The 70,399-nt window shown below is 32.5% G+C and overlaps 8 protein-coding genes and 2 long non-coding RNA genes across 24 annotated transcripts; 3 read left to right on the top strand and 7 right to left on the bottom strand.

Moving 5' to 3' along the window:
- Window positions 1-4,556: 4,556 nt before the first annotated feature.
- LOC107941638 (U4/U6.U5 small nuclear ribonucleoprotein 27 kDa protein) lies at window positions 4,557-6,358 on the bottom strand. Its single transcript, XM_016875212.2, has 2 exons — window positions 5,885-6,358; window positions 4,557-5,554 (listed from the first exon to the last, which is right to left on the bottom strand). The coding sequence occupies exon 2, from the start codon at window positions 5,473-5,475 to the stop codon at window positions 4,840-4,842; it is 636 nt and encodes a 211-aa protein (XP_016730701.1). The 5' UTR covers window positions 5,476-5,554; window positions 5,885-6,358; the 3' UTR covers window positions 4,557-4,839.
- Window positions 6,359-7,354: 996 nt separating this feature from the next.
- On the top strand, window positions 7,355-9,745 carry LOC107941634 (uncharacterized). The gene is made up of 3 exons (XR_001695674.2): window positions 7,355-7,438; window positions 7,913-7,992; window positions 9,357-9,745. It is a non-coding gene; the product is annotated as an uncharacterized lncRNA (long non-coding RNA).
- Window positions 9,746-30,624: 20,879 nt separating this feature from the next.
- On the bottom strand, window positions 30,625-32,574 carry LOC121219893 (uncharacterized). The gene is made up of 3 exons (XR_005916947.1): window positions 32,536-32,574; window positions 31,980-32,065; window positions 30,625-31,059 (listed from the first exon to the last, which is right to left on the bottom strand). It is a non-coding gene; the product is annotated as an uncharacterized lncRNA (long non-coding RNA).
- A 1,922-nt stretch (window positions 32,575-34,496) lies between these two features.
- On the top strand, window positions 34,497-38,616 carry LOC107941635 (AT-hook motif nuclear-localized protein 1). The gene is made up of 5 exons (XM_016875204.2): window positions 34,497-35,250; window positions 36,679-36,746; window positions 36,929-37,060; window positions 37,820-37,981; window positions 38,068-38,616. The coding sequence occupies exons 1-5, from the start codon at window positions 34,812-34,814 to the stop codon at window positions 38,290-38,292; spliced, it is 1,026 nt and encodes a 341-aa protein (XP_016730693.1). The 5' UTR covers window positions 34,497-34,811; the 3' UTR covers window positions 38,293-38,616.
- On the bottom strand, window positions 37,459-40,432 carry LOC107941637 (ATP-dependent Clp protease proteolytic subunit-related protein 2, chloroplastic). Of its 11 annotated transcripts, none has more exons than XR_005916942.1 (6): window positions 40,231-40,422; window positions 40,102-40,145; window positions 39,937-40,009; window positions 39,338-39,430; window positions 38,810-39,147; window positions 37,459-38,637 (listed from the first exon to the last, which is right to left on the bottom strand). XR_005916942.1 is itself a non-coding variant. In XM_041098616.1 (6 exons), the coding sequence occupies exons 3-6, from the start codon at window positions 39,348-39,350 to the stop codon at window positions 38,534-38,536; spliced, it is 276 nt and encodes a 91-aa protein (XP_040954550.1). In that variant the 5' UTR covers window positions 39,351-39,430; window positions 39,937-40,145; window positions 40,231-40,432; the 3' UTR covers window positions 37,459-38,533. The 11 variants fall into 11 exon arrangements, 6 of the variants coding, with proteins under 6 accessions (XP_040954550.1, XP_016730700.1, XP_016730695.1 ...); XR_005916946.1 differs by having other exon boundaries at window positions 38,810-38,964; window positions 40,231-40,421; XR_005916945.1 differs by having other exon boundaries at window positions 37,459-38,682; window positions 38,810-38,939; window positions 40,231-40,420.
- Window positions 40,433-41,505: 1,073 nt separating this feature from the next.
- Window positions 41,506-44,051, bottom strand: LOC107941639 (pentatricopeptide repeat-containing protein At4g22760). The gene has a single exon (XM_016875213.2). It carries the CDS (start codon window positions 43,656-43,658, stop codon window positions 41,928-41,930), a length of 1,731 nt encoding a protein of 576 aa, XP_016730702.1. The 5' UTR covers window positions 43,659-44,051; the 3' UTR covers window positions 41,506-41,927.
- Window positions 44,052-45,383: 1,332 nt separating this feature from the next.
- On the bottom strand, window positions 45,384-47,351 carry LOC107941641 (protein cornichon homolog 4). The gene is made up of 4 exons (XM_016875217.2): window positions 47,008-47,351; window positions 46,537-46,718; window positions 45,703-45,825; window positions 45,384-45,603 (listed from the first exon to the last, which is right to left on the bottom strand). The coding sequence occupies exons 1-4, from the start codon at window positions 47,077-47,079 to the stop codon at window positions 45,573-45,575; spliced, it is 408 nt and encodes a 135-aa protein (XP_016730706.1). The 5' UTR covers window positions 47,080-47,351; the 3' UTR covers window positions 45,384-45,572.
- A 5,825-nt stretch (window positions 47,352-53,176) lies between these two features.
- On the bottom strand, window positions 53,177-54,370 carry LOC107941640 (uncharacterized protein At4g22758). Of its 2 annotated transcripts, XM_016875216.2 has the most exons (3): window positions 54,064-54,370; window positions 53,770-53,971; window positions 53,177-53,662 (listed from the first exon to the last, which is right to left on the bottom strand). In XM_016875216.2, exons 2-3 carry the CDS (start codon window positions 53,900-53,902, stop codon window positions 53,430-53,432), a joined length of 366 nt encoding a protein of 121 aa, XP_016730705.1. In that variant the 5' UTR covers window positions 53,903-53,971; window positions 54,064-54,370; the 3' UTR covers window positions 53,177-53,429. The 2 variants fall into 2 exon arrangements, with proteins under 2 accessions (XP_016730705.1, XP_016730704.1); XM_016875215.2 differs by lacking the exon at window positions 54,064-54,370 and having other exon boundaries at window positions 53,770-54,056.
- Window positions 54,371-59,498: 5,128 nt separating this feature from the next.
- Window positions 59,499-61,085, bottom strand: LOC121220363 (protein MAIN-LIKE 1-like). Its single transcript, XM_041100057.1, has 5 exons — window positions 61,029-61,085; window positions 60,769-60,915; window positions 60,200-60,684; window positions 60,033-60,114; window positions 59,499-59,714 (listed from the first exon to the last, which is right to left on the bottom strand). Exons 1-5 carry the CDS (start codon window positions 61,083-61,085, stop codon window positions 59,499-59,501), a joined length of 987 nt encoding a protein of 328 aa, XP_040955991.1.
- Window positions 61,086-65,954: 4,869 nt separating this feature from the next.
- On the top strand, window positions 65,955-68,754 carry LOC107931276 (methylsterol monooxygenase 1-1). Of its 4 annotated transcripts, XM_016863123.2 has the most exons (6): window positions 65,955-66,661; window positions 66,774-67,096; window positions 67,212-67,359; window positions 67,442-67,474; window positions 67,684-67,806; window positions 68,177-68,754. In XM_016863123.2, exons 1-5 carry the CDS (start codon window positions 66,332-66,334, stop codon window positions 67,762-67,764), a joined length of 915 nt encoding a protein of 304 aa, XP_016718612.1. In that variant the 5' UTR covers window positions 65,955-66,331; the 3' UTR covers window positions 67,765-67,806; window positions 68,177-68,754. The 4 variants fall into 4 exon arrangements, with proteins under 4 accessions (XP_016718612.1, XP_040954549.1, XP_016718611.1 ...); XM_041098615.1 differs by lacking the exon at window positions 67,442-67,474; XM_016863122.2 differs by lacking the exon at window positions 68,177-68,754 and having other exon boundaries at window positions 67,684-68,131.
- Window positions 68,755-70,399: the final 1,645 nt, after the last annotated feature.

Raw genomic sequence — 70,399 nt, 5'->3', positions numbered from 1 at the left:
TTAACCGAATTAATTCGGTTTTACCCTAAATTTGCACACCCCTACCCACACTTGACAGACGCGAGCTTGAGGATAGAAGAGAAGACTACTCGGTCTAAGCGTTCATCCTAGACAAATAAAAAAATATACAATTTTATTTAAGTGTTTATTACTTTAGATATCACAATCAAGTCATTGTTTTGGAATTTTTTTTTAAACTTTGGTTTTTCTCTAAATTTATTTTATGTTGTGTTTTCCAAATCTGATTTTCCAACATTGAGTCATACATTAATTTTTTTTGTTTTGTTCAATAGAGTGATTTTTTTTGTTCTTGTTCTTATTTTGTCTATGTTAATTCTTGATTTGTTTTGTTCAATTGAGTGATGTTTTGTTAAAGGAAATGACCAGTCCAGATGCTAATGCTCGCACCCCCTCAAAACCATCAACTTCGGCAAATTGTACTCCGATTTCATTGGATGATGACGAAAGCCAGTAGATAGTGGTTCAAATGGTCCTTCTATTCTACCTTTAACTAGAAGACATACATCATCAGTTTGGACTGATTTCACAAGAAAGTGAGTTGGTGATGCCATAAAAGCCGAGTGCAACCATTGTCCCAAGCTTCTTGATGGTGGAAGAAGAGCTAGAACAACCCACTTGAAAGATCGTCCAAAAATTTGTCCAAAAAGAATATGTCAAGATGTACGACAAACTAGATTGTTTGGTGTAAAGGCTAATCCTACAAACAAAAGTGACACATTGACCTTGGCACCATATAAGTTCCACCAAGAGGATGGAAGAAGAGACTTGGAAAAAATGATTATTTTGCACAAGTACCCCATTAGCATGGTTGAGCGCTATGGTTTTAGAAAGTATTCTAAGACACTTCAATCAGGGTTCAAAGTACCGAGTCGCAATACAACTAAGAAAGACATCATGCAAAGATATGTTTCTAAAAAGGGGAATATCAATGCATTGTTGAGAAAAAAAAGTCGAATTACCTTAACTGTTGACATGTGGAGTTAAAATAATTAAAGAAAAGGCTATACAGTTGTCACCGCACATTTTATTAATAATGCTTGGAGACTACAAAGTCGAATCATAATGTATTGTATTCTTTTAAAATCTGTTAGGGATAAATTTTTTTTAGCTGGTTTAGTAACCTTTTATTTATTGCATATGGTAGGTTTTGTTATGTCCGAGCCCCTCACACTGCTGAGGTACTTGCTAACACTTTGAAAGAATGCATTCAATGTTAGAATCTTGATTATAGATTGTCTGTTATCACCATGGACAATTGTACAACTAATGATGCAATGATGGATATTTTGCATGGAGAGTTCCCTTATGGTTCACTTTTTTTACACGGCCAGTTTTTTCATATGTGTTGTTGTACTCATATATTAAATCTAATTGTTCAATATGGGTTAACTATTGTTGTAGCTGATGGTGTCCAAAGAATTACAGATAGTGTTGTGTTTTGGAATGCTTTTGATAAAAAGATCCAAAAGTCTGAATACAAAAAAATGGCACTTGGTTGCAAGACTTGGTGGAATTTTAGTTTTGAAATGTTTACAGTTGCTATGAAGTATAGGGAAGTGTTTGTTATTTTGGGTGGCCGAGATAATCTTTATAAGAATCCACCAAACAATGAAGATTGGGAGAAAGTAGAAAAAATATGTAAAAAATTGGAAGTGTTTAGTACTACCACCCTTGACTTCTCTGCTTCAAGATTTCCCACTTTCAATATTTATTTTCCCAAAATTTTTACTCTTAAACTTGCTATATCTAATTGGCTTTCGTTCCTTATGGTTATATAAGGAAAATGACACAAGTAATGCTAGAAAAATACAAGTCCTGGATTGGTGTTAATAATCTAATGGGTGTGGCGACAATACTTGATCCAAGATACAAAATGGCCCTTATCCACTTTTATTTTTAAAAAAATATTTGATCGTGATGAAGCTGAGAGGGAGGTTAGTAGAATTAGTACTTTTCTTTGCCAGTTGGTAGAAGAATATTGGTCTAAGAATGATAGGGTTCAAACTACTAGTTCTCGAGCACTTAGTGATATTGGTAACATTGGAGGATATGCACATATGCAAGAATTTGCACAATTTATGGAACAAGATAAGAGTCTGAGTTACGAAAAATCAGATTTGAAAAAATACTTGGAAGCTTCTAATGTACCACTTTGTGATGATTTTGATATCCTCACCTGATGGAAGACAAATGGAAGCACATATCAAATTCTTTAACAAATAGCTAGGGATATTTTAAGCATTCTTGTTTCTACAATCCCTTCGGAATCTGCTTTCAGCACTAGTGGTGGAGTACTTGATCCTTATCGTAGTCGACTTCTACCAGAAAGTATTGAGGCTTTGATGTGTGCTCAAAATTGGATTTGGGCTAATTTTAAAGGTAGTTTATGATATTTTTATTTTGAATTTATTTATAAAATGGTAACATATCATTTTTTTTACATTGAATTTATTTGTCAAATAAAAGTGCAAGTTACTTATAAAAAAGCTTACATATGCAGGTTCAAGTGAAGTTAAAAAGACACAATGCTCACAATTGATAAAAGAATTAGAAAATGAATGTGATACAGAAGTAATAGGAGTGACCTATATTGATTGATTTTTGGAGTTTTTGCACTTGTGTTGCATTTGAAGACATTTATGATGTATTTGAGACATTGTTTGTATTTGGATATGTAAGGACTTTATTTTCTGAATTTTTTAAACTCATGTTGAAGTTATATTTTATTTACCAATTAAAGGGTCGCGATGATTTTTTTTTAAATGGTGAGAGTTGAAATAATGTTACATATGTGGTGGGAGTCTGGAGGACATGTATTTCATACTTTTTTCATAAAAAATTTTGGTTTATATTTATTTAACTGATATTTATAAATATATTATATGAAGTGGATTGCAGGATGGGTATAACGGGGATTTGGTGGGTCTAGGGACCTACGTGGGTGGTGGGCCGAGGATGGGGATGAAAATTCTTGATGGGGATGGGTGCAACATCCTTAATCATATCGTCTGAAAAGAGTCAATTTATAACTCTTCTTCGATCGGGGGGACAAATTGTTAAATAATAATTACAACCCGACCCGGGATCCAACCTGGAATCCAACTTGATTACCCCGACCTATATAATAAAATTCTAAGGCATGAGACTGGAGGACTTCTTCTTCCTCTTTGTTTCTAATTCTCTGCTCTTAGAGAATGAAATCACTCAACCCCATCCCATTTTACAACTGTTAATCCAGTGCAACAACAAAATGAAATTATAAATGAATGAATTGTTAAAAATAAATTACCTCCTTGGTAAGAAGACCCAAATATGTTTACTATAATTGTAAAATAATTAAAAAATTGTCTAGTGTGATTTAGGAGCTTCCATAAATATTATATCTCCGCCTATTTATTCATATTTGAATACTGGATCTTTAAAAATACATGTAAGATATTTTAATCAATTGATACGTCGATTATTTACCCTAAGAGAGTATTAGAGGATATTTTAGTGTAAGCAATAGATTGGTCTTTCCCACCAATTTTTTGTACTTGTATGGAAGATGAATTTTCTTCTCTTAATTCAACACCAATTTTATACAAAAATATATTTTATGAGAACATGTAGGATTAAAATTGATAATGCATGATGGTACACTTACTACAAAATTTGATAATGATACACTTATTATAAAATTTGATAGTAATACTAATTTGATATTTATGATGCCATGAAAAAACCCAATATTGTGTTTATCGTTGATGCTATTTATAAACCCATTTGATTATAATGATGGTATTAGTTAAAATTGAGTTTAATCGATTAAATTTATTTAATTCAATTCGGTCAAAGAACGATTAATGATTTTTAAAATTTTGATTATCAATTAATTCAATTTAAAATTAGATAATTAATTAAACTTAATAATTAATATTATGTGTTAATTTTGAGACTTCTGTAGTGTTAATAAAATTTCGGTTAATTTTCAAGGCAAAACATATATTTCGATTAATTTCAATGTATATTTTATATGTTTTATGCTTATTTTAATCAAAAGACAAAAAACATATCAATTTCGATTAATTCAATTAATCGACCAAATTAACCAAATTATTTCAATTCGATTAACAATTAAAGGATAATACAATTCGACTATTGCTAATTCTTAATAATTGAACCGACCATTTGAAATCCCACTCTTGAATGAAGGATTACAGAGATTACAGAAAGTTTCAAATTGCTACCAACCAAAATTTAAAAGAAGTAATTCCGCAAAATTAGTTTCCATTGCGTCACCAGCAACACATAACAGTAGAACGAAAACAGGAACCCTGTAGCGCCATATCAATTAGATCTGTCCTACCAAGAAAAATAATCTAAAAGGTATACCTTAGCATACTGCATCAAGAAAGTCAAGCAGATACACTGCCAGAACCTTGTAACTGCATCAAAATGGATGACCAACCCAACTTGAGATACACAGTTGGCAAAAACATATACCCACTTCTAAATCCTGAATTATGCTAAAATCAATCGGAACTCCTGTTCAGTAGACAAACAACTTAGGTTCCACAATAACTCTAATAGAACAAAACGTAAGTGATACATCTTGAATTTTCTTAGAGCTAGTTAGTTTCAACATTAGTATTCCGTATAGCAAGACTGATACTAATAAAATATACAACCATATAACTAAAATACTTCCCAGCACAATAAACCAACAAGCATTCACTTACAAAAATATGAAAACAAGAAACGCTAAAAAGCATCTACATTAGCAGTCACAATAACAAAAATCATAACCTTGAAAATGCTTTAACCCCTTACTCAATTCTAGCGGTTGAGCTCAGCAGGCAATGGACGATTAAACCCGCCTCTTCGATTCATATACTGCCTGGGCTGCCGCTTAGTCACGGTCCTAACTCCACTAATATCAGTCCCAGGTACATGTTTCCCTTTGGTGGAATCAAAACCAACTGGAATCCCTAACTTCTTCATCATCTCCATCTCATCCTGCTCTCCTGCATCCCCATGCTCATTCTCATTCTCATTCTCATTCTCATTGTTTCCTTTCTTCTGCTGCTGCTCTTTAGCTATCTCGTCCACAAAATCCGACACTGCCTTTTGCCTATCCTTCTCCCTTTCCTCGCTTTCATGGCGGTGACATTTCCTCGGGGGTTCATCTGACGGTGTTCGGTGCCGGTGCCGGTGATGACGGTGGGCGGAGCGTTCCTGAGAGTGGGAGCGTGAACGGTACCGTTCACGGTCAGGGGAACGCGTAGAAGAGCGCGTGTGACGGGATCGGGTACGCTCCGGAGTGCGGGATCTCTTGCTGCGCGTCCGTTCCCTGTCTCTGTCTCGCTCTCGGTCGCGAACATCTCTGTCTCGCCTGCGATTCGTTTCGCGGTCACGCTCTCGGTCTCGGTCTCTCTCGCGATCCCTCCCTCGTTGCCTGTCGCGGTCTGACATTGCAGAGGATAGCGGTGGTGGACGGAATGGATGGCGTCCAGTAATTTCCCTTGGATCAAAGGAACTAGAAGAACGGAAACTGCGATTCAAAACCACAATAATTCAGCAAATCATAATAAGATACAAATCATGCACTAAATGCAACTGAATATGGCATCGAGAAACAGTGAAAATTGAATAAATTGTCAAGAGAAAAACACGAACCCTATCAGCTTCAGTAAATAACAAAATTGAAGAAATCAAACAGATGAAACCTAGAAAATGAGAATAAAAACGGATAAAGAACTAAATCATTCCAAGAAAATGTCGTTATCAACGATGTAAATGCCAGATGAAATCTTGATTCCAGTGGTTGTTCAATCAATCACTAAAAGAAAAGGAAAGTGGCAAAAGATAGACCGATTAGTACCTTGTAGAGATGATTTTCAATGAGACGAAGCTAACAAAAAGCAGAGAGAGCTTTACTAAAAATCGGAAACGAGAGTCAAATCCAAATCACGGAAGCGATAGAGTAGATACAGTTAAGTACTGAGAAGATCGCCACAAAGAATCGCTACGATGTCGGCGGCAGCGGTGAGAATGGGAGAGAATTTTGGGCGAAAAAAATCAAAAAATGAAAAAGGAAGATAACATCACGCAATCTCTTTTTTTTTTTTTGTGACGTTTCCTTATCAAATTCCCCTACATCCGGATTTGTTTTAGGTTTTTAAGCCGGCAAATAGATTGAGGAGGAAGAGAGCTGAACACCGGCGGTATCAGCTGGCCCGAGGAACGTCTGCGATGGCTGACTGCAAAGTGGAGTGAAGGCGGCGGCTAGGGCAAATGGAGAAGGAAGAAGGGGAGTAAAGAGTGAAAAATAAAAAAGGAACCAAAGCCAAAACCCATCTGTAGCCTTCACGTGAAAAAGAGCAAAGGGAAAAGGGGAAATTTCCTCTTCAGTCCCTGTAACTTTTTGGGTAAACTATTTTCTACCTTTTCCTTTTACATATTTGAAATTTAGTCCTTGTACTTTTCATATTTCAAAATTTAAGTCAAATTGTTAACACTGCTAATTTTTTTATCAAAATACTCACTTGGTAGCCATGTAAATAAAGAAAATACTTTATAATTAACCTAGATTTAACAAAATAATTTTAATTGTGTTAATATTTGGACTTGAAATTTTGAAAAATAAAGGGATTAAATTCCTAAAAATAAAAATATAGGGACTAAATTTAAATTTTAAAACAATTATAGGGATCTATGGCATATTTTAACCTTTTTAGAATACATCATATATGGATGACACTAATAATATGTTTAGTATATGTAATACTTATGTTGACGAATAAATTAATTTTTCATTATAGATACTCCTATACCGACACTAGTAGGACGTGTTGGTATAGGCTCATCGTATACTGATGAATAAGTAATATATTAGTATAGACCTACTTATACTTACGGAATTGGACCGTCAATAAAAGTAAGTGTTGTTATATGTAACAGCTCGATTTTGGCCCTAATCGGATAAAGTTGTTCTGGGACCACAAATCCGAGTCAAAAAAAATATTTTTAAATTATTTTTGGTATTTGCAGTATGTGAATTGATATGTATAAAAATTTCGTATAAAAATTTGATTGTTTGAGTGCTCAATTTGATAAAATAACTTTATCGCGTAAAATGAAAATTTAGAAGGTCAAACTTGAAAGCACCCAATTGTTGTTGTCTTTCAAAAATGAGGGTTTTAAATGGCAATTAGGCCATTTAGTAGATAGTGGGCAGCAATGATCAATATTGCCCTTAAGTTATATGTTTTATAATTTATTTAATTAAGGTTAATTTGTCATTAAGTAAATTATAATATTATAACTAAAAATAAGTAATGAAAAGATGAATATTTATCTTTCTTAGCCGAATAGTGAAAATGAAGAAACCTTCCATGGCTTTTTAAAGTTTTGGCACTTCCATAGCAAAATTAAGGTATGTTTTGGTTTCGGTTTTTGATAATTTTTATGTTTTTGAGATCGTTGCTTTGTGTACTACAAGACCCATACTTTAATTTTAGAATTTGATGGTGATTTTGAGATATGCCATTAATGAATGCTTGAGCTTTGTGATAGCTGATGATGAAATATGAAAGATATGTAAAGGATTAACATGTTTTGTCTTTGAATGTTTAGTGTAATTGAGTAATTAGGGTTAAAATTGTGAAAATAAATTTTTGAGGGACTAAAATGTGAAATAAATGAAATGTGTGGACTTGTATGAAGCCTATGAATATTCGGCCCTAGCATAGTGTGGGCAAATTTTGTGTATTTCGTGTTTTTGTGCAAAAAGGACTAAATTGTAAAAAGTGTAAAAGTTAGGGGCAAAATGATAATTTGCCCATTTATGTATTTTTGGATTTAATTGAATGTTTTGATGAATAAAAATGTTAAATTTGAATATGTTTAGATCAAGAACGAAGAAAACAGAATTGGATCGGGGGAAAACGAAAGTAGTCGAGTAATCGATCGTGTCCGCCGATATCCGAGGTCAGTCAATTAGCAAGTAAATGTTATCTAAATTGAATATATATATATTTACCACACATATGATAATTTAGAACTTAAAATGTGTAAATTAAATAAAACCTTGTAATTTACCTATATATTATAGCCGAATATAAGAATTAATATTAATAAGTTGATGTCAATGATTTACGTTTCATGTATGTTAGCTAAATATGCTATAAATTCAATGATTCGAAACAAATGGTGGAATAAATATACATAGATGTGTAAATTCAAATGTAAGGCTTAATTCTTTGGATTGAATTTAAGTTATGAGCTAAAGATATGGTTCTAAAGTATATTATAAGTTCTTGTAATAAAATTTAAATACTATGAATTACATATATTTTTGTGCGTATTGTTAGAACATAAGTTATATACGTATATTCATGTTCTTGAGCTGGAAAATTAATGTATGAATTTTATAGGCATAAGAGGGTTCGAACATAGATTACAAAAACATTTGTGCTGAATGTAATGTTTTTTTTTAGTTATACCTATGTGGTCCGAATGTAAGTTTACTATGAAGAATCGAATATAATTCAATGTTACGGATATGCAGTTACTGAGTAAGACTTATGTAATTATAAATAACTATACGAAAGAGCGTCTTTGTATTTGAGATTCTCAGGCTTGTCCCTAGCAGGCTTAATGCCGGTGAAATATTCAGACTATACGTCTAGCAGGCTTAATGCTGGTGAAATATTCAGATTATACGTCTAGTAGGCTTAATGCCGGTGAAATATTCAGACTATACGTCTAGCAGGCTTAATGCCGGTGAAATATTCAGATTATACGTCTAGCAGGCTTAATGCCGGTGAAATATTCAGACTATACGTCTAGCAGGCTTCATGCCGGTGTACGGAATCAGGCTTTAAGCCTAGCAGGCTATGTGCCAGTGAATTTATTTAAAACGTGTGTTCAGAAAGTTCTTGTTAATGTAATTTTAAATGTAGTCGGACATGTGAATGAATTATATCTTCAGGTATGTATTAATTAAATGAATGAATGGAAATAAGGTAAGTTGTCTATTCGGAATGAAATATCATAAGTGTTTGTAATATTATAAGTTACCAATTTTATTTAGAGATGTAAATTTGCTTAGTTGATAACTAAGCTACCATAACGAAGGCTTATATATATATTTATATATGGATGAATTAAGGTATGTTTAGATTAATAGAAAGGTATATGGAATTGAAAGTGTAACCAAGAGATTTATAATATCCTTATAAATAATTTAATTGTTCTTTTATTTTATTTGTTAAATTTTATCTAAGCTATTGACTTACTAAGCTTTAAAATGCTTACTGTATGCGTTTGTGTCTGTTTATTTTGTCTTATAGATTTTGAGGTGGTTACGAGTTCGGGATCGTCAGTAAAGTTTATCACACTATTGGATAATTACGGTATTTTAAGCTGAAATTTTCTTGAAACTATGGCATGTATAGACTGGTTTGAAATTGTTTCTTTTGAGAGTATATTTGTATTAAAGCCATGCGAATATGGCTTAATTAGCTTGCTCTACTCGATTTTAGATTGGATTAAAGACCATGCACATTTTGGTTTTGGTTTGACATTATAGGAAAATTGTAAGGTAAATAAATGTTGTGTGTGTGGTTTATTCGAACTAGGTATGAGCTTAATATATATATAACATGGTTATAGGTGAAAGTATACATTATTTTAGAGAGGAATTTGGTCTTGAATGCTAATGAAAAGTTAAACTTGAGAAGTTGGATTCTATATGCAAGTATATATGTTAAAATGGGGTATGAACTGCATTTTTATAAGGTGATGAAATAAAAACTTTGGTAAATGATATTTGTATAGATAATTACGTGTGTGCATATGCGGTTTTAGTATTTATATACATATATATACTTGATAATTAAAGTTGGCCTTTAAGTTTATAATATTTTGGAATAAGGCGATGGTTGAATATGCATGTTCGGCTTGGTCATAGTAAATATTAAGTAAAATGTTTCACATTTTAATTTAGCATCCGCATGATATATATATATATGTATAATGGTGATTTATCAAAATGTTTGGCATTAATGATGGGGTGGTTGTTGTTAAATAATGAACTTTGCTTAAAAGTATATTTGACTTGTTAAATATATAATATGAGAATAATAAAGTTAAAAGTATATATGCAGTTAGTGAGTAGAGAATATTAAATTATTGAATTATAAATTTATACAAAGGTTGAATAAAAAAAATGCTATGTACTGGACCTGTATTAGTAAATATTATATATATATTTGTATATATATATTCATATAGAATGTCTTGAAATTTGTTTGATTCAAGTATATAGGTGATAAGAAATATAATTATGTATATAAGATTTGCTAAATTGACACGGATATATATATGTATGAATTGCTATATGAAACTTAAGTTTTTCATTAAATGAGTATATATATTATTTATATTCGAGTATACCTTTGATTAAATTTGGTTGCGTTGATAAGGAATGCAATTATATAATAATTTGAATTGTCCAGTAAGTATATTTAGCATTGTTCTTGCGTGTTTAAGATTGTTCAATAATTGTCTATAATCATGTTAAGTTCAGTAATGCCTTGTAACCCTAATCTGACGATGGACACGGGTTAAGGGTGTTACAGTATATGACAAATTATTTGTAGTGTATTCATCTCTAATTATGCGTTCATTGTAATTTAGTTTCTTTATCTTTGGAAATATAAAATAGGGTTTAGGGTTTGAGTTTATGGGTTAAGGGTTGATGGGGTCTATGGTTTAAGGGTTTAAGTTTAAGGCTAGGGGTTTTGGGTTTGAGGTTAGGGTGTAGTGGTTGAGTTTAGGGTGTAAGGTTTTAGTGTTGAGTTTTAGGGTTTTGTGATTTGGTTTTTAAGGTTTTAAGTTTTGGGGCTATATGTTTAGGGTTTGAGGTTCATGTTTTAGGTTTGAGGTTTTATGACCCAACCGTTGGGTCAAGATATAGGAATGTCACATTTGATGCCAGAGTAACTATGGCCACATATTGATAAATTGACCCTTTGACAAAGAATATTTTGTTATCATTATCATGTTATTCTCCTATTAAAGTTTTCTTGATTCAATCTGGGTAAAACTTTTAGCAACCTTTTATTTCATCATTACATATGTACAAACCAGGGCTCCAATATGGATACTGGCACTAAGGTATCGGCACCTTAGCTTAGGTATTGATACCCCTGTCTTGGTATCAATACTGATTTAAGCTTCGATGTTTTAGAAAATCAAATAAAATCCATATGTATCAATGCCCTGAATAAAGTATCGATACTTTGACTGAAGTATTTCTCAAGGTATCGGTACTATGTCTCTGATATCGTTGCCAAATTATGATTCGATGTTTTAAAATAAGAGAAAATTTACTTTCGGTCAATTTGCACTTTATACCCTAGCCTCTCATATTTATTTCAAAATAACCCCATATGTTCAAGATACAAAATTTATTCTCAAATATTATTATCCAACCACTTGAAGAATCATATGATGTTTCCTTAATGAATCCTATATACATGCTTTTAATACTAAAGTTTATCAAATTAATACAATTATTATAGTTTTACAAATAAATCTGTTAAGGGTCATGTACTTTCAAAAATTAGATTACCCTTTTTATATTGTAATAGTCTGATTTTCAGTGGTGTTGAAAATAGTGGTTTGAGACTACCAAATTGATGAGTAGGCTCTTAAATTTTAATATTTAGTATTTACGAGTCAAATGTGATTTTAGAAATATTTTTGCATTAGTAATTTGTGTTTTATAAGGATTTATTAGGTCAAGTGGTTTAGAAAATGAGGTATCGAGATCTTGTTTCTATAAACTGAGCTGTAAATATTTTTATAAATATTTACGGAGTGTCATTAAGGCGTTATTAAAGTTTCGTCAGAAAATTTTAACATTTTGATAGTTAATTAATTAAAAAGGACTAAATTGAAAAGGTGCAAAACTTACTAATTAAGAGAAATAGTAATTAAATAGCTTAAATGGTAAATAAGGGATGATTTAAAGAGTAAATGAGCCAAAAGAAGATGGCTGAGGCGGCATAAGCAGAGAAAAGAAAACAAAATAAGGTGAATTAGGGGCAAAATGGTCATTTGGTGAAATTAAAAAAAATAAAACAAATGGCTAAAATGATTTCTAGACATTTCATCTCTAAATTTCAGTCTAGAAACACCATTGAAGAGCTCTTAAGAATCTGGTTTTTTTTATTTTGCTACATGTGAGTTTAATTCTTACCTTTTTCTTGAAATTTATGTTTTTGAGACTTTTACAATTAGGTCCAACTAACTATTTCATTAGTTTTTGATTTTATTGAAAATTTTGAAAGTTACCATTGATGAATACTGGATATTTTTCATGAAATAACATGGATTTAGAGCTTTCATTTTGTTGTATGATGATTTTACATAGTAATTTGGATAGATAATGATTTTAGGACCAAATTATGAAAAGGTTAAATATTAGGGCTTGATATTAAATTTCTATTTATCAAGGGCTGTATGATAGCCTAGAATATTTAGATAAATTATCAATTGAGAAAAATTAGTTCATTTGATAGACTGATTAGTTAAGGGACTAAATTACAAAAGTTGTAAAAGTTAGGGTAATTGTGTAAATTCAAAAAATTGAGGGGTATTAATTGTGAAGTGAATTGGGACTGAAATATATGCTAATGAATGAATAATTTTATATTTTAGCTAAAGAGCCCGTAGATACTCATGAAAAAGGAAAATTAGCAGAATAGTCCCTGAACTCTGCAAATATTACAATTTAACCTAGGTAAGTTCGTACGGTTAAACTTAAATATTCATATTGATTTGATGAATGGAACACAGGATATGAGTACATTCAGCAATCGATGAATTGACAAAATTGGAGGAAAATGACAGCAAATTACCCAAGTAAATCGAGGTTCAAAATTTGTTGCGAACTTTCGTGTTTACTTTCTGTTCAGTTCAACTAAGCTTCTATTTAACCCTTATGAGTTTCCGTTTAGCTCTATTGAGCTTCTGTTTAACCCTTATAGGTTTCCGTTCAGCTCTTACGAGCTTTCGTTCAACGCTTAAGGGTTTCTGTTTAGCTCTCATGAGCTTCTATTCAGCCTTCGGGCTTCTGATAACGATGTGCTCTTTTTCATAAGTCGTTCTCTAATTTGGTAAAATTTGGTAAGTGAATTTTGTAATTGAAGTGAAAAACTTATTGTTTATTTTTGGTATTGATCTGAAATAAGTGTATTCATCAATTGGCGTTGTAATTGGCAGGAAGTTTACATTGAATGATCTTATTTAATTGATTTTGTTATATTAGTTTTGGTAAGATTTACGTTTAACCCATCGAACTTACTAAGCTTCATTAAGCTTACTTATGTTATTTAATGTCTTTGTAGATTCTCGTGAGGTCGGAAGATCGGATCAACACATCAAGCCACACTATCCAACTTATTCTGGTAGTTTTTGCAACGTACACTATGGTTTATATGGCATGTATAAGGTTGGAATGGTTTTAAGTAAAGTTGGTTTGTGTAAATATTATGAATTACATTTTGTTTATATTTCCAATCAACTTGTATATGTATGTGTAGTCTTATCATATTTTATTTATGTTTAGGTGTGGTTAATTGATGGATAGTTTATAGGCATGTTGGTGAATGAGTTAGTATGGTATAAATGGTATAAATATGCAATTATGTGTTTGATCAATATGATAGACTTGAAATGCTAGGATATATGAGATAATATGACATACTTAGAGCTTGAGTTAAGTGTATTGAAGGTATTGTTATGGACTATAAGTATGAAATTTGAACTGTTTAGGTTGAAATCAAATATGGGTGAGAAATGTGGCCTTAAAATGGCCTATTTTCGTCCACACAGGAAGAGACACGGGCCTGTGTCTCAACCGTGTGTGACACACGGCCTAGCATTTGGGCATGTGGTTTGGCCGTGTGTCCCCTGCATCTTTAAAATTGAGAAACAGAATGCCCAGGTATTTTCACACGGCCTAGTACACAGGCGTGTGGCTTGGCCGTGTGGCCCCTGCAACTTAATTTTACAAGTTAGTATGCTCACAGGGCCTAGCACACGGGCATGTGGCTTGACTATGTAACCCAAGTCAGGGAGTTATACGGGCACGGACACGAGCTGGGACACGACTCTATGCCTCTATTTTGAATGCCCACATGGCCTGGCCACACAGGTGTACGTCCCCTACACCTAAGGAAAATTTTTAAGTTTTGCAAAAAATTCATTGAGTTCCCGATTTAGTCCCGATTTATTTCTAATGTATATTTTGGGCCTTAAGGGCTCATACAAGGGACAATATGAGTGATTTATGATTGGATTCTGATATGTATGTTTAAGGATATGAAATGTTCGCATTTGATCTGAAAAGTCTGGTAATGCTCCGTAACCCTGTTCCGGCGATAGATAAAGGTTAGGGGTGTTACATATATGCCATATCTATTATCAAAATTTACCAATTTTATCAATTAGGACTTCCTCAATTCATCTTATATCAATTAGTCACTTAATGTCTCAAAAATGTTTTTGAATTTCATTTATGTATTAGTAAAAATCCTCATTTGCAATAATTTCCTTGCATTATAAATTCTCCTATTATTTCTCCTCCTCTCCAATCTACATCCTTATTGTACATATACAAGGTTCTTTAGTTTTTAGTATAACATGCTTTCATGTAACATTAATTATAATTACATGAATCATATGTATACTCTTAGTAAAATTGTCCATTCAAGTAGTAGTCAATAAATTATTTTTTATCTTTTTCTATAAAACTCAAAATTTGGATCCACTTATTCTTTTTGAAACTAGACTCAATTAAAATTTTACAATAAAATTTTAGAGTTTGCACATAAGTCAATCAATACAGTTTATTCCTCAAAATTTCCCTTTTCCTGTTGTTTGACAGATTCGATCCTTCTCCACTAAAAATTAATTATCTTTTAGCTCAGGATTCGTATTACGTTACCATTTGTTTCTCTTGAAAATAGACTCATTAAGAAATAAAACATATAAATTTCATCCAATAATAATTTTTTTACCATTTTTTTTATGTTTAGCTAAAGTCAGAACAGGGGAATTCGAATCCATTTTGTCATTGTCCCATAAAAACTAATATATCTTAAAACATACAATTTCATTGCTTACATTGTTTCTTCCATATGAATATAAACTCAATACTCTTTAATTCCATATTTAATTCAACCTCTAACTAAATTTCTATGATTTTTAGTGAATTTTCAAAGTTAAGACACTGCTTCTGTCCAAACTGTTTTAATGAAAATATTTTCTTTTCCATATTTCTTTGCACTATCTTTCATTCAATCATACATAATTACCATAATTTTGATTACTATTCAATTTAATCACTTATGTTGATGTGTAGATTACATATTCATTTCTTAATATTAGCACTTTTCACAATACAAATCACATTCTCTCTTACTTACCATTTTAGTGTTTTAAGTCCCTATACTTCATCAAATACTTTCTATTTCTAGTATTTATATTAAAATACATGTTTCATACATCTCATTCACAATATATTTAACTCAATCTATTGAAATACAAGTAGGGTTAGTATGAAACTTACCTCATTTGTCAAGATTTTCTTCCTTTCTTCTTCATTTCCATGCCTTTCTCATCTTCACCACTTTCCTTCCCATTTTTTTCCCATTTTCTTCATTTTCATCTACTATTTTCTTGCTTCTAAATTGATGAACGTATTCTTTAGAATCTCTACTTCATCTTTTCTCTTTGGTGTTTGAGGAAAAAGTGAGTTTTCATGGCAAAAGGCTAAATTTCTTAAGAAGCAAAACTCTCCCCCCATATATATATAGAAGTGATGGACGGTTGGTGTAGAAGAAATGAAGAATTTTCTTCATTTTTCTACAAAAATATTTTTAATAAAATATTATTAATTAATTTAATAATTTAACTTTTAATGATTTCCATCTAAGGGTTATAATTTCTTCTTTCTTTTCAATTTAATCTAATGGCCCAAAATTTTCCATAACCAAATATATTTTCCCATAATTAGCTTATTTAAGAAATGACTATTTTACCCTTGTACTTTCTCTACAGTTCCATTTTTATGACATTTTTTTGGTAAAATTTATAATTTTGTCCTTCTCATTTCTTCATTTGTTCAATTTGGTCATTCTAAATCCTTTCAAACTTAAGATATTTTTACTATTGTCCCTTCAAATTGTCTATATTTATACTTTAACCCCTCACGTTTTAAATATTTACACTTGTACCACAGAACTTTTCTTATTTTTACTATTTAGTCCCTAACTCAATGGAGTTTTGGGAATGCTACATTTTCGGTTTACGATTGGGGGTTTAAGGCCTGAGGTTTGAGTTTGAGTTTGGGTTTGAGTTTGGGGTTTAGGGTGTAGGATATAGGCTCTAGGATCTAGGGTTTAGAATTTGGGTCTAAGGGTTAAGGTTTATGGTTTAGGGCTTAGTGGTGATGCAAATTGAGCAGTTAAATCGAGTAAATTATATGAGTGAAGTACATCTCAAACAATTTCCTAGTGTTTGCTTTATGACTTAACATTGGATTGAGAAAAACACATAGTCCCTTTCAAAGTTTTGAAGGAGGTAAACAAACAGGCTTACAAATGAGGTGGAAGGCATCTATTTATAATCACATTAAAGCAAAAGAATTGCCTAATACCGCACGGTTTGTGAGACTAAAGTTCTAACCCCATGACACATACACATATGCAGGCATGTATACATGTGTATAAATGTGTAGATGTATGTTTACATAACCAATTATGCATTAGCATAATTTGAATGATTGGTAACAAAACTACTAACAACTATGGTTTTATATCAATTTAATAATACATTTCAGGGGTTGAAGCAATCAAACACCCTTTAAACATGAGAAACCCAAACCATGCGATCATATGTATGCTGCCACATATAAAAACTTACAATCATTTTAAAACTGTAAGGACTATAATCTAAAGAGTTCTAACCAAAGGGTGTTAATATTCCCTAACTCACTATCATTTGGAATTGTAAGGATTATAATCTAAAGAGTTATAACTAAAGGGTTGTAACAATATTCCTTAGGAAAATTGGAGTAAGCATATGTCCCATGAAGCAAACATTTTGATTAAAAACTAACAATGTGGAAGAGGCAATTGGTCGGAATGGCTAGCTTTGACACAAGATAGTTGAAGTTAAGGTTATTTCAAATTTTTGGATATAACCTGCAAATTGAAGCCTATTTATTCAAATAAAAATGGGAAAATTAAAGGAAATCTTTCATTTATTTTTTCCTTTTACTAAAAAAGCCTGCTGAAATGGGTAACACACGCAGTATGGTAAGAAAATGAGAGAAATGAATAAGACAAAGTTTGTTGAGAAACATCAGAAACGAGGAAGTAAAATGTGAAGGGAAATAGAACAAAAAAAAAGCTTAAGGATGAGTTAAATAACCAATGCTATTAACAACTCTCAAGCATCTAAATTTATAAGAATTTCATGTCAACTTCAAGATATTATCATTTTAGTCCCTAAACTCAAAACCAACCAAATTCACTTTACAAAATAGTCCTATTTCATAATAAAGCTTCAAACCCAATCATTAACATCTAAAAAGCTTTAAAAACAAAACTAGTGACTTTTCAAAACTTTGACAGTATTATAAAATAGTCTCTCGGCTAGCTAAATTAAGTTACGACGATCTCAAAAACATAAAATTTACGAAAAATGAAACTTAGAAATACTCACATGCAAGGATCGAACCTCAACCTTGAAAAACAATGGCGTATTAAAAAGAACCATGAAAAAGATGATGAATTTTAATTTTATGTTTTAACCCTTTCCATATTTACTATTTTAACCTTAGATTACTTAAAAATTAATAAAAAGACATACATATAAATCGTTCATATAAAAAATTATGGCATAATTGCCATTTAAAACCTTTCAATTATGTTTTTAGACCCATTTAGCCTGTATAAATTAATAGCGACTAACTTTTGTAGCTTTTACAATTTAGTCCTTATACCTTAATCAACTATTCAAACATCAAAATTAATGGATTAAACTTTAATACGACACTCTAATGATTGCGTAAATATTAAATAAATAATTTTAAGGACTCATTTAATGGAATTGTGGCCCCAAAACCACTGTTTCCAACACCATTGAAAACAGGCTATTATAGGTACTCCCTATGTTAAAGGAATGTCTTGGAGGCATTCTAAGTGGCCTATTAAATATCAATTAAACTGTGCTATCTTAGTGTTGAGAAATTTCACTTAGTGAAGTGTTTCTAATAGGATTTGGTGCAACAAGGTCAGTAGCACCTTCAAGTTTCCACATGGTAGGAATGTTAATTTCATGCCATTGTATTGTTCTTGGGATTGTGGTATGAGATCTTGAGGTATCTGTTTCTATCAAAAGGGTTTCTCCTTTTGGGTTTTGAAGTAAAGTCTTGGTATTGACTACAGAATACATAACTTTGAAGTGGAGCTGATAGACTAAAGTTAATACTTAAAATCCAAGAAGCATTTTGTAATTATGGGTATGAATTTAAAGGGTCAAAGATTACAAAATGTTTTTATCAGTTAAAGAAACCATAAACTTTTGTAGTAATTTAAATGTATTGGGCCAATACATAAGTTTGTTTCTATAGTTCCTAGTAAGGAGTCATTAAACATAATGTGTCTTTGGTCTCTTAAGACAATTAAAATTGAGGTAATTTTAGTGGCTTCAACACTAAGAGATTTGACACCGACTTGGACTAATCCAAAATGGACATATTTATTTTTTTGCTCTTTGAGTTTATTAATGACGACCTTAACTAATAATTGAATTGTTTCATATTCTTTTTGAATAGGTAAACTTCTTTCCTTTTTTTTTATAACGTAACTACAAAAGGCATTTAAAATTTTGAAATTTGTTTTCTTATAAACTTGGTTTGTTGGAACTCTCAGGAGAGTCCAATTATCAAATCTCTAGGAAACATTTTCATAATGTTTTTCTTGTTCGTTAATGGTATTATTTGAGGTTTGGTCAAACTCTTGGGATTTGTTAGAGGTAAAGTCTACAATGGTATTATTTTAGGTTTTTGTATTTCCTACAGAGGAATCTACTATCTGAATTTCTGGATTACTACGATTGCCTACAAGGATACTCTGTCCTTAACACGCCTAAACCATGACTAACTGGATTGTGTATTAGTACTCAGCAAAAATAATAATACATTAATAAATACAGTTAAACCAGAACTTAGAAATATTGAAAACAAAATTGAAGATTTCCAAACATAGAATTACTTGTTCCTCCTTGGTTATTAGACAGAACTTAAGTTTTGCTTACATAAGAGTCATAGTCTAACCATTTTTTTATAATGTAAAGCTAAAAATAATCATAGGATAATCTTGACATAATTCAATATAAGTCTCGGTGTAATTCAATGTCTTCTTCAAATATAGAAAGTGACTTTATTTGATCCACAAATAACTAATTTTCAAGACTTCAATTTTAACTCAACCGGTCTCCATGTTTTGGACTCCAACACATTCAAATATATTAAAAAAATAGCTTATACTTTATTCTAAAATTTACCAAATTTAAAAAGAGAAATGATTGTATGAAACTGTGATTTCACGTCATCCTTATCCCTTTCCAATGAGAGAATGGTAAATCAGATTTTTCCTCTTGATTTTCAGCCTTTTCCTCCTGAAAAAATTCAAATCAAACTAAAAACATTAAAAATCAAGAAAAAAAATCTGATTTGTCATTCTCCCATTAGAAAAAAATAAAGATAACATGGAATCAATCCTTCCTCCATAAAAAAATAAGGCAAATACGTCTGTTGCTGCTATTTCAACCACCACAAAATATTTTTGTTACCTTCAAATGCGTGAACTGTGTATCCTTTGTTTTGAGTTATATATATTTAATCATAGCTGGCGTTAAAACTAACTCGATATTAACAAATTTGTAGTGGCAATGGAAATTCCAAACATTGTTTATTTGTGGCAATTTAGCATATTTGCATATTCCTTATATTTTATTTGCATTCTTCACATGTTCATATATCTTTTCAAGGTGGGACTTTTTTTGTGGAAAGTAGCCATTTCTTGATATTAATTAACTTCTAACTTTATTTTGTTAATTAAAATTTCCCTTTTTATTTTGGCTAAAATGTGGCATACAAACCTTCCACCAATCTCACCATTTTGTATAATAAGATATTAAAATGCTTCTAGAAACCATTATTGTTAAGTCAATCAAAAAGCAACTTTTTTTCTAAACCCATTTGATATTTTGATTCGTTTTACTAAAAAAAATAAGGGTCGTTCAAAATTTAAGTGTTTTATTAAATCGGTGTTCAATTCAATTGTGAAATTATCAAAAAACTTTAAATTTTTAGTAAAGAACAAATATTATATTAAGGGTAGTATTGTCTTTTTGTATTTTTATATAGAAAATATATGTGCACAATGGTATTTGAACTTGAAACCTTATTGCATTTATAAGCTCAACTTTACCATTTCAAATAAAGCTCCAAGTGGGATGTGCCTCGTATTTTAGGTCATATAGACAGCGACGTTATGACGAGAAACTTTTCGACGTTGACATGAATGGAGACGTTGCGACATGGCAACGTGTTCCCCACATAAATTGAGTTTTTTTCCCCAGTTAAATTTACTATCTTTTCCCAGTTAAACTCTGATTACTCTAGGGATATTTTAGTATGATTAGACCTCTAATCTTAGCCTATTTAAAGTGGCATTGTATCCATGTTTTGTAAGGCTAATTAAGAAGGCAATTAAAGATGTAGTACTACAAGACTTTTCTTTTGGGGGCGACAAGATGTAGTCGCAGATGAGTTCTGGTGAGAGTTTTTGTGGTAATTATGGAGAGAATTTTGTATCCCTTTTGAGAGAACTCTATGAGAGTTAAGGTTTTATATTCGAGGTTTGGGTTTGTACATTTAGTACATTTAAGTTTATTTTCTCCATATTGTATTCTCGTTTATTTACTCATTTATTAAAAAGTCGAAGGCTCCTTTGCCCATAGTTTTTATCCTCTTCAGAGGAGTTTTCCACATAAAATTTGTGTATTCAACTTTCTCTACCTTTTCTCTTTTGTTGTTTATATGAGTTGATCCCCAACACTCCCATTTAATTTTTATTTCAACCTTTTATAAATTTCTTAAACTTTTTTTCACCCACATCGCCAATGTATCATAATCTAGTCCAATTTAACTTAAGATACCTTAATTTAATGGTAATGAATTTAAGTCCCACGTATATAATTAGTATTGTACTATTCAATTTTTATTGTAGTTATTTAGCTTGTAATTTTATTTTATTTTTGAAAAATTTTATTGTATATCTAGCTAAAAAGAAACAAACAGGTTGCAGATTGGCAAGGTTGGAAACTTGGGTGATGCTTAATCTTTGCTTAAAAGAAATGTTGTTAATGAGTGTTTTGTTATTATTAATTAATATGTTTTTGGTTTCATTATTGAATTTATAAAAGTAATTTAAAGAGGTTAAAAAGATAATCATATCTTTATAACAGAAAATTGAAAGTGGAAGATATTTATTCTGTCTTTACACCGTTTGTATTGTTCTCAACTATCATTAATTACAAGGACCCATTGATTTTAAGATCTAGCTATACCCAACCCACCTCTCATACCTAGAAAAACAACTCTCTCTTTTTTTAATGCAATCAATGATTGTTTTATAGTTTCTGATCATCTTCTATCATGCTTCACTTCGATTTGAAGTATCCAACTAATCAATTGCTTTTGTAGATGGTCTTGTTTGAATATGATTAGCCCTTTTCCTTTTGTAATAAGATTCTCTATTATTTTATGCTTTAATTTGTCGATCATGCCTTTTTTCCTTCCCTTTCGATTCGATCGTGTTCATATAGCTTTGCTTTCAACTTCTTTGTTTATATCCCACATTATTCTATGTAGGAAAAGCATCTGCTATAAAGTAGATTCTTGGCCTCACCTTGTTAACTAACTCTTCATGTTATAATATAAATGCCACCCATCTCATACAACATTTAAAAACTTGAACACTTTTTAATAAAAAAATTATAATTAAGTTAAATTAAACTTTAAACGGGTTAAATTCTCTCAACATTATTTTTTTATGAGATTTAAATATGAAATCTTACCTAATAAATATCGAGTTTTTCTCTCGATACAATAAATATTGATATGGTCTAAATACAGGGAATTAATTGATACCCTCATCACATTATTAATGAACCAACATTTATTTTGTCGTGAAATTTAGGTGTGTGTCTTTGAAAAGTATGATTCCTTAAAAGATATTGTATGTACTTGAATATATATAGCTCGTTTTGTTAATATCACACTTATAATGGCATTTGGTTCCCTCGCCAACTTCTCATAAATGCATTCATGCTTTTATGCCTCCCTGTGATTTATTGCAATGAAGGTAGCTAAGTCTAGGAATCTGTTCACTGTGATTGATAGTGAGAGGGTGACTGAGAGGATAATCAAATGGTTATATATACGGCGTGTCACAAGTAACTCATTTTATCGTACAAGGATAAGTTTTTACTAATATAAATGGATAGAATTTTTAACAAAATAGTTAATTTGCTCTTTGATTTAATATGAAGGGATTAATTTACCATTATTTTTGTAAAAGAGGCAACATACAATCCGATTCTTAATACTAAAACCCTTATGGTACTTTTACCTTAAGTTCTTTTAAATTCATATATTCATATCATATTCTTATAACTTTGTATGTCAGGATTTTATAGATGGGACCAGTTCCATACCATTTCAGAAATAATATTTAATGCAATACATTACAGTTACAGCCTACAATTTTAACTACTTCAATGACAGACAACAATCTAGCAGCCAGCTCTTCTGAAGATACCATTGGATAATACTGATACAATTGAATAGGTAGAGTAGTTATTTCTTAAATACACACATGGAGCAGAAACCCGTTCTTAGAATATGATGTAAGAAATGCGGGGCAACTACCATTCGGCTACTATTACCACTTGCATCCAAATGTATCGGATGTCTCGATATAAAACTACATAGATAACTACTCTAACTCTTTGGTAATGACATTTAATTGCCGGATTTTGACCAAAGAATGGAACAAGAGACTTGAGGAGCGTTGTTGTTAAAGGGATCTTGGGTGTTGACAAACAAAACATGTTAGTTGTTTTTGTATTTGTAAGAAGAATGTATGTAGGATGCTTGGTTTTGGCGTTTTCTAGTTGAACGAGTAATTATGACATTTCAAGCATAGTTGAATATTTTTTTCCAGCAGATGCAAGCTTCAATAAACAACAGGATTCAACTAATGGAATATTTCTCCTAAAAGATGCTTTAGTTAGGCATGTAGACTTTGGATAACAAAAATGATTTGGACCAAAGCTTCTGGATTTATGCGTTTATGCTTATTACATTTGGCTACAATTGTGTAATGGAATACTTGCCCATAATTCATATGTCATGTCAAGATTCTTCATGTTTAATACTGTAATCAACATTTAGAAACTGAGTTGTCATTCAAAATAAACATGTCGTGTTTGAGGTTAAGGACCAATCCTATGGTTGATTTTTTTCTTAAGTCAAATGTTTGTTTTGATAAGTTCCTTCCCCGACATTATCATGTTGTAGTTAGTAAGAATTCTAACCTTAAAACTGATGTGATTTATTTTTATTACTAAAATAACGATTTATATTTAATGCATTAATTATTTTAGTTTGTTAAATGAATCAGATGATTATATTATACATTATTTTAAAAAATTTAACAAAAATTTTTATTAATGGTGCACTATCATTATACCAAATGTTTAACGTGTTGAATTATATATGCAAACTATGTTATGGACCTATGGGATTCTTAGTTAGATTACTTGGGGGAGAAATTGTGGTGTGACAGTTAACGAGCCAGCCCATTGGGTGTTTGGGTTGGTCAGTTGGATTGAAATGGGCATGAAATTCAATTAGGAGCAAGCATGTTTAGGAAGACCATTATTCGGTTATAATCATGTTGTCAACAAGACAAGCCACCTAAAAAATGCCTATAAGCAGCTCTCCTCTCCGTTGGCCATTCCCGAGGTGGTCATCGGATGACCTACTTCCTACATGGTTTGTCTACATTCAACTTTTCGATCTTTGTAGAAGGGTTTTAATCACCTGTCTTTGAGGTAGAAGTCAACTCAGTTATCTCTATAAATAGATTATTTACATCCTTCTCCCATCCGCCTTTGTGAACAAGCTACTCGCTTTTCAAGTCACTTGTGTCTCTATACGTGAACATTCCCTTAAAAAATCTTTGGGCCACCTAAGCATGATAACTTTATACTTCAACAAGAGATTAAAGACCCAACATGCCCCACTATGCTATGCTTATCCTTTAAGCACTCCATGACGACAAAACAGGAGGAATTTCATATAAATACCCTCCAAACCTAAGAGGGAGGGACCTAAGCTCACCTAATTAGCATTCTGCCTCTGCAGCAACCCCTCATTTATATACTCTTCTGGTTCTCTGCTAGTTGAGGTGAATCGACCACCTTTGCTTCATCGCCTTCTTCTCTCTAGCTATTTCCTTTTTGAGATTTGTATGGACAAACCCCGTTTTAATTGACCTGATTGACAATTTGTTTAAATTGATTTTGGTTCATTTAGATTAGTTCAATTAAGTTGGCTTTGAGTCCTGTTTTAGCACTCGGTTAATGCAATCCATAACCGATCCACCGATTGAATCCACTTATATTTATTATATTTAAAATATATTAAGATATAGGTATTATTTAAACTACTCAAACCCAAAGCCCAATGGCCCAACATAGCCAACAACCCATTAATACCAGCCCAACATTTTAAAAGTTTTACTTAATCCAAAACCAACCAACTTAAATTTTTTTTTAAAAAAAAAACAAAAGGAAATAAAATTTTAAGCTTTGATTGTAAAAAATGATGGATTAAAATGAAATGTGGCAAACTGAAGATGAGATGTTAGATTTAGTGAGGGGCTATTGCCCATCACGTTCACCATTTTTTGCTTCAATCTTGTTGTCTTTAAAATGATAGGCTTATGGTTTTGAATCCATGAATAAAAAAAGGTTGGTGAGAGTAAAAGCAAATACAAGTAATTATGAAATGAAGAATAGCCATGTTCTCCTCGACTTCACTTTATCGGACTGCTGCCAATTTACCTTTTCTTTATTCAAACAAAGCTAGCAATTTATTTATTTTTTATACAAAATAAGGTAATATTTATTTTTTGGATTCCAGTAATCCACTCCCTGACATAGACATGCAATATGACCCCCACTTTGATTTTAAATCAAATGTTTATTTTTTTTATTCTCATTTCCCATCTTCAATGAATTAGGAATTAAAAAACAGACCCACCAAAATAAATAAATTATATATACAACTTTTCAAATATAACTATAATAAATTTACGATTTTTTTTTTATTTACACATCCTGACAAAACTAAATTACTATTTCACACACTACAATTTAAACCTGCTATATGGATTTTGGGATAAACACAAAGGTTTTCACTACTTTTTACTTAAATAAGTTAAATTTTGTGAATTGTGTCTTAATTCAATAGGTATGAATGTTGTTATCAATGTAGGAGGATGTAAGTTCAAGTGCCCTTCTATTTATGGGTTGGAAAATGACTATGGGTAGTTCTAGGCATTGTGTCAACAAAAGCAGATATGATCAGAACCTACAATGAAATTGTTTAAAAATATATATAAGTTAAACTTTTATCATATCCAAATAAAAAGAAATTTTATTTTTAATTTATATTAAATAAATTCATAATAGCCCAATTATGAAAGTGTTTCTATTTTAGTCACTCAACTATAATTTTTTTTATTTAAGCACTAATAATTTTAAATTTTAATTTTCTTAGTCCCACTATCGTTAACTTGGAAAGGTGAAGTCATCTTTTATAGGTATAATAATAATTTTAACCCTCCAATATTTATATATTCTTTTAATTGTGTTCTAATTCTAAAAAAAGTAATAAATTTTGAACCTCGAAGGTTTGTACATTCCATCAATTTATTCCTAATTCTAAAAAATAAAAAAATTTATTCAAACTATTTTCGATCAAAATTCTGAACTTTTATAAACTGAAAAACATTTAAGTATATATAAGATAAAAAAAATTGAAAACATTAGTGAAGAGCATTTTGATTTATGATTTATTTATATATTTTTAATGTATTTTTATCAAAAATTAATTTTTAATAATTTTCTCTTTTTTATTTTGAAAACTTTAGAATTATGGTTAAATGGATAGGTTGCAAAATGTAAAGATCTAAATTTATTAAAATTTTAAAATTATGACTAAAATATTAGAATGTTTAAACATTGAAGAGCTAAATTTATTAGTATTTGATTAACAATTAAGTAGCAATTAGTGATTAAATGAATTAAGAAAGTATAGAATAATTTAAAAAAGAGTTGGGATTAAGCTGGTTCTTATCTTAAAGTTAAGTTGTTTAATATTAAATAGAGGTTTGGTAGTCAAAGGTTGTGGTCCATCCATTATCAATATCACCCATTTTCCAAAAATTTAATTTCCTTCTTTTGAAATTTTCAAAAGAAAGCTCTGCCTTTATTTTATTTTTGTTAATGAAAAAGGAATATTATGTAGTAATTTTAATTTTAACAAATTAAATAATTGAAAAAGAGATGGTGGTTTCAGATCTAATTTGATTTCTCCAAATTATTCCAAAATCGCCTAACAAATTTACACCACATAGTAATAATAAAAGGAACGTGATATAATAATATGCCTTTCACATGGTTTGTTCTATTCTTCATACTAATGTGTTCAATCAAATCAACACAATTTCGAGTGCCCAAAGTTTATTATATCTTTTACGTGATTAATAATTTAATAATTTAACATCGGGCTTTCTTCATTAAAATTTTCTAACTATTTATTTTATGCAAATAAGTTTACGATAGATTATTAAAATTATAATGCAATGAGCAGTTCAGTACCTATCACAATAAATAAGGCATTTTAGTCCTTATAGTGATTAAAATGTTTAAATATAGCAGAGGTCTTTCTACTCTTATGAAATTTTAATTTTAATTTCCGACATATTTGAGTCCTTATATCTTTTTTATTTAATAATCTTAACCTATTCGTCTAATTTTACAATTATAAAAAAACTTTTTTAGTCCTCAACATTTATATTTTTTTATCAATTTTATCCTTGTTTTTTAAAACTATATAAAATTATTAAAAATTGATTTTTGTTATAAAATAAAGAGAGATGGAGAGAACAAAGAATAAAGAAAATATGAAAGCAACAGTGAATGAACTTTATTGATCAAAATGGATGATTACAATGCTTCATCAAAGTCTCTATTTATAGGGATAAGAAGTATAAAAGAAATAGAGATCTAAGTCTAATAACTATTAGAATTTAAAGTATATCAAAACTTTATCTTTATCATGACGGACATCCACTTAATAAGATATTCATAACACTCCCCCTTGGATGTCCATTGGTAGATAATGTGCCCCGTTAAAACCTTATTAGGAAAAACCCTGTGGGATAAAAAACCTAACGAAGGAAAAAGAGTACACAATCTTCTATTACAAGCTGCCTCGTTAAAAACCTTTACCGGGAAAACCCAATGGGACTAAACCTTGATTAAAGGAAAAGAGTACAACTTGTTTTTAGACCCCCCTGATGGCAACATTACATTACATCTTTGAGTCGACACATTCCAATCTTGTGTAGTAGTAGTCTTTCAAATGTTGAAGTTGGCAATGCCTCAGTAAAAAGATTTGCTAAATTCTCACTAGAACGAATTTGTTGAACATTTATATCACTTCTTTTCTCAAGATTATGGGTGAAGAATAATTTTGGTGAAATATGTTTTGTTCTGTCACCTTTGATATAGCCACCATTCAATTGAGCTATATATGCTGCATTATCTTCGTATAAGATAGTTGACATCTTTTCCTGTAAAGGCAAATTACATACCTTCTGGATATGTTGGGTTAATAACATTAGCCACACACACTCTCGACTTGCCTCATGCATTGCAATTATTTCTACATGATTTGAAGAAGCAGTAACTAATGTTTGCCTTGTTGAACGCCATGATATGACAATATCCCCACATATAAATAAATATCCTGTTTGAGATCGACCCTTATGTGGATCCGATAAGTATCCAACACCAGCATAGCCGACTAATAGGGATTTTGAATCATTTGAATAAAATAACCCCATATCAATAGTCCCTCTGAGATATCTAAATATATGTTTAATTCCATTTCAATGTCTACGTGTTGGAGAAGAACTGAATCTTGCTAACAAGTTTACAGCGAAAGCTATATCAAGTCTTGTGTTGTTTGCAAGATACATCAATGCCCTATGGCACTTAAATATGGTATTTTAAGACCAAGAAACTCTTCACCATCCTCGCAAGGACGAAATTGATCTTTATTCACATCTAACGATCGTACAATCATCGAAGTACTTAATGGGTGTGTTTTATCCATGTAAAATTTATTTAATATCTTTTCCGTATAAGTTGATTGATGAACATGAATTTCATCTTTTAAATGCTCGATTTGTAAGCCAAGACAAAACTTTGTTTTTCCAAGATCTTTCATCTCAAATGCTTTCTTTAAACAAATTATTGTATTTTGGAGCTCTTCAGGAGTTTCAATAATATTTAGATCATCAACATAAACAACAATTATCACAAAATTTGATCCAAACTTTTTTCTAAAGACACATGGACAAATTGGATCGTTTTTGTAACCTTCTTTTAATAAGTATTCACTAAGACGATTGTACCACATACGTTCAGATTATTTTAATCCATATAAACTTTTCTTTAATCTGATCGAACAATTTTCCTGAGAAACTCTATATCCTTCAGGGATTTTAAATCGTTCAGGGATTTTCATATAAATTTCAGTATTAAGTGTGCCATACAAATAGGCTGTAACAACATCCATTAGATGCATGTCAAGTTTTTCACGTACTGCCAGACTAATAAGATATTTAAACGTGATTACATCCACCATAGGAGAATGTCTCTTCATAATCAATGACGGGCCTTTGCAAAAATCTTTATGCTACAAGTCGTGCTTTATATCTTACGACTTTATTTTTTTCATTTTGTTTTTGCACAAATACCCATTTATATTCTACCGACTTTACACCTTTAGGTGTTTGGACTATAGGCCTAAAAACCTCACTTTTAGAAAGTGAATTCAATTCTGCTTGAATTACATCTTTCCATTTTGGCTAATCTTTTCTATTTCTACATTCATCAATAGATTTAGGCTCAGGATCATCATTTTCTTTTTCTACTTCAATAGTAACATTATATGCAAATTTGTTGTCGAAAACTATATTTTTTCGGTTTCATCTTTTCCCCGAAGTTATATGACTTATCGAGATCTCTTCGTTATCATCATTTTTAAGTACCTGAATTCGTTCTAGGGTTTTATGATTATAATTATTCATATCTTTGGCCTCTTCTTGAGAACTTGTCTCCATAATATAATCATCTTGAGTATTTGCTCCTTTCCTTTTACGAGAATTTTTATCTTTTGAACCAACCGGTCTTCCACGCTTCAGGCACGAATTACTTTCTTTTGCACTAACAGTTTGCCCTATTGGGATATCAATTCATATTGGAGAATTTTCACCTGGTATGTGAGATGTTGTAATTCTCTTTAGGTTAGTAAATAAATCTGGCAGTTGATTGGTGATATTTTGCAAATGTATGATCCTTTAAACTTTTTATTCACATTGACTAGTAGAGGATCTAATTGAGATAATGATGATTCATTCCATGTAATTTCTTTTACCAACTGTATTTTCACATGGAGGTTAGATTGAGACAGTTTGGGCTTCTTTCTATCTCCTTTAGTGAGGATGATCAAAGCTTTGTGTGTTTCCTTTCCTTGATAACCGATGGAGATTCCCTTGCTAAAAGTAGCTTTTGAAGGCTAGCTTGAAGTTAATAGGTTTGTTTTCCCTTTTTTTGTGTTATATTGTGTTGGTTTCTTTTTTCTTTTTCTAGGGGGCACATAGCTCAATCGAGTTGCCCACGATAGCAAGGGACAAGAAATAGCTTTAGGAATCAATGGTTTTTAAGCAAGCTTTGTGTAACACCCATAACCTATATTTGTCCCCGGAACAGGGTCACAGAGCATTACCAAAATTTACAGACTCAAATACAAACATTTCATATCATTTTACATTCATATCATAAAACAATCATAATCACTCATATTGTCCCTTATATGAGACCTCGAGGCCCAAAATACACATTAAAATTAAATCGGGACCAAACTAGAAACTCAAAAAAATTTTCAGAAAATTTCAAAATTTTTTCCAAGGTGTAGGGGACACAAGCCCGTAGTATAGACCGTGTGTCACACACAGCTAAGATACACACTTGTGTCTCTGCCTGTGTGGACGAAATTAGGTCATTTCCAAGGCCACATTTCTCACCTAATTTGTCTTCCACCTACATTAACACTTTAACACATTCACAAGCCAATACAAAACATTCAAATCAAGCCAAAACTAGGTCATATGCATGACATATCAATACATATGTTTAACTATCCAATTTACTAAAATAACCATACATACATATTGGCATATTTTACCATTTATATCATCACAAACCAATCACTAACATGTCTATATGATTTTCTACATTCATCCATTTTAAATACACACCAAACATATTAAGGCCATTTTTACATATCAAAACATAAATTTACAAGTCATACCAATGACTAGTTTTCAACCAAACACATGCATATATACATGCCATCATTGGCCAAATTTAGCCTATACATGCTATCATAACCAAAAGTAATTTAATATTTATACCGAAATGAGCAAAGGATAGTGTGATGATGCTCCGACCAACTTCCAACCAATTCGAGCCTCCGAGGTACTATAAATAGGAAAAATAAAACAGAGTAAGCTTTTAAGCTTAGTAAGTTCGTATAACGGGAAATTAACTTACCATTCTTTTACATCTAATGTAAGCATACAAAATACATCAAAAGCAATTTGGCTAATAGCCTAAACACATACTTCATCAAACATGTTAGTCATTTATTTCACATGAATATCTAAAAAAAATGTATGAGCTCATCAAATATCAAATTCCCATTTATTTCGTGTATATACGAATAATGATTCATTTCAAATTCATATATTTTCTCATGTCAGGATTTTGCCCGTTGAATCATTTAAAATGTCAATGGATACACGAGTAGTACACACAAGGTGTACAAAACTATAATCCGTCAATTCATATACATGAATGCTCATGCAAACATGAAAACGGGAAGCTTTTTTGAGTCATATAACGAGAAACTCATGTGAGTCATGTAACAAGAAGGTCATTCGAGCCATAATCGGAAAGTTCAAGCGAGCCAATATCGAGAATCTCCGGAGAGCCAATTAATCGGGAAGCTTATAAAAGAGCCTTTAATCGGGAAGCTCCGAAGAGCCATATATCAGGACGCTCATAAGAGCTGCAGTGTGTCTACAACACATGCATGATCACAACCAATCGGAATGCTTCAAAGAGCTATTAATGGGAAGCTCGCAAGAACCATTTAACGAGAAGCTCATGAGAGCTAATAATGGGATGCTCTTTTGAGTTATTGTGTGTCTACAACACATGCATGATCACAACCAATACGAGAACCCTGTATCTATCGAATTTCATTTATTCAAACGGGACTTAATGCTTATCGGTCATTGTCAGATATGTGATTAATTTTATATACATAGCAATAATACAATCACATACATACAATTCAATTTAACATTTAAACATACGATTTAATTATACAAACTTACCCCGACAAGTGTTCGTGTACACAAAATCTACCAATCTGACATTTTTTCTTTTCCTCGATTTAACATCGTATTTGGTCTATCCGGATCTATATGAATGAATTTAACATTAATTTAATACAATTCATATTCAATTCAATCCAATACACATCTTTGGCAAAATTACCATTTTGCCCTTATACTTTTAATTAATTACGATTTCGTCCCTAGGCTCGGAAAATGAAATTCATGCAATTTAATCCTTATTCCAAACCTAGAAAATTTATATATATCAATAGCAGCCTATGAATTCCATAAAATTCAAAATTTTCCATGAATTCAACATCTTTTCAATTTAATCTCTAAATCATTATTTCATCAAAATTCTTTAACAAAATACTTTTAAATACCCAATAACATCTCAAATTCATCATCTAATAACTAAAATCATATAAAATCATCAATGGTAACTTCCAAAACTTTCAATAAAATCAAAAACTAAGGTAAAGGTTACTTGAACCTAATTGTAACAATCTCAAAAACATAAAAATTTCAAGAAACAGGTAAGGATTTGACTCACATGAAGCAAAAATTGCACCAGCTTAACCCCTCTCTCCCATGGCTGTTCTTGGCCGAATTTTATGAGGAAATGTCTAGAAAATCTTTAATTCCAATTTTATTTCATTTTAATTTGGCAAAATTTACAATTTTGCCATTAATTGGTTTTATTTTATTAATTTCCTATGTTATGCCGCCTCAGCCATTTACTTTAGGCATATTTATGCCTTAAGTCCTCCTTATTTAATGGTTAAGCTATTTAATCACTTAATTATTATAATTAATAAATTTTGCACCTTTTTTTTAATTTAGTCCTTTTTAATAAATTAGACATGTAATCGGTAAAATTTCTTAACGAGATTTTCATACGATATTCCTATCATACTATAGACCATAAAATAATATTAAAATAAATTTTCTTTCGACCTCGGACTTGTGGTCCCGAAACTACTGTTCCAATTTCACTGAAAACGGGCTGTTACACTTTGCGCACCTTGTTTCGATTTTGATATTTGATCTTTCTTAATTTGATATGACAAATTAGGTTTTCCCGGTACACTTAAGGAGCTTATTCTAAAGCAAAGTAACGTTTTTTTCGTAGTTTTTAGGTTTTAAGTTAATAAGTGTAAATATCTCGTTTTTACTCATTTTGAGACCCAAATTGGCCAAAAAGTGTCATTACGGGCCCTAACATATGGTTGAGTGATATAGAGACGTGCTAGAGGCTAAAATTGAGCAAGAATGACACCAAAGGAGAAGCAATAATAATTATTTTATTTTATAATATTAGAAATCACCATACCCACAATATACGTGGAGAAAATAAATATTTGACATATAAATATTATAAAGAAAAATACATAAAAAGAATTAGTTGATGTTCATATTATATATAAAGGAGTTATTAGTTTCAAATATTTTTAACATAATGATATATGCAAAATATATATTTTATTATATAATTACATATTTATTAGCTTTATTTTATGAATAAAAGAGTTATTAATTAAAAAGATGAATTAAAATAAAAAATGAAAACTATATTTCTTAATTAAAAAAACTTGAAACAGTATGAAATAAAAATTACAAATTGTTTAGTAAAGGGGAATTGAACCTGGGTCTCGATGATAAAATCATTATTATTTAACCATTTAATTAAGAAAGTTAATATGTTAAAAACATTCATTAAAAAGAAAAAAGAAGAAGCTTAAAAGAACATGAAATAAAAAAATATAAATGTGAGTGGGAGAAGAATCGAACCTAGGATTCAAGGACAAAACCACCAACATTTGACCATCCGATCAAAAAAATTGATTACATTAAAAAAGTCCAAAATTACAACTTAAAGGTAAATCGCATCTAACTGGACACCAGTACAAAAAACACACCCTCTTAAAAAGGCCTATTTCCCTAAATAAAATTAAAAAAAATTAACAGATTCAGCTAATTTAGCCAAGTTTATGCATTAACAATAATTTTAAATTAAAGTAAAATGAAAAATGCTTTTTGGGAATTTCACATTTTTAATGTTTTTGAATATTTTCTTTTCCTTTTTCTCTGGCAAAGCAAAAACATTATATTAAGAAGCCAATAAGAAAGTTAATGCTAGGTTAAACCCAACTTTATATTTTTAATTTTCTTTTCTAGACAATTTCTTCAAGCTTTGGCAACCTAATTTTACTTACCATTTACTCAAAATGATATATGCCCCACTTTCATTGTCCTTTAAAAAAATGAAAAAAGAAAAATAATTTACCCACTTTCTTTTTTAAATTAAATTTTTTATCTACATGATTCCAACCAAACACAAATATCATTATCCTAACATAGTAAAATAATTAATGATTACAAATAATAATATTTCATTAAAGCCCTCATTATTGAATATTTCCTTTTCCATTATTTTATTAATCTTATAAAAGTTAAATTAGCTTGACAATAAAAGCAAAATAAAAATAAAAAACATTTCTTTATTATATTTCATCATTTTCCTTTCATTTTTATTTTTCTTTCTCTAAAAAAAATAAAGTTCAAAAAGAATTTTGGTAGCCCTCCATAGTCTGTGTATGAGTTTAAACTGAAAGGAAACTTGTTTTAGCTCCAAAATCAATTTTCAAAACCTGTGTTAGTGCCAAAAACTAAATCTTTTGCTGAGTTTCAAGTTAAAAGTTGATATCTTTCAACTTTGTCTGTTTTGGGTTCTTTTTTATTGTTAAAAATTAGCCTTGTTTTTAGCTGGTTGAGCTTAAAATCCAAATGCGTTTTTGATAAAATCTCAGAAAGTTTTTAGTTTTAACTATGGAGTCAAGAGAAGCTGTTACTAATACTAATATTAGTACTAATACTATCACCACCACCACCACCACTACTACTACTACCACTGCTGGCGTAACGGTGGTAGGATCCGATGCTCCATCGGACTACCACATAGCTCCAAGGTCTGAAAACTCGACCCAAAATCCTAACCCGGCTCCTGGATCCGCTCCGCCGCAGATTCCTCAACAACCGGCGGCTCAACAAGTCCCTCAGCCTGTTGTGGTGCCGGGGATGCCCTTGAAGAAGAAGAGGGGAAGACCTAGGAAGTATGGACCGGATGGTTCAGTCACTATGGCGCTCTCTCCAAAGCCTATATCAACGGCTGCCCCACCTCCAGTAATCGATTTTTCAGCCGGGAAGAGAGCGAAAGTGAAGTCGCCGATATCGTTTCCGAAGACTAAGTACGAGCTGGAGAATTTAGGTGAGGAACTATTAGTCATTTTTGGTGCATACCCTTTTCGAGTTCCAATTGATTTTTCTGGTTCTTTCCATCTTTAAAAGATGGATTGTTTCACTTCAGGTTGTTTTAAAGTGTTTTTAGTGTGTAGGGAGAAAGGGGTGGGGTGTCGAGTTATGATAGTGTTGGTGTTGGGTAGAAGTGGGACCTGAGAACCGTGACTAGATATGGCCCTAGTTGAGAGATCTCCTGATAAGTGCGTGTGTGTGTGTGTGTGTGTGGTGGTAGTTTGTGAAGGATAGTGAGAGTTTTTATGGGGTTGGTAATATGGGAATGATGGAATCTTCTTGTTCCTACTGTCCTTTGCCACTTGGCATGCTTTATTGGAACTAATTTTTGTGTGTGTGTAAGGTACCCCTCTTTAAGCACCTGCTTAAATCTGCCAAGTGATGATGAAGAGACTTGGATATGAAACCTGTCTGCTATTTGCTGGCTGATATTATTACTAGATGGGGGAGAGCCATAAAGTTTGCTTTTATGCTTTGCCTTGTGTTGTTGGCTATATGTCAGTTTGTGTGATTCTTTCCACCATGTGGTGAGTATGAATGTATACGGGGCTTGGTTTTTGATTACTTGCATCTACTTTCTTTGATTTCAGCTGTGCTCTTATCTTTTGAGCTTTGAATTAAATGTTAACAATACACCGGCATTTGTGTTGTTACTAGTTTAATTCTCTGGTTTGTCCTCCAACCTACCTAAGTTGTAGGGAGCACAGCTTGAGTACCATGCCTTTAGATAAGTTTTATGGACTCCCCTGGATGCTTATAATAGTCTTGCAGGATTTGAGCTAGGCAATGACCTTTGAGACATCGATGCTTCTTGTTGTTGGTTTCCTGGTTTGACTAAAATGCGTCGATCATGATACTTTGTAGGACGCTTACTATTAATGCACTCTAAGGGCGTAGCACGTCCCTTCCAATGTGTGCATGGAAGAAGAAGATCTTGAGATCTTTTTGGTAGAATTTTTGTTTCTATTAAACCATTTGTGTTCTCCATTGTTTGATTTTCTCTTTTTCCTTTCCATTCAATTTGATTCTGTTCTCTTGAAGGATGCCTCATCAATGTCCATCTTTGAATAATTATCGTCTGTAATAAATATAAGCTAAAAGTAAAATTTGAGAGGGCATCTTATTTTAGGTCTCACAGTTAAGTAACCTCTGAATAAAGAAAGAAAGTTTTCAACTACTGGGTATCTAATATCTACAATATCAATAATAGTAAGAGTTATGATGTTTTTTATAGTACAAACTTTCTGAGTTAATCCTTGAACTTCCGGATTATTGGAATATTGAGCTTAATACTGTTCATAGGTTTGGTTTATCAGGAGGATCTCTTTCAGAGAGACAACTCCTACATCTGGTTTCTGGCTTGGTAAGACTTTGCTTTTTGTAGGTGAATGGGTTGCATGCTCTGTTGGTGGTAATTTTGCGCCACATATCATCACTGTTAATGCTGGTGAGGTATGATGTTAACATAGCTGTTATCTTGAAGTTAACTTACATTCTCAATAAAGGTTGGGTGAACTTCTATTTAGAAAATATATGGTTTGAGAATACTGTTTTGTCATCATGATGTTTAGCCAATATCAAGGGAAAAAAACTTGTTAATATAGTACAATGGTGATTCTTTTTTGTTGCTTTAGGATGTCACGATGAAGATTATATCATTTTCCCAACAAGGGCCTCGAGCTATATGCATTCTTTCTGCAAATGGAGTGATCTCAAGTGTCACTCTTCGTCAACCTGATTCTTCCGGAGGTACATTGACATATGAGGTAATACACTGTTTCTCTTCGATCCTAGATTGGTTACAATGTCACTTTTTGAGTTGTCTAGCTCTTAAGGAACTGTTCATACAATTGTTGTTTTGAAAGTTGAATACTCGGTGAACATATAATTTGCTTATAGTTTATTGATTAATGCTTTAATGAAGGATAAACTTAAATTGTTGCCTTTCTAGAAATTTTCTTGATAAACAGTTGTCAAATATTACATGTGATGTGCACAAGCGAGTACATAAGCAATTTGTTACGGGTTACGTCTTTTCCTTCCAGAGTTACGTGATGGTCTGAGCTTTCAATGTCGATTTATGCTTGCCATTACCTATACTTGTTATTTCTATTTAAGAAAACTTTTGAGCTAAGCCGTGTTTGTCACGATAACCAATATTTGCTTTGGGTACAAATATAATGCTATCCCAATTATTCAGAATAATTGTTTCAAAAGTTACAATCAAAGGATAAAGTCTTTCTTTTATGGTAGACATTGGGCTATGTTTTAGTACGAGTCATCAGGCTTATTCGCTTTCTGCTGACGGTTTACTAGTTGAAGTGGATTTGCCGTGAGCATCTTTACTCATGCGCTAATTTGCTAAATCCGGTGATTGGAATTAGTGGCTGCCTGAAGATCATGCATTTTGGCTGGAATATGTCATTGATCTGCCTTAATCTACTTGCTTAATCTGCATATATCTGCAGTTTGTTTCTTTTATCATTCATCAGCAAACATCTTATTTCTTCTCAAATTTCTTGCAGGGTCGTTTTGAGATACTGTCCTTGTCTGGTTCGTTCATGCCTAATGACACTGGAGGAACAAGAAGCAGATCGGGTGGGATGAGTGTGTCATTAGCGAGTCAAGATGGACGTGTTGTAGGTGGCGGAGTTGCTGGTCTCCTAGTAGCTGCTGGCCCTGTGCAGGTTTGACTTCTGTTTTGTCAGTGCCACTGAAACCCTGGTGAAGACAGAAGCTCTAAATTTCTTACTTTTGGTTGTTTCTGAACCAGGTTGTGGTGGGCAGCTTTCTAGCAGGGAACCAACATGAGCAGAAGCCTAAGAAACAGAAGGATGAGTCTTTTTCAGTTGCCACACCAGTGGCTGCCGTTCCTGTTTCCAGTGCGGATCCAAAATCAAACATCACTTCATCATTCTGCAGCGAGATTTGGTCTCCGTTGCCTTCTGATTCAAGGAATAAACCGACCGACATAAATGTATCTTTGCCTGGAAGCTAATCTAAATTTCCCAACCTTAAGGTTCCAATACTGACACCACAGGCAATCAAAGTAAATTTGATGAATCCCATTCCACCTTGTTTTACGTGTAAGCTTATTTAGCTTCTCACCAGTACCAGCATGTTCATGTTCCTTGGGGTTTATTTACCCTATTTATTTGTCACCATTAGTTTAGTCTAGTCAGGTGATTAGATAGCCTTATCCAGCTGTTGTGTCAAGTAGAATATTTAGAATGTAATGTTTACTGAGAGAGTTGGCCTTTCCTCGAAGTGATGATGGATTTGTTTATGGCTTGTTTATGTAGCTTCAACTCAGTTCTATTTCTGACCGATTCAAGTGACTCAGCTTCAAATGCATTTTAGACAACAATATCAGCAGAAAACCATGAGTCTGCTATTATGAAAAAATTGTAAATCAAATGACTAATTCTAAAACTGTGCAAATAAACCAAATACGATATAAAAATTTTATTACAGCTATCATCCCATTTGATAGGGAAATACTAAAGAACACTAACCGAGGCCTGCTCCTGCATCTGTGCAAGGTGCATCTGCCTTGATACGTGGTCTGACAATACGATCAATGAGTCCATATTCAAGGGCTTCTTGAGCATTGAAGCGTTTCATCCTACTTAAGTCCTTTTTAATCTGCATGCACAAATTCATCGCTATTCTGTTTCGATAAATAAAACGGAGATTTCATGTGAGTGTTTCCAGTTTATCTAGTGCCCAACTGAAAGGCAAGACCGGATATTGGAAATACACAAATGAATCAAACAGAAAGAGAGGATTGTGATTCACTATTGAGCTTTGAGCTGTTAACATACCTTCTCAACAGACTGGCCTGTGTTCATAGCTAGCTCATTGAAAAGGTGCATGAAAGAATTTTTAGTGGGCTTGGGAAAGAAAACAAAGTATTCATGCAATATTCAAAATCTAGTACAGACTTCAAGTATATATCCATAACAGATTGCCGAACCACTTTGAAACCCGAAAGTGATTAATATAACAGCAGGATGATAAAATTCGTTTAAGATTTTACTCACCAGTGCATTCCATAAATCAACCCATTGCCAAGTTCCTTCACCAGGAACTCCATCATTCCAACTCGCGACCTTGTTGGTTTAGAATTTCGAGTTCTGCAGATAACAAAATTCACAATCATCAACAGGATTTCAAAGAAATAATTGGAAACTTGAATTTAGAGATTTCGTGTATTATCCATTGAGACTACATGAGATAAAGCTTCCCATTTCCATGAACAAGAAATAAATAAGATACAACAACAATCATGGCGTAAACACAAACAGGTAGGTGTAGCAGATACACAATAGTCATCAAACATGATAAACTGATTAAATAACATGCTTAAAGGAGCAAGCTTTGTACCAAAACTTATCAAACATAACAATTAAAAAGATGCCCTTTTTTCTTTTCCTTGTTACCAAAATAAAACTCAAGAAAATACAAACAAAAATTCCAATTTATAAACTGTAAAGTTGCTGTGGATTGACAGACCCATAGTCAAATTGAATAGGAACAATTCCAAATCTCCAATATCAAGCCAATGAGAAGATGAAGCTAATAGTAAGAGATAAATGATAATAAACCAAATTACAGAGTAAGACCATAAACAAACAATTACCCGCATTGGAGGCTTTTATTAATTCTGCTAAAGAAGTCTGCAGTCAAGTTTGGTCTCCCAGTTGCAAACAAACCTTTGAAAGATGGGAATTTAGGGGGAAAGGTTTAAAATTTAGGGTATATAAAAAATGGGGGTTAGAGCATAGAGTGGAGGGAAGGAGCATACAGGGAGATTGAAGCTTCAAACCAGAGTAAAGCTTAGTCCCACAACTGCAAAACAAGAAAATAGAAAAATACCATGTCATGTACGTATAAAACTACACAGGATATGTATTATACAGAGAAGAAAGAGAACCTGAGAGAAGGGTGATGAAGATTTGTATTAAGAGAGATTGCCATTGTTTTGGGGGACCTTGAAGACTACGACAGTTTTTATTCGGAAAATTAATAGACTGGGAGAAGGTTCGATGATTTAGCGAGGATCTGATCTGATGAATGCGCTACTGTCGTAGATATGTTCATGAAAATCTCTGCCGCTTGATTAGATTTAGATATAATAAAGGGAATATTTGCTCAATAATTGTGAGAAACTAGTCTTGCAGGTTAAAATCAAACTATTTAGTATTAAAAATTAATTTATTATTTGATTAGTTTATTATTTTTGGAATATGAAGATAAAATATAATATTTTTAATACAAATATTTTTATTGAGAATTACCCGATACCTGTGTTTTTTAATTAATCTTTAGAAGATATTAGACGATTAAGTATAGAAAGGTTTTAACAAGGTTGATTAAGGGTTAGTTTGACAATACTTTTGAAAAATGTTGTGAAAAAGTACTTTTGAGAATTAAAATGTCTATTTTAAACATGTTATTATTAAGTAACAAATATGCATTTAAATAATATTTAAATTAGTTAATATTATTATATTTTAGTAAGAATATAAAAAAATATTATTATTTGTTGTTAATATTTTAATATATGAAATATAAATTTTAAATATTTTTAAGCAATAAATATTAATTATTTATAAAATTTAATTAGAATATATAAATTATATTTTAAATATTTAAATATAACCATTAAATATTTGTAATTAATATTTTAAAACATATTTTTTTATTTTTAACTAATGATTTAACACATTTGTAATTAAAGCACCAAGAAAAAAAAAGAAAGTACTATGTTATTGGAGGGAGTGAAAAAATAATTAAGCACCAAAAATGTTTTGGGGAGAAAAAAATTCAGAAGTGAAAAGTACTTTTGAAAAGCTAAAAATTTCAACCAAAAGTAGTTTATTTTGCACAATTTTTCTTCCAAAAGTGTTTTTGGAGTTAGAAGTTTTTTTTTATAAGTAATAAAGAACGGGCCCTAAGGCTTAGATTTTTTATTACTGGTTCTATTGAGTCTAATTTTAATATATGCATTTATTTTGTTTGATTTTTAATGATTTTCTATTAACTTTTAAACGAATTAAAATTTAATAAAAAAATATTTTTTTATGGTTTAGCTTAAATTTAAAATCAATTTCGTTCTTTTTAATTAAAAAAATTAATATTCTTAATAAAATTTGAAATTAAAATATGCCATTCTTCGCAACTTTAAAATTTATTCTATATACTCAGATGCATCATACACGACCAATTTCATTAGGGAGTTATTGGGAACTACAACTCAACTTCATTTTCTAATTAAAAGAAACCAAGAACAAAAAAAGAGGTGCATTCAGCTGCCACTCACAAAAGAAAAAGAAAGAAGAAAAATTAGGCGAAAATGGAGGTATCCTCCATCTTCCTATGCAGTTGAGGAACAAGAAGAACCTGTACCTCCTGTTAGACATAAAACTTTAAGCAACACAGGAGCCAGGGGGATAGCACTCTATGAGTAGAGAAGAGCAGGTGAGGATTATCAATGTTCTTGTACCAAAATTATGTAGTACTCCAAGCATTTTATTGAGGACAAGCTGGCCCATTCAATGTCAACTCGCCATCACTCCTGGACCACATCCTGAGTTAGATGGTCTCTTAAGTCTGTCAATGGAGGAAGACTCAAGTCGATTCTGTCCAACTACAACCAGGTATCTTGTCCAGCTTCTTCCTGTCCATATTCCTTCTCATTCGTCTAGCATCCTGCCACCTCCCAAAAGAGGCATAAATATTGGCAAGGAGAGAATAATAACCACCTGTACCAGGCTCCAACTCAAAGCAATGCTTAGCTGCAATCTCTCCGAACTCAACATTTTTATGTACACTACAGGCTTGAAGCAAAGCTCCCCAAACACCAGTATGGGGCTTCACAGGCATACTCTTTATTAGTTTATATGCTTCTTCTAATTTTCCTGCCCTGCCCAAAAGATCAACCATGATTGCATGGTGATCAGTTGAAGGTACAAGGCCATTGTCCTTCATTAAATTAAAGCATTGGTAGCCTTCTTCAACCAGGCCAGCATGATTATAGGCAGTTAATAACCCGGTGAAGGTAGCTAAATTTGGTTGAATTTGCGATTCCACCATTTCTTGGAATAACTTGATGGCATCAATAGCCTTGCCATTGATGGCACAGCCAGCTATCATTGCACTGTAAGCAACAACATCCTTTTTTCTCAGACCATTAAAAAGCTTATAGGCCTTATCAACATTTCCACACTTCGAATGCAAATCGATTAAAGCAGTAGCCATATGGTCATCCATTTGGATTCCATGCTTATTTATGTATGATTCAATCCATGAACCAAATCTCAATTCTCCTAGTTGTGAACAAGCAGATATAACACTTGCCAAAGTTACTCCATCGGGCTGGATATTGACACCTGATTTAAGCATGTCGTCGAACAACTTTAGGGCTTCCTTTGGTTCACTGTTTTGGGCATAGCAAGATATCATGGCATTAAAGGCTAAATGATCTTTCTCAGGCATTTCGTCAAAGAGTTCGCGGGCAGACTTGACATCCCCACATTTAGAGTACCCACCGATCATTATGATCCAAGTAATATTATTTCTTTGATGCATCATGTCAAAAAATCTCCGAGCTGATTCAATTTCTCCACGTTCCATATAACCACTAATCAAAGTATTCCAAGAAGCGAAACTTTTCTCTGGCATCTGCTTAAAAAATGAAAGGGTCTTATCCATATTTCCCATTTTCGCATACCCTGATAGAATTGCATTCCAAGATATGACATCTTTCTTTGGCATTTCATCAAACACCCTCTGAGCTTCTCCTACGTTTCCAGCTTTCAAATACCCAGATAAAATCGAATTCCACGAGACCACATTCTTTTCAGGCATCTCATTGAAAACCCTTTTTGCAGTATCCATATCACCCAGCTTCGTATAGAAATCCACAAGAGTTGTTTGCACAAAAACACAGTTGCAAACCCCATATATATGAACCTGAGCATGGATCGAAATCCCACCGGTTTTACTCCCAGTCCTAGCGCATGCTCTTAAAGCAGACGATACGGCATGTGTGCTGGGGTACAACCCAAGCTGCTGCATTTTAACATAAAGAGAAAAAGCTTCTTCAAATTGCCCGTGCTGTGATAAAAACCTTACGGTGCAACCCCATGAAAAAGCATCCGGCTTTTGCAAATGGTAGAGGATTTCTCGCACATACACAAAAACACTAGCCGAATAGTTGGTTGTGGATAGAAGGAACTGATGAACCAAGGAAGGCTGGAGGTGGTTAAGGCTTGTAATAAGGATTTGAGCATGAATTTGTTTCGCCTGTTTGATAGTTAGCTGGTTATTTAAGAAGCACTTTACCCTATGAAGCAACATCTAATATACAAGAGGCTAATTAAAATGGCATAATTTGAACCATTTGGATTTGGAATCTCGTGTGCCAAATCAATCAAACCAAAACAGAGAAATACCCTGTAGTTTCTAAGTTTCACTTCAATCCAACTCTTCTGCAGAGTTTGTTCAATCAATTGTCGATATAATCATAATAAAATATCAAACTTTACAATCCAAGTAAAGGATTCCATTTTTGGATTTCACACCTTATGAAGTGATAAACCCTTCTCTAACAGCCAACAAACTCGAATCAGTAAAGAAAAAGAACATTGCACTCTTAAATCGAGTTTATGTAAGAAACACATACGACACAACGGAAGTTCGTTGCGTTTAACACCTTCCTTTCAAAACTCATCCTTCTAAATACCGACGATTTTATCTTCGGTCGGGTCCTGTTAACCCCTTTTTAACCTCCTACTATTTTTGGATAACTACACATTTAATCACTTAATTAAAAAAAGTTACAATTTCATCGTTAAAGTTTTTGAAATTATTTTTTTAGTCACTAGACTGTTAAGTGACACTTCTTTAATTGGTATGATAATAATTTAAGTCATCATCTTTTATACTTTCAGTCAATTTGACATTGATTATATATAAAATGATTAAAATGATTTTTTTTAAAATTTAGAAAATTCTTAAAAATAAAATTAGATAAAGTGAGAGAAAATGAGGGAATTTTATTTTTAAACCCTCCAAATTTTCTCTTTGTATTATTTATATAGAAATATTCAATACCCATTTTTTTAAAAAAAAATAGAAGAAAAACCAAAACATTAAGCAAGATTATTGGTTCTCTATTTTTTATATCTTCAGTTTCTTGATATAATTTTTTTGTTATAAGAAAAAAAAATTCTATTTTTAAATAATTTTGAGTTATTTTATCATTTTATAAATAAACAGGTCAAATTGACAAAAAGTATAAAAATTGAGAATTAAAATTGTTATTATACCAGTTAAAAAAGTGCCACTTAACAATCGAGTGACAAAAAAGATAATTTCAAAAACTTTAGTGACCAAGTTATAATTTTTATTAATTAAGTGATCAAAATAAAACTTATTCATAATTTAGTAACCAATAGTATAGTTTACCTTTAAACTTTTAATTGCCAACAACTACTTATTTAGAAGAAGAGATATGATTTTGAACATATTTGTGCCAACAAAAAGTTTAAACACTTCACACTCATATGCATGTGGAAAACGTATTTGCAATGCAGAGTTGTGTTTAAAAATAACATATAACAAATAATGTAACATTTGATTTTAATTAAAAATAACACATGAAATATATGTAATATTAAAATGTGTAAAAAATATCAAAATAAAACTTCAGTTAGGTAGTAAATTCAAGACATTTCTAATGTAATTGACATAGATTCAAATCCCTCTATGTGCTTATTTTTATTGATTTTTTAAAAAATAATTATAAAAAATTAAAATACCCTTAAATGGATTCTTTTATGTCATTGGCATATACTCTTACTATGATGATATAATTTTAAAAGAATAAATTTAAATTGAAGAGTAAATTATTTGAGAGCTTATACTCCATTATTTAAGTTATTTTCTTAAGAGTAAGAGACCATCTGTATTCTGTTGTCACTTCCTCCTTTTCTACTTTTCTTGTTAATTATAAAATGAAAAAGCTCATTCTAGCAAACTGAATTGCAGATAAAATAATATAACACTAAAATCAACTAGAAATTCTCACAATTATACAACTTTGAAATTGATGCTATATATCAGTTACAACAAAAACAAGGCTTAAATAAATAACATGTAAACCCCCCCCCCCCCCAAAAAAAAAAAAAAGAAGAAAAAAAGAGTATGAAGAGCCGAATACCAATGCAGGGCAGCAATTTACATCCACAAACACTTCCACTATATCTTCCATTAATCATCCTCTAATGCAGAGTAGATCATCCTAACAAACACATATCAAAGTTTCCAAGTTAGCAGGCTACTACTCAATAAAAAGCAACATGTTTAGAGGGAGCATTTTTGTCTACTGTTAGAAAAATACCAGAATACAGCGAAAAAGAGGAGAACGACGACATAGGTGAGTTTAAAAAGGCGTTTCTTCTTCTCCCAATGAAGCAAGTTAAATATCTCTGTAACATCTACCAGGTGCTGTTTCCGAGTGTAACTGATAACGTCAAAGTTAGGAAAAACAACCCCGAAGCATACACTATTTCAAAAGCACTCAACATACTGTAAAATATAACTATAACCATGCAAGAGGCTAAGAAGAGTCTCACGTTCAATCTTCAATAGCTAGTGTAACTAACTTTGCAGAAGAGATAGCTTATATTGTTCGGGACTTGCAAAACGAAGCAGAAACTTGTTACTATGGCAGCTAATCAATCTCCTCTTTCACTCTTTTGCTATTTTCTCCTTGATGAAGATATAAAGCCTTCTATTATTTCCATCTATTGATACATATAAGATTTTCTTTGCAATTAGTGTTTCATAGCAAGAGTCTCTAAACTAAGAGAGGGCTAAAGGTAAACAAAGCAAACGGTTATCTATTTGTTGATATTCATATTAACTACAAGGCGTATAACCATTTTCCATACAGTTCCAATGCTACCTATATTAAATTATTCAAGTATTAACTATCCATTGATGTATGTCATCTCATCATTCACATTATAGAACAAGCTCTCCGAGTTGGAACTAGATAGAATTGATCGACCAGAGAGGGGTTTACATCCTACTGGACATAGAGTTGCAAGCTCAATATTAAAGGGAGATGCAAAGAAGAAATTTGAAATTAACATTGAACCAAAGCTGGTTCTCCTCAAAACAGACTCCACTGATAATAAAATGTAGATAAAGGAGGGAGAAAAAAACTTACAGTCTGACATTGTAGTACAAGTATGGAGCACATAACAGTGACATAACCCAATGCCCTGTTAGTAGATAGAAAAAACATAAAAATCCTTCCAGGATAAATTCCGGCAACACCACTTTGTTTATCCGTGATGAAGAATCATAAGGATTGATGTAATCAAACTCTAAATCAGCCAAGCATATGAGCTGCAGCAAAATTATCAAGCTGTTAAATTTCCCTTTCCAGTTTTCAATATAAATAAACAGAACAATAACCTAGTTACTCAAATCAAAGGGCAGTGAGATAATATTCCAGAAATCAAAACTTCAAACACAGATTCTTATAACAAAATACAAAATACCCAGAACTAGTATTCTCTTTTTTTAGCACTTAATAAGGAATTTAGTTGCAAATAAATTGAAGAATAAACTAAACAATCATTACCCACCAAGTCAATTTAATACATCATATACTAGATTAGATGAAGGGATTGACCTGATAAACGAGGATAATGAGGAGGGCAACGAGGATGAAGAAAGAAAAAAGCCATATGAAGAGATCTACCATGCCTCTCTTTCTCTATCTCTGCCCCCTCTTCCGTTGGGAATTATTGCTTGGTTGATAAGAGGATGAAGCTCCGACAATAGCAGGGGCTAAGCCGGGTGACTAATGCCCTCGGGTGTCCCCTTTCCCTGAGGAAGGTTATTATTGGATTGACTTATTGCACCGGAAACGCAGAAAATACCCAACCAGAAGTAGCCTATATAACTCAGTTTTTGAGTTTTAAGGCTTGCAGTACTTTCTGTTTTTAACCTTTTTTAGGATTTCTTTTTCATTATTTTCCTTCTTCGAGGACTCCGACCGCGACTAGTATACTCAATTTCCAGGGAAAAAAATAATTTTTAGGATAAATTTCTCCCAAGTCCATAGTTTATATTTTGGTTATTCAACTTTAAAAAGTTATAAAATGTCATTATTGAATTATATGAAAGTTTTGATTTAAGTCTTCATTAAATTATTCAAAAGTTTTTAGTAAGTCACTATGTTATTAAGGGTTTTTTTTTAAAATTTGGTTAGTGAGCTCTAAATAACAATTTGATGATCAATACGGTAAATTTGGTTAGATTTGAGTTGATCTGAGGTTCACTGTTGGAGATCGAAGAAGAAAGCTATTTAATTTTGGTCGTGAGATTTAAAGTTGTTTCATTAAAAAATTGAACTATAGAAGAAAATGGGAAATGGAGCTTCTGATTTATGCAAGCGATGTGAATAGCAAAGGCTATACAAAAACAATTTTAATAGCCGAATAACTTAAACGAAAACTTTCACATAGTTTAGTGATAATTTTGTAACTTTTTGAAGTTGAGTGACCAAAACATAAACTTATTAATACTTTAATGATATAGAGTGTCATTAGAGATTTCATATTTCGGGTGCTAGTCTTGAATGTTCTACCGATGGTTGAGGTCCTGCATTTGTTGCGGATCCTCCACATCTCGTGTGAGCAGTATCGTATAGCTAACATTCCGATCCACAGCTCGTGTAAGCACTATTGTAAAGGAATATAACACCCCTAACCCGTATCCGTCGCCGAAACAAGGTTACGGAGCATTTCCGAAATAAACAGATCAAATACAGACATTTCATATTATTTAACATCTATGTCAGATATTATTCATAAAGTCCCTTAGATGAGTCCTCGAGATCCAAAACATACATTAGAAACAAGTCGGGACTAAACTGGGTACTCAAAAATTTTTTCACTAAATTTTAAAATTTATTCAAGGTGTAAGGGACATACGCCCGTGTCTGAGGCCGTTTGGACATTCGAAATAGGGCACACGGTCATGTCCCAATCCGTGTCCATACCTGTGTAACTCTCTAACTTGGGTCACACGGCCAAGTCACACGCCCGTGTGCTAGGCCGTGTTTAGGTGCAGAGGTCACACGGCCAAGCCACACGCCCGTGTGCCAGCCGTGTGATCAATTCTAAGCATTCTGTTTTGAAAATTTTAAGATGCAGGGGACACACGGCCAGAACACACGCCCATGTGCTAGGCTGTATGTCACACACGGCTGAGACACACGCCCGTGTCTCTGCCCGTGTAGACGAAAATAGGCCATTTCCAATGCCACTTTTCTCACCCAAATTTGGCTTGCACGTACATTAACACTTCAACACATTACCAAGCCAATTCAAAACATTTAAACCAAGCCAAATCCAAGTCATATGCATTATATATTACCTCATTTAACCAAGTATACAAATTTACTTACTTACCTACTTGAGCAAATATTCATATGCATAATCCATACCCACTTCAACTTCAATCTTTTTACCATACACATTAACTAGATAAGACACACATATATACATCAATATATATATCAATCACAAGCCATTTCAAATGGCTAGTTACAACCAAACATGTATGTGTCAACATTGACTAATTAACCTATACATGCCATTATAACCAAAGTTGTGTTACTAAATATATCGAGATGAGCCGATGGATAGTGTGATGATATCTCCGCCAAACTTCCAACCCAACGAGCTTTCAAGTTACTATAAAACAGAGTAAGCATTTTATGCTTAGTAAGTTCATATAACGGGAAATTTAACTTACCATTCAATTACAATTAAGATAAGTATCTAGAGCATACTCAAACAATTTGGCCTAAAGCACTAACACATATTCTCATCAAACATGTTAGTCAAGTCGTGTAATTCACATGAATATCAAGAAACCTATTGAGCTCATCAATAATACAATTTCCATATACATGTATTTAACACTTCAAGTATCCATGAACATGTAAATATCATATCTTTGTATTTTAAATATTTCTCATAGTAATTCATCTTGAATTCATATAATCTCATATCGGAACTTTACCCGTTGAATCATTTAAATTATCGATGGATACAAATGTAGTATACATGAAGTGTATGAATGTGAAATCTGTCAGTTCATATTGGGGAGTGCTCTTTAAAGCACAAAATCGGGAAGCCCTCTATCGAGCCATATAATGGAAAGCTCATGTGAGCCATGTAATGAGAAGATTATCCGGGCTGTATAACGGGAAGCTCATAAGAGCCATAATCGGAAAGCTCATGTGAGCCAATAACGGGTAGCTCCGAAAAGCCATTAATCAGGAAGCTTTGGATAGCCATATATCGAGAAGTTCAAGCGAGCCGTATCAAGAAGCTCCGAAAAGCCATTAACGTGAAGCTCACAAAGAGCCTTTAATCAGGAAGCTCCGAAGAGCCATATATCGGGACGCTCATAAGAGCTACGGTGTGCCCACAACACATGTAGGATCACAACCGATCGGGAAGCTCCGAAGAGCTATTAACGGGAAGCTTACAGGAACCATATAACGGGAAGCTCAAGAGGGCTAATATCAGGACGCTCTTTTGAGCTATGGTGTGTCCGCAACATATGCAGGACCATAACCAATTCGGGAACCCTGTATCCATCGAATCTCATTTATCTTAAACGAGACTTAATATTTACCAAACATTATCGAATATGTGATTTTTTTTATATACATGGCATATATACATTTCAAATACACAACATTCAATTTAAAACATGTAAACATACAATTTAGTTACACGAACTTATCTTGACAAATGTTCGTGTATTTGAAATATACTAATCCGACACTTTTTCTTTTCCACAATCTAACTTCATATTTGAGTTATTTGTATCTATACAAGTAAATTTAACTCAATTTAATACAATTCATAATCAATTCAATTCAATTCACATCCTAGGAAAAATTACCATTTTGCCCCTATACTTTTAATTAATAACGATTTCATCCGTAGGCTCGAAAAATGAAATTCATGCAATTTAATCCTTATTCCAAGCCTATAAAATTTTTACATATAACATTTTCAGCCCATGTAATTCATAAAATTTAGAATTTTTCCATGAATTTTACATCTTTACAATTTAGTCCCTAAATCACAATTTCATCAAAATTCACTTTACAAAAGTTGTTTATCTATAAAAAATCTTTCATTTTCTACCATAAATTTCATAATTCATTCATATTCATCCATGGAAAAACCCCAGTACCTTTATAACTTTGCAAATTAATCCCCGAGATAGCTAGATTAAGCTATTACGATCTTGAAAATATAAAAATCATTAAAAACGAGACTTGAATACTCACCTAATTAGGCTAAATAAGTTTCTCTTTCTTCAATTCTTCATGGATAGGGTTTCTATATTTTATTTGGGAAAGATGATGATAAATGATGATATTTTTCTTTACTTTATTATTTATCATCTTTCCAATTTTATCCTTTTCTTTTTCTAATTTTCCATTGATGAGTAATCATTTTTATCTACTAACTCTTCTTAATGGTCTATTTTCCATATAAGGACCTCTAATTTTGAATTTCATAGCTATTTGATCCCTTTAGCTACTAGAATTTAACTTTTGCATTTTATACAATTTGGTCCTTTCTATCTAATTAAACATGTAATCGGTAAAATTTTATTAACAAAATTTCTATACGATATTCCTATCATACGGTAAACCATAAAATAATTTTAAAATAAATTTTCTTACGAACTCAAATTTGTGGTCTTGAAACCACTGTTTCGATTTCACTAAAAATGGGCTGTTACAAGAAATGTTACGGTTATATAGAAAGACACACTATGTGTGTGAGCATTCCCAAGTATCTGATGTAATTCTAGATGGTTCAATGGGTAAGTAAAGAAAATGGCACAATAAGTATACAAATGAAACAATTCATGATCATATGAAAAGGTTAATGAGTTAAATGATGTGTATATGAAACTTATTTACTATATGATTGAATTCATTTGTATCATGGATAAGCATGCTAACTTGTGAGTAATGGTGCTTGTATAGGCTATATTAAGCTTATGGTCTTGGTAATGACATTATGCACATTTTATAGTTTGTGCTAAAGAAATGGTAAGTTATGTTTGAATTTATACGAGTTTACTAAGCACTCATTGGTTACGTAGTTTTTTTCCTTTGTTTTATAGATAATCGAAAGTTCGATCGGTTGGAAGCTAGTCGGAAACCTATCACACTATCCAACAACCATTTCGGTAGTTTTTGAGTATTTTGGCCAAGGTTAATAATGACATGCATAGGATATTTTGTAATGGTAGTTTATGAATGTGTTAATGGTGATTTGGTAGGTTCATGCTTGTGAAGTTTATGTTTGAATTTGATGAACTTTTAATGCTTGTTTAAGTTAGATCATTTTGGTCATTCTTAAGTGCTTGTATATGAGGCTCTTTTGGTATGTATGTGGTGGTTTGGAAATGGTCATTTGTGATATCATGTAGTGGTTAAATGAACTAGGTTTGTATGCTTGAAATATGACAATATTGACTTGTTTTGGTAAATGATGTTTTGGTATGATTGTGGTGCCTTTGAATGACATATTGGTTAGATGAATTAGGATGTTTGAGATGGTATGTTAGGTGTGTGTAATTGATGTTTTAAATCCCTTGTATGTATGCCCAAATGGTATGGATGGCTAGGTATGATTTTGGCCTTGAAATGGCATGAATTTAGGGTCAAAATATTGATCACACGGCCTGGCGACACGGACGTGTGTCATTTGAAATTTCTTAGTGTTTCAAGTCAGTGAGTTACACGACCTAGCACATGGCCGTGTGTGGCAACTCAGAAAGTTACACTGCCTGTGACACAATTGTGTGACCCTAATCAGTGAGTTACACGGGTGAGGACACAGGTTGGGACACGACCGTGGGTCCCTTTGTTTGAATGTTACACGACCTGGGATATGTCACATGGTCTGGCCGCACAACCGTGTGACCCCTGTTTTTACATTTTTGTAACTTTCTCTTAAATCTTCTGTTTTATTTGAAATTAGTCTCGAATTGCTTTTAAGCTATTTTTAGGGCCTTGAAGGCTCGATTTAGGGACCAAATGCATATGTTTGATTATATTTAATGTGATTTACTTAAGTAATGTTTAATTATTCTATTGAGATGTATTAAGGTTAAAGGTTTTCGAATGTACGGTAATGCTCCATAACTCTAATCTGGCGACGGAGACGGGTTAGGGGTGTTACACAATGACAAAACTTAAAAAAAAAACTTAACGAGTGACTTAAATAAAAAAATTTAAATAGTTTAATGACTTAAATGAAATATTTAAAATAATTCAATGACCAAATTGTAACTTTTTTTAATTAAGTGACTAAAACAAAAAATTACCTATAACTTAGTAACTGCTAATGTAATTTATCTTAATTCGTTTTTAATTACCCAAGTCATCATAAGAGAAAAGCAAGAAAGGTATTCTTTATACATAGGAAAGTAGAGAAAAAATTGTATGAAACTATGATTTCAGATTATCATTACCCTTTTCCAATGAGAAAATGACAAATAAAAAATTTTCTTTTGATTTTTAGTTTTTTTCTCCTGAAAAAATTCAAATCCAACTAAAAATGTTAAAAATCAGGAGAAAAAATTTGATTTATAAGTCTCACATTAGAAATGGATAAGAATAATGTGGAATTACAATTTCATATAATCTTTTTTCTAAACGAATAATGTTTTTCTTCTTATAACCTCTCAAACTTTTTTTTAAATACACTCCAACGAGGTGCCTTAATTTTATCATACCCACTGAATTAAATTGTGAAAAGAAGTTATGCATTTCAATGATCAATAGCACTGGAAATTTCACCCGTGGGCTACAGCTTCTGCCAACTTTAACTTCTGTTTTATTTTCCCGTAACGTGACTCCATCTTCAAAAAAATTACATTTAAGTTCTTTTATGCATCACTATTTAGCAATTTAACATTATTTCAAGAGAAAATTATATATGTTATAATTGTCACTTGTTAGAGCAGTATGAGCATAGGTGGTCATGAAATCCCCTATTATCTGAAGCAAAGGAAGACCTTCCACAGCCTTCGTATTCCTCTTACGATTTTGGCTACTGTTCGAGCCATGAAAGCCGGAACAAAATAGGCCGGGGATTTGGCTTTTGCTGGACCAATTTTTGAAACATAAGAACCGGATCCTCCATTGCGACAATGGGCCAAACTGCTCTTTTTTCTAAGATAGAAGGTTCTGCAACTAGCATCGCCGATTAACTGTAACTTATCCAAACCTTATAGGTGACAGGACAGGATCAAGAACAGGATTAGTTATTTGCAACCAGATGGGGTAGAAATAGAATGTAAGAAAAAGATCAACATGAGATGAGTGGCCACTTACTTTGAAGGCTAAAATAAGAATGATGTAATTCAAATCCCAAACTGTAATCAAGCTTAGGAGTTCTCCTTTCATCAGCATACTTGTGCAGAACAAGCTTTATAGCGTCTTCGACACTGGCCCCTAATTTCACCATGGTTCGGACTGGTCCTGGACTTCTTTCAACCCATACGTTGATCACAACTTTAGCTTCTTTGTTGTAACCCTTGCATGGCATCAACAAGGAGAGGGAACACCATTAAAATCTCCATTATGGATGTGTATTAATGCAAAGTTTGATGATCAATGAGAGTTTACCTCAAAACTTTATTTTGGAGAAGCGAAATCCGACAAAGAATGAGAAGAAGCAAAGGCGTCGATGCTAGTTTGAGGTCCAAACAAAGACGACTCTTCCCCTTTAGACCCCATGAAAGTGCGCGTAGAGCTCCACAGACATGGCTCTGAAGCACATCGTTTCAGAATCCTACTATACTTCGACGACCTTTTCAGTGATCTCCGATGTGGATGAGGCGTCAGTAGTATTGAGGTCGATGATGGGTACGGTAGCCGTCGTCGCCGGAAGCTTGGAAACCTTCGTGGAAGAAATTTTTGGGACATTATTTAAAGAAAAAACACGAAAAGGAATGGTTTTTAAAGATGTGGAGTTAAAGGCTAGGTCAAATGGTTGTGAGAATGTAAAATGGGAATGGCTGTTGGAAAGAGGTAGTTGACACTTGGCAGCATGCGTGTGCGTAATAGGTCGAGTTGTTTCCTAACTCCACCAACATACATAAATTCAAATAATCTAAATTCTATTTTTTATTTAATTTTAATTTTGAGAATATAAAAATAAATATTTGATTTTTAAAATAATGAACCTGACTTGGGAATTTATATAAAGATATTTAAATATTAGATACAATATAAATATTTTTAATTATATTGTACATAAACCCAACTGTAATTTATTATAAGTACTTGAATTGCTTAATTTAATGATTGATTTTGATTATATAATTAAAGTTGTAATTTTATAAAAGCATAACAACTTAGGCAGTTCAGAGTTGAGTTAATATGGTTTTTCATTATATTTTAGTTTAGTTGTAGAGTGCAAACATAATTAAAATTAACAGGTACGCTCATTATTATACCTGATTAGAGGTGTTCATGGGTCGGGCGGTCCGGCCCGGCCCGACGGCCCGCCCGAAATATGGGAGGGTTTGGGTAAAAATATAGGCCCGAAATATGGGCTTGGGCAAAAAAATGAGGCCCGATTAAAAAACGGGCCGGGCCTCGAGCACCACTTTTTTGGCCCGAGCCCGGCCCAGCCCGGCCCGAATAATAAATATTTTTATTTTTTTTTATTTTTTAAAATTTAAAATACTTTTAAAATACTTTTTTAAAATTTTTTAATTTTAAAATATTTTTAAAATACTTTTTTTATTTTTATTTTAATTTTTAAAATAAATTTTTGGTATTTATTTAAAAAAACGGGCCGGGCTGGGCCGGGCCCGGGCTTATGAAATTTTTCTCAGGCCGAGCCTGGGCAAAATTTTAGGCCCATATTTTGGGCCGGGCCTAGGACCCGGGCCAAAATTTTTTTCTGGGCCCGGCCCGGCCCATGAACACCTCTATACCTGATTACATCTCCATCTATCTATTTATCTATTTATAAAGTGTTTAATTTTTTTATCATTTTTTTAATTTATTTTAAACTATTCAAGTAGCAATTAATTTATTTTTTATTAGATTAACATCTATGTTAATTTTGTTGGCAGTATTATATCATTAAACTCTTTATTAATGTGAATTTCTTGTATCTAATTTTGTTCTATTTTTCTAAATTTTTTTAATTAATTTTATTTTCATTAGATTAAAATATATATTACTTTTGTGGGTTTTTTTACAAAAATATTATAAAAAAATAAAAAAATAACCAAAATATTATAACTTTTTTTATTTACCAAAAAATATTTTTTTATTTACCAAAATATATAAAAAAACAAAAAAAACCTACAAAAAAAGTCTGCACCGATTTGACGGCACCTTGGTCACGCCAAAACGATTGGCGGCACCAAAGGTGCCAAAACCATTGGCGGCACCAAAAGTGCCAATGCCATTGGCGGCACCAATAGTGCCAAAGGCATTGGCGGCATTACTCGTGTTATAAACATGACTTCCGTTCAGCTGAAGGGAGAAAAATCAGAAGAAAAAGAAAGAAGAAGAAGAGGTGCTGCGGAAAAGAAGAGAAAAAGAGAGAAAAAGAAGGTATTTTTTTAAAAATAATTGATTATATTGTTGTTATTGTTTTGTATATTTTGTAATATTTTTTGTTTTAGTTTAGTTATTAAGATTAATAAAACTGAAATTTATAGTTTTAGTTAGTATTATTATTATTGTTGTTGCTGTAGTTGTTGTTGTTGTTGTTAGTATTAAGATGTTATTAATGTAGTAAGATGTAACTTAGTAGTATTATTATTGTTAGTTATTATTTTTATTTACCAAAATAAACTAGTTAGTAAAAAACTAGTATTATTATAGTTAGTTAGTTATTATTTTTAGTAAAATTAATAATTTTAGTGTGTATTATTTTGAGTAGAAAATTATTAATATTATTAGTGTGTTAGTTATTAGGATTAGTGGTTAAACGGTTTTCATGTAGAAAATTGCATATTGAAACATTAAATTTTTTTAAGTAATTTAGTTACCGTTCGAGAATTTTTATGAGATTTTATTTTTTTTTTTGACAGATTAAATATTGAAGATGAATGCTAAGTTTCTTGTATGCGTTTATTTCAATGGAATCATCTTGACAACAAGTGTTGGATGTGTATTTAAATGTCGGCAACAAATAGCAATGAGATTTAATAGAAATGTACCGTTCGATGAAATGAAGGCAAGGATTAATGCAAAAATTCATAGACGTTGTGGGAGAAGGATATCAAAAATTTTCTACAAGTTTTCAGTTTCGACAAATCCGGTCAAATTCGTCGAAATGGAACTTGTAGACGACGAAGACGTGGAGACAATGGTCGATCTCTACTGTGGGAATGGGAGTGAGAAGAATGCACCAATTCACTTATTTGCTGAGTTAGTCGGTATGGAGCAAAATGAAGATGTTAATGCATCTGATGAAGAAGACGGGGCTGAAGAACCGTGGATGGTGGCTCCAATATCATACGTTGATAATGAATCAACTATGGGTGGGATCGATATCGACCTGAATATTACACCCGATGTTGATATGGTTGGTGGTGAAGAAGAATGTGCTGGCGAAGAAGAAGGTGGTGGCGATCATTGGGATGAAGAGGTCGATAGTGACGGTGATCCCAATGTGGACGATGTACCTGATGATATTGACGATGAAGATGTCAACAACGATGAAGGCATTAACGCTTCTTCGATCAGCGAGCAGATGCGGCGTATTTTGATACACAATAATCCTGGGCCACACATGTCGCTCATAGACCCCGACGCAGCGTATGTAGTTGAGTTTCCGGAGTACCCTGAAATAGCTCATTCTCATGGGCTGGCCGTAACATCTGATGATGAAGAGTTATTCATAGGCCAGAGATTTAGGTGTAAAGAAGATTGCATATATGCCATTAAACGGTACATCATGAAGATATCGGTGGATTATAAAGTCTCCGTGTTTACTCCGATAATATATGTTGGGGAGTGTTGGAAGGCAGCGGAAGGCTACAATTGGCGGGTACGAGCTGCATTCATTAGAAGTTCTCAGATGTGGGAGATACAAAAATTTGTTGGTCCTCATACATGCACATCAACACGTATAACAGAAGATCATGGAAAACTTGATTCGAAAACTATTTATACGTGTATCATGCCAATGGTGAAGGACATGCCGACCATTAAAGTTTCGGTACTCATTGCGGAAATGCAAGCACGATTCCAGTATCGAGTCTCATATCGGAAGGCATGGATAGCTAAACAGATGGCAATGGAGCAACTGTATGGGGATTACGATTCGTCGTATAACGAGCTTCAATGTTGGATAGCTGCTATGCGGGAGTACGTACCGGAGACTGTGATTGAGTTGCAGACAAGTCCATATTACGGCCCGGATGACCAGTTACAGCCGGCAAAAAGGATTTTCCATCGGATGTTCTGGACGTTCGATCCATGTGTGCGGGCATTTCCCCACTGCAAGCCACTTGTACAGGTGGATGGGACCTGGCTGTATGGAAAATATACACAGATCTTACTTCTTGCAGTTGCTCAAGACGGTAACAGAAACGTGCTCCCGATAGCATTTGCTATCGTAGATAAAGAGAACATGAAGTCTTAGGAATTCTTCCTTACAAATCTGCGGAGGTATGTTATTAGGAACGATAACATTTGCATCATCTCCGATAGAGGGAAGGGTTTAATTGTAGCTATTAGGCGTTCCGGTGTGCCGTAGAGATCCGTTTACTGCATTCATCACATTGCGTCTAACTTCCATAAAGATTATAAGAATGCAGGCTGAAAGAGACAAGTTGTGGCAATGGGTAAATGATAACCTTATCTTTTCAATATAAGTTGTAATGTTTGATGTTATCGACTTACTAGACTTATTTTTTGTTAATACGTATGCAGCGTACGAGTTAGAGCCACATATTTTCCGGCAAAGAATGATCCAACTTGAGAGTGACATGGAGGGGCAGACAAACACATCTTTTCGACAATGGTTGCGCACAGTGGAGCCGTGGCAGTGGGCTCAAAGTTTTGACGAGGGCTTTTGTTATGGCCACATGACCACAAACTTAGTCGAGGGGATCAACGCTGTCTTGTTGAAAACACGTCATCTTCTGATTGCATCGGTATTTTCTGCTACTTTCTACAGGCTGGCTACTTTGATGCCAAGAATGGGTCAGCAGCAAGTCGACCAGATTCAGGCGGGACATGTGTTTGTCGAACATGTAAGGGATACAATGGTCGTAAACCGTCGGTTGGCGAGGTCAATGAACGTGGAAATATATTCACGACGACTGGAAACGTTTCGAGTTACTGAGAACATCGGTCGTCGACCTAGGTCCTACGGAGTTTATCTCCGGAACATACGGTGCGAGTGTAGGAAGTTCGAAACCCTTTATTATCCCTGTGTGCATGTCGTGGCAACGTGTACTAAAGTCAACCTTGATGCTGAACAATAAGTCGATGATGTGTACACGCTGGAGCGCACATTACGTGTCTGGGAGAATGAGTTCCCCGTCCTGCCTGACCTATCTACGTGGGAGGTGCCGCCGATAAATTTCGAGCTTCTCCTAAACAGAGGGTTACGGAGGAATTCAAGGGGTCGTCCATAGTCAAGCAGAATTCGTAATAAGATGGACATTAGGGAGAAATCTGACAGAAAGCGTTGTGGAATATGCAGGTTAAGTGGTCATAGCCGGAATAAATGCCCTAACCGAAACTTTCATGTTGGACAGTCGTCCGGATCGGGTCGAAATTAAGCTAATGCTGTAAAATTTTTATGTATATTGTTATAAAAAGTAATTTAATTAATAATAATTTTTATTATTCGGCTTATGCTTACGCTTAAATTGTATCCAAATTGTCCCAGATTAAGTTATAAAATACCATGTGCGCATTTGGAATTATTAAGATTATATCAAAAATAGAGGATTCATAATTCGATTCAGCTTTAATATAATGAAAAAATAGAATAATGGATATTTATACAAAAAATTCAGAAGTAAGCAAAAATTAAAATAGAAATATTAAATTTATACAAAAAGGGCATTAAACCCCTAAAATTGATGGTTCGATAGTGTTGTCCTAGGGGTATACCTACGCGGAGGTCGACGCTCACGGCCTGGGCGACGACCAGCATCCTCATCGTCCGCAGGTGGGGGTGTGGCAAACATAGAGGAAAGGTCTTGTGGCTCGTTCGCCACCGACGAACTTGAACCGGAATGAGCCCCATAATGTTGCGAATACGTGTCGGAAGAGCCGGGCATGCCATACTACGGCCGGGGGGATCCAAACAGTTCAAACACGTAGGCGTATTCGCCCTCTGCGAAGCTCGGATAATATTAACCGCCCACCAAATCTGGACGACGTGATACCACTCAACGACGTTGAAATTTATAATTGGTGTGTTAGTGCACCATATGTGGGAATCAACGAGTGCGGACGAGGGTACAACATTTGTAATTTTCGGCCTCCGGTATGGCATCCATATAAATTGCATGAGTAATAACATTGTAACGAGTTAGACCAATAACATGTGAGTAAGATATAGAAATAGAATAAATGTCATAAATATTAGAATAGCAGCTTACCCCTTCCTGGGCATGCTGTTGAATCCTGAGGCGGTATATCGGGACATCACACGACCTCCCGATGCCTGGACGGGTCGTCCACCTACAAAAAATAATATAGGGTTTAAGGTTGGTAACATTACTCAATATATTATGACTACAAATAATGACAATTTATATTTTATCACCTGAGTGGCAGTGGATACAGATACGGTTGGTGACTAACGGATGCCAAAAACGGCATCCGATAAAGTGCCCAGGACTGTAGCAGTATGAGGCATCCACCGATGTCTTTAACATGCGGTTCTGTCGCTCGACAAAGCTCCCGGTACAGCGTTGCTAAAACGGCGAAACCCCAGCTATACGACCTAGCAGTGGACAAATTAGCTAGCAGGGGCAAGTACGACAAATGCACACTGTCGCCGTTTGCATCAGGCATGAGTACTGCCCCTATCATATGCATGATGTACGCTCGAGTAGCGCACATCAACTCACCTTCAGTGGCGGTCGCTGATAATTGTCCAATTTTGGCTTTTAGCCATGTAAATTTTATGCCGGAAAAATATTTATCACCGTCCTCTGGCGACTCTCCTAGGAGTTGATAGCAAAGTGCAGCTGGATCGGTAAATGAAGATACTCCCGTTACGGGACTCCCGTCAATTGGGAGCCCAAGCTACAATGCAATATCCTCCAAGGTCACCGTGCACTCCCCGCACGACAAATGGAAAGTGTGGGTCTCCGAGCGCCACCGCTCCACTAGCGCAGATAATAAATTAAAGCGCAAGTCGGAGGACTGGATCAATGCTACTGACCCAAATCCGGCTAGCTCCAGGTACGGCATCAATCGTGCATCTGGAGCTTCCTTTAAAACACTCACACGGACCCTTAATACTCGGAACGAGTCCTAATAGTGTTAAATTATAGAAAAAATATTACGATAACATAATTTATTTGTATATACTGCGTATATCCTTTTTAAATAAATAGAACTCGTGATTAACAAATAATAAATCATACCGCGTTATTAACCACATCAGATATGTGTCTAATATCGCTTCGAATCAATCGAGCCATTGCTGTAACAGCCCAATTTTCAGTAGTGTCAGAACAGTGATTTGAGATCACTAAATTCGATGAAGAAGTTAGAAATATTTTTGAATTAGTGAATTTTGTGATTTAAAAGAAATTATTAGGTAAATTGGGTTGAAAACGAGATATCGAGACCTCGATATTATAAACTGAGCCGTAAATATTTTTATAAATATTTACGGAGTGTCAATAGGATAATATTAAAGTTTCGTTAAGAAATTTTAATGTTTCGATAGTTAATTATGAAAAAGGATTAAATTGCAATAGGGATAAAAGTTTAATTATAGATTAAAGAAAAGTTAAAAGGACCAAATAGGCAATTATGCCTTTTTCCAAAGTTGAGGCGGCATAAGTATAAAAATATGAGATTTTTATGTGTTAAAAAAATATTATTATATTATAGTAATGATTATGTTTTTATATTATATTATCATTAATATATTATATTATATTATATTATATATATACATAAAATAAAAGAAAGAATAGAAAAGAAGAAAGAAAAGAAACAGAATAGAAGAGACGAAACAGAGAAAGAAACAGAGAGCAAAACGGGCAGAGAAGGAAGGAAAGAAAGAAAGAAAGAAAGAAAAAGAAAAAGGGAAATTTAAGGTTTTAAGGTTCCAAGCTCAATTGGTAAGTCAAATTAAGTCTTTTTCTTATAATTTTTGAGTTTTTGGAATCCTAGAGATAAATACTACTTGATTTATGTTGATATTTTGAAAGTTAGTAGATTGTTAGACATGAGTTATGTTGAATTAATTGATGAACTAGAGGTTAAAATGATTGAATTTTAAGTTAGAAGTTAGTAAAAGATTGATTTGTAAAATAAAATATAAGTTTTGAATTGATAGGGATTAAATTGAAAGAATCCCGAAATTAGGGATTTATGGGGAAATTGAAGAATTAAACTGAGTTTATAGTAAGAATTAAGAGAGAATATAGAGTTAGAATGCAAAAATAAAATTAGTATTGATAAGGGATTAAATTAGAATTTGATGTTGCCATAGAAGGAAAAAAATGTTCAGAATGTTATAAAACATAAGAATAAGAGATGAAGTTTAATTTCCGAGCCTTGGGGCAAAAATGTAATTATGTAAAAGTTTAGGGGCAAAATTGTAATTTTCAAAAAGTTAGAGTCGAGGGCTATTTTGATGAATGTGATTATTAAATAAGTTAAATTTACTATTTTAGATCAAGAAGTACGAAACTCGAGGTTAGACAAAGGGAAGAATAAAGTTGAAGACTAAGTTGGTAAATTTGGCTATAATTGGTACCGAGGTAAGTTTACGGTAAATAAATGCAATATTTCAATATTTATTATTAATGCTGTTAATTTCCAGCAATTATGAATTTATTTTATGAATTTATTTGATGATGATCCAAGCATGGAATGATAGAGAATTAAAATTTAAAAGTCCCGTTGATACATAAGGATGGTACTGGATACGAATGTCATGACATTTGGGTAAAAAGATCCCATGTAAGACCATGTCTGGGACATGGCATTGGCATCCTTAAGATCATGAGAGGTCCCTGTAAGACCATGTCTGGGACATGGCATGGGCACCGAGACGAGAGGTCCCATGTAAGACCATGTCTGGGACATGGCGTTGGCACCGAGATGAGAGGTCCCCTATAAGACCATGTCTGGGACATGGCATGGGCACCATCACGAGAACATCCCATGTAAGACCATGTCTGGGACATGGCTTTGGCATGTTATTATCAGAAGAGACCCGAGTATCCTTATTATTCCAATGTAGTTCAACGGGCTTGTAAACGAATCATGTTCATGAAAGTTCAGTTTAAAGCATAAATGGCAAGCTCAGGTAAGTTGTAAGACTTAAGAACTTATTATACTATCAATTGATGTTCAACGATGCAGCAAGGATTGAGTAAGTTATGCACACAAATATTCTAAGTAAACAAGTAAGAGAACTAGTATGAGATTAACTAAAGAGTAAACTAGAGATATAGACATTGAGTTTAATTATTTAAGTTAAATATTGTTATTTATTTGCTAGTAAACTTACTAAGCTTTATGCTTACTTCTTTTATTTCTCTCTCTCTTATAGTATGGCAAAGCTACTTCAAGGATCCTAAAGAAGTCGGAGATCGTCCACACTATCAACTACAACTGCTCGGTATTTTATATCGAAACACGTTTAAGTTATGGCATGTATAGGGATTTAGTTATTTTGTATGTTTGTAGTGATGATTTTGCTAATGAGTGATGTGTAAGTAGTTGATGATGTATGGTTATTAAAATGATTAAGGATGAAGGTGTTTGTTGTTATGAAAGATTAGGTGATAAATTATGCATGGAAATCATGAAAGGATAAAATTTTGCAAAGAAACAGAATTCAGGCAGCACAGTGACGTAAATTTGAAAATCACCCAAGATAGTATAAAATGAATTAGAGGGTGAATGATATATGGAATTAAAGCTTGTTGAGTCTATTTTCATGGAAAAATAACGGTGTAGAAAAAAGAAATTTATATTTTAAGATATGTGAATTTTAGTAAGATAGAGTCAGAACTGTTTTTGGAGTCCCCTATTCTGAGTTTAGAAAATAATTACAAATTGTACAAAAATGGTTATGAGTTGAAATTTACATGCTTAGATTCCTTAATGAGTCTATTTTCTATAGAAACAAGTAAGAACTTCATATGAAAATCCTATAGCGAGAAAACTTATTTTTAGTGACTAGAGGTCAGGGCAGTCTGGTGGTGACACAGGGGAGACTTTAACTAATAAACTGTACTAATTTGCTGAACCAAAAATTCTAAAAATTTTATGGTGAGTATATATATGAGTCTAGTTTCAGGGAAAATTTACGGGATTAAATTTCGAGTTCTGTAGCTCAAGTTATAATTAATTTAGTAACTGCTGCGCGATTAGACAGATTTGCTGCGAATAATGAAATAAATTTTCAAACCTAGTTTTTATGCTCCGAACTGGTAAGATAAGCTAAGTAATGCCTCGTGCTCGACTCCGGAAACGGTCTCGGATAAGGGGTGTTACAATTGCGATGCCTGCAAGTTGAAAAAAAAGTTAGTAAAAAAATCTTACTTCGGCCATTTATTCGTATTTTTTTCTCCGCATTTTATTCCTTTAAAAAATATCATAATTTCTAATTTTATAATTTTACATTATTTCAGTGCATAATGTTTGAAATTTATTAATTTAGTGTGTTATTTAAATAAATTTGGTGTAAAAAAAAAACCCTTACCCCTTCCTTTTGCTCGTATTATATTCTCGATTTTTATTACTTTAAATAAAAATATATTATTATTGTATTTTATTATTTTATATTATTTCAGTACATTTTCTTTGAAATATTTTGTATTAATTTTTTCTGAATTTTAAAAAAAGTTAGTATTACACTCTTACTTCTGCCATTTGTTCGTATTTTTTTCTCTGTATTTTATTATTTTAAAAAATATCATAAACTTAGTCTTTTATAATTTTACATTATTTCAGTGCATAATGTTTGAAATTTATTAATTTAGTGTGTTAAAGGGGAATAAAAGAAAATAATAAATAAAGAGGGATTAAAAGGCAATTAGCCACATATTGGTACCGCCTTTTTATTCCCCTCCATCACCCTCTTTTTTTTTCCTCTATTATTTTGGTAAATAAAATTTTTTTATAATATTTTGGTATATATATATATTTGTAATATTTTGGTAAAAAACCCGAAACAAAACCCTTTCCCCTGCCCTTTGGTCGTATTATTATTTTCCTGATTTTTATTACTTTCAATAAAAAATATTATTTTCGTATTTTATTATTTTATATTATTTCAGTACATTTTGTTTCAATTATTTGTATAAATTATTTCTGAATTTTTTTAAAAAATTTACTAATACACTCTTACTTCGGCCATTTGTTCGTATTTTTTATCCGCATTTTATTATTTTAAAAAATATCTTAATTTTTAATTTTATAATTTTACATTATTTCAATTTATTATGTTTGAAATTTATTATGTGTAAATTTTTCACATTTTTTTCGCATTTTATTATTTTCGATAAATATACAATTATCGTTTTTCTTTTCGTATTTTATGTTTTCTTAAACATATTTCTTTGTCATCTTACTTTTAATGCTATTTTCCTAAAATTTTAATTTCAATTTCCTAAGTTAATTTTGATAAAAAAATCCCTAAACAATGTACATACCATTAATTTTTTTCATTCTAAATATATTTCATAAAATATATATGCTAAATAAAATAATAAAATAAGTATAATGTACATAACATAAATTTTAAACACACAAATATTACAAAAAAAATTAATTTATAAAAAAAATTACCTTTTTTTCCTTCCTTCCTTCTTTTTTTTTTTTTCTCTTCTCCTTTCCTTTTCTTTCCTTCTTTCTTTCTTTTTTCTTCTCCTTTCCTTTTCTTCTTCTTTCTTTCTTTTTTTTCTCTTCTCCTTTCCTTTTCTTTCCTCTCCTTTCTTTCTTTCTTTCTTTCCCTCTCCTTCTGCCCCCCACCACTGACCCCCCTATTATACATTGGTGCCGCCAATGCCATTGGCGTGACCAGTGTCCCGTCACATCCGGCAGCCTTTTTTCAGGTTTTTTTTTATATATTTTGGTAAATAAAATATATATATTTTTGGTAAATAAAAAAAAGTTATAACATTTTGGTTATTTTTTATTTTTTGATAATATTTTTGTAAAAAACCCTACTTTTGTTGGTGGTGAACTCAAATTTTTGTAAAGAATTAAATCAAAATTTTATAGTAACAATTTTAATTTAAAATTTTATTAATTATAGAAACCTTAAATTAGATTTCACAAGTACTGCTATCATTAAACTTCTTTGTAAGTAACTTATTTACTGTTTTTCTTCGTCATATATGTACTTACCTTATCACCGCCATTCGCCATTGATGGAGCTAAAAATTTCGACAGTATTCCACTGAAGAAGATGAACATTATTAGCCTTTGGACAGCGTCGAAAGACCTTTCTAGCTTTGGAACCACTAACTAGATCCCTACTTCCCAAGTCCCCATGCAGACAAACAGGAAACGACGACGATCTAACAACTCCCAGCATATATATATATATAATATTACCACTATTTGATTGATACACGTAACATTACACTCTCAATTTCTTCATTTAAATTCTCGCTTGCAGCTCTTGATTGCAATCAATCTACCAGCACTGACTTCCGCCACACTCACCGATACCGCCGAGGCAACACTGAAGATGTTACCCTTTAATACAATCGAGGAGGCTACTACATTCCTCGGACGGAACTTGACGGTGGCCGAGACACTATGGTTTAATTACTCGGCTCAAAAATCAGATTTCTATCTTTACTGCCACAACATTTTGTTTTTATTCCTCATATTTACTTTTGTGCCTTTGCCGCTTGTTTTCTTTGAGACGATGAGATCTCTGGGTTTCCTTAAGTACAAGATTCAGCCCAAAGTTAAGACGTCCTTATCTGAGATGTTCAGGTGTTATAAAGATGTTATGCGGATGTTTGTTCTTCTTGTGGGTCCTTTGCAGTTATCATCTTGTCCTTCAATTAAGGTCAAAATCATTGATATTTTGATGTTGTTGATTAGTTTTCTGGGAAATTGGATTTGGTTTTGCTGAATCATGTAATAGGTTTATCTAAAAGTGCATGTGTTTTGTTTGACAGATGGTTGGGATTCGAACAGGGTTGCCATTGCCATCAATGTGGGAGATACTGGCACAATTGACGGTATATTTCATGATAGAAGATTACACCAATTACTGGATTCACAGGTTCCTGCATGGGAAATGGGGGTATGAGAATATTCACCGGGTTCACCATGTATACTCTGCTCCCATTGGGTTTGCTGCACCCTACGCACATTGGCTTGAAGTTTTGATCCTTGGGATTCCAACTTTTCTTGGACCAGCTATTGTTCCAGGGCATATGATCACCTTTTGGTTGTGGATTGCTTTAAGGCAAATTGAAGCTATAGGGACACACAGTGGGTATGCCATTTCTTTTATTATATCTCTGAACTGCCTGCTTGAAAGTGGTAGCTTTTGTCTTTAAGTGCTTTCCGCTGCATAAGTCACAGTTTATAGTATGAGTTGAATAATGCAGATATTATTTCCCCTGGACTCCCACAAAATATATCCCATTTTACGGTGGTGCAGATTACCATGATTACCACCATTATGTTGGACAACAAAGCCAGAGCAATTTTGCTTCGGTGTTTACTTATTGCGATTATATCTATGGCACTGACAAGGTAATTAACAATGTGAGATTACTCTTTTCTTAAATTTGATTTTAACACTATCAGCTGATAATTTCTGTACTATAATGGTGAGGGCTACCGCTACCATAAGAAGGTCCTAAGGAAGGTAAGCTGCTTCATCTTTTGTTGTGCATCTTTCACTTTATGGCCATGGTTATTATATGCTTCACTAAGAAACTAAGACAAAAGGCTATGAACTCATGGACTTGCATTATGTTCATTAGTTATCGTATAGCAATTACATATCATGTTTTCTAGCTTGACTTATGTTCGTTTTGCTTCTGTAAATTAATTCATTTTCCTGATGTGAATCAGTTGAAAGTGCAATCAAGAATTTATGGTACACAGAATGGAGGCTCATACTATGCTTTTACTCAAGATCTTAAATCAGAATAGCAATGTCAATCGAGTCAAGTCTCTCGAGCAACCTCTCTAATGGTGTGTACATCTAATGGAAACCCGATTTTCAAGCATGACAAACCTTTTTATGTGATCTTATATAGTTCGAGGGAGATATCATCTATTACTAGTTAGGCTTGATTTCTGCCCTGTGTTTATAACCTTTTGTTTAAGCTTAAGAAACTATGGATGAGAAGCATGATGTGTTTGTCCCACAATAAGTTTAATAGTGAGCTATAGAATCTGCAAGCGTTGATATCTTGTATCCTCTCATATCAAGGAACAGAGTAAGTAAACTTTGCATGTGAACTCTTCATTCACATTTGATATGAGTTTGAAATGGAACTTGGTGTTGACAGGCAAAGTAGGTTCTTTCTTGTTTCATTGATTCGAAAATCCATCGTTGCAGGTGTCGCTTTGTAGAAGTGAGTAAACAGTGAGCCTTGGGGGTGGGGGTAGTTCCATTTCAGCGATGATCCCATCACTGGTTCATTTCTGTTTGTCACTAATGCTGAATTGTGCAACTGCATATAAACTGTGTTTTGAGATTAAAATGCAGAGTCAAGAAGAACTAATTTCCTGGTCTTTAGTTTTAAGCAATCCAGCCCAAGGCCCTTTTTTTAAGAGATCTCCACTGATATAATCTCGATGGCGCAGCTGGTTCTGTTGATTTGACAAAGAATTAATCTTAGTTGCTACAAATGAATGCATGTCATTTTTACAAACAAGTCTGTCTAGCTCAGTCGGTAGAGCGCAAGGTTCTTAACTTTGTGGTCGTACGGTGGGCTGCAATTTTATTTGTCATACTAATTTTGTACAGTTATTTACAATAAAGAGAGAACAATTTACAACCAGGCCCGTCTAGCTCAGTCGGTAGAGCGCAAGGCTCTTAACCCACGGTGGGCGTGCTGTCCCTTTTTTAAAATGCTGAATTGTTTCGTTCACAACCTAAATCCCTTTTACATTTTGGGCAGAATTGGCCCATGATAACTATTTGTTCTTCAGTTTACTATTATCTATTTCTAATTTTAATTTCATGAATAACTAACTGCCACATTCACGTTATGAATAGCGTTGATCCATTTTAGTTGTTATTCATTCTAAATGATAATGATTTATGATTTAAAACTGTACTCTTTTTTTTTTTAAGAAATAGAGTAAAAGTTACCCCAACGTAATTTGTTATTAAACGGACAAAATTTTAACTTCTACAACTATGATACATTCACGCTATGATTATTTGTTTGTGTTAAATTATAGAAGAGCAATTTGAAAATTAAAATATACTCTAAACACAATTTTCAAAACTAAATTAGTTGTTGAACTGGTCCGGTCATTGATTCATACGGATGAATTAAAGAAATCATTGAAATAAAAAATATTTAAAAGACCAATTCAATCAATCTCTTAACCTGGATCAACCAGTCTGTATCGATGTGTGGATCAACTGATTTGATACCTCTCTTCGAATCGATACTACGATTGGTTCCAACAATCGTGATTCTAAGTATCTGCATTTTGTGTATTTAGAATTTAATCATTCTATTTTTATTTTTAAGAATTTAATTTATCTACTTTTTGGATTTAAAAATCTATTTTCAAATTATATATATTCACGTCACTATTTGAACTAATTAATAACATTATACAAATATAGAGACCAAATAATGTTAAAAATTAAATCCCATCGAAAGACTTTATCATGATAAAATATTTTGTAAAATTGGATTTCGAGATAATAAATTTGAAATTTAATTTTTCATGAATAGTTGTTTATGGTTGCTACAAGTGAAAGTATTTCAATTTAAAAAAAAAATGTTTGTAACGTTTCTAATCAACATTTCACAACTGTCAGCATGGGTTTTCCTTTTTTTTTAATCCGAATTTATATGTATTTACGTATTAAAAACATTGATCCTAAAAATAAATTGTATCTATAATTATAAATTACAAAAACTAAATTCCTAATATAATTTCATTTTTGATTTTATGCCCCAATCATAGTTTAAATATTAAATATATGTAATTTATAATTATAGATACAATTTATTTTTTGTTATACTTGAAACTCAGTAGCTATAATAAAATTTTGGTTAAAATATGTGCTTTTCAAATATTTGTAATTTTGAGTATTTTTCTTATTTTAAAATGTCACGCTAACAAATTTAAAAATATTAATAGCAAGATGTTTAAAATATTAATAGAGGGGAAGGAAATAGCCAGCTTTTCTCAAACCTTGTGGTTGGGTTGATGGGCCCATTTTTAATCAATTTTACCAGCTTCACATTTGGACTATGGTAGCATTGCTAAACATAAGTTTCCTTCCAAAATCCTTACTGTTTTAGATCAAAAGCTTTCCAGATTTTTTCTTTGTTGAATTCAGTTGAAAGTTAGATTCTTTTTCAAAGGATACTTCACATTTTTTTTTTCAATTTCATCATTAAATTTTTCACAAAAAATTGAGAATCTATTTTAAAATTATATCAATCTATATAATTATTAAAAAAACCATGTTCGAAATGAGTTTGGACGGCCATTTGTCCATATTCATTTTAGGTGCATATTTTAATATTTTTTAATAAAAAAAATTAAGTGATGATTCAAATTGAAAATAATTATCAAATTCAGAAAT

This window comes from Gossypium hirsutum, chromosome D08, assembly GCF_007990345.1.
Source record: "Gossypium hirsutum isolate 1008001.06 chromosome D08, Gossypium_hirsutum_v2.1, whole genome shotgun sequence".
Taxonomy (NCBI): domain Eukaryota; kingdom Viridiplantae; phylum Streptophyta; class Magnoliopsida; order Malvales; family Malvaceae; genus Gossypium; species Gossypium hirsutum.
This window is presented reverse-complemented; position numbering and strand designations above follow the sequence as displayed.

Excerpts from the sequence above, each read along its gene's own strand:
- LOC107941638 (XM_016875212.2), bottom strand. The coding sequence starts at position 5,475 with ATGTCAGACCGCGACAGGCAACGAGGGAGGGATCGCGAGAGAGACCGA.
- LOC107941635 (XM_016875204.2), top strand. The coding sequence starts at position 34,812 with ATGGAGTCAAGAGAAGCTGTTACTAATACTAATATTAGTACTAATACT. Across the intron at positions 36,747-36,928 it reads TCACTGTTAATGCTGGTGAG|GATGTCACGATGAAGATTAT; the intron begins GTATGATGTTAA and ends TTGTTGCTTTAG. Across the intron at positions 37,061-37,819 it reads GAGGTACATTGACATATGAG|GGTCGTTTTGAGATACTGTC; the intron begins GTAATACACTGT and ends AATTTCTTGCAG.
- LOC107941637 (XM_016875205.2), bottom strand. The coding sequence starts at position 40,274 with ATGGCAATCTCTCTTAATACAAATCTTCATCACCCTTCTCTCAG. Across the intron at positions 40,146-40,230 it reads CTTCATCACCCTTCTCTCAG|TTGTGGGACTAAGCTTTACT; the intron begins GTTCTCTTTCTT and ends CTTGTTTTGCAG. Across the intron at positions 39,431-39,936 it reads AATAAAAGCCTCCAATGCGG|AACTCGAAATTCTAAACCAA; the intron begins GTAATTGTTTGT and ends TGTTATCTGCAG.
- LOC107941639 (XM_016875213.2), bottom strand. The coding sequence starts at position 43,658 with ATGTTGCTTCATAGGGTAAAGTGCTTCTTAAATAACCAGCTAACTATC.
- LOC107941641 (XM_016875217.2), bottom strand. The coding sequence starts at position 47,079 with ATGGTAGATCTCTTCATATGGCTTTTTTCTTTCTTCATCCTCGTTGCC. Across the intron at positions 46,719-47,007 it reads TCATTATCCTCGTTTATCAG|CTCATATGCTTGGCTGATTT; the intron begins GTCAATCCCTTC and ends ATTTTGCTGCAG. Across the intron at positions 45,604-45,702 it reads CTCTTTTTCGCTGTATTCTG|GATGATCTACTCTGCATTAG; the intron begins GTATTTTTCTAA and ends TGTGTTTGTTAG.
- LOC107941640 (XM_016875215.2), bottom strand. The coding sequence starts at position 53,983 with ATGCCATGCAAGGGTTACAACAAAGAAGCTAAAGTTGTGATCAACGTA. Across the intron at positions 53,663-53,769 it reads TTCTTATTTTAGCCTTCAAA|GTTTGGATAAGTTACAGTTA; the intron begins GTAAGTGGCCAC and ends GTCACCTATAAG.
- LOC121220363 (XM_041100057.1), bottom strand. The coding sequence starts at position 61,085 with ATGGCTCGATTGATTCGAAGCGATATTAGACACATATCTGATGTGGTT. Across the intron at positions 60,916-61,028 it reads CTGATGTGGTTAATAACGCG|GACTCGTTCCGAGTATTAAG; the intron begins GTATGATTTATT and ends TAACACTATTAG. Across the intron at positions 60,685-60,768 it reads TTAATTTATTATCTGCGCTA|CTTGGGCTCCCAATTGACGG; the intron begins GTGGAGCGGTGG and ends ATTGCATTGTAG.
- LOC107931276 (XM_016863123.2), top strand. The coding sequence starts at position 66,332 with ATGTTACCCTTTAATACAATCGAGGAGGCTACTACATTCCTCGGACGG. Across the intron at positions 67,097-67,211 it reads GCTATAGGGACACACAGTGG|ATATTATTTCCCCTGGACTC; the intron begins GTATGCCATTTC and ends TGAATAATGCAG. Across the intron at positions 67,360-67,441 it reads ATATCTATGGCACTGACAAG|GGCTACCGCTACCATAAGAA; the intron begins GTAATTAACAAT and ends TATAATGGTGAG.